We start from the raw sequence: 72,089 nt of genomic DNA, 5'->3' as shown, positions 1-72,089 counted from the left end.
CATTGTCAGAGTACTGATGCATTGAATTAGCCAGCGCTTTTAAATAAAATACCAGGTTTTATCAAATAAGAAAAACATCTGTGACTTATTTTATTTGCTAAGTAGACTAGTATTTGTTCATTTTAAAAACTGGCATTCAGGGCATCTGGGGAATGATTATTCAAGATATGCTAATTTCATATACAAGACAACCTGTTCTCTAGCTTGTCAGCCTTATAAAGCACAGGTGTCATTTTCTAAAGAAAAAACGTTTGTAGGTGTCTTACAAAAGTGAAAGAAAAAAAAAACTCAGTAATTAATGTAAAAGTAAATGTCCTTTGGATTTCAAATGCTTGGAAAACTGTCAGCCTGTCTCCTGCTTGTTTTTTTTTTTTTTTTTTTTTTTTTTTTCATTGGAAATCCTTCTTCAATGATTGATGAGAACTCAGATTCTTGCTAAAGCTTTGAACACTGAGTTCACACCAAATCCATTCATTAAAGGATTGAATCAATAACAGAAGATGCACAATATTTCTGGCAATTAGAGTTATAGTGCAGCGATTCTCAACCAGGGGTGTGTGAACCCAAGGGGGTACTTGGTAAGATTTCGATTTTGCTTTGTTTATCAACCTATAACCACAACTGGCTTGTGTAAGTGTTGTCAATTTGTGTGGATGACACTCACATGGTATATGTCAACGTATATAGAGATGTTTCTGTAAACATCTCAATAAACGAGCTCAGGAGTCTCATTAAAAGGAGAGGGAGGTGCTTCACACACATTGTCTGGTTTTATTTCAAAAGTGCATAATTTTAATAATGATATTACTACAGAGCCGAGTGTAGTTACATAGTATCATATGTAACTTCAAATGTTTCCATTCGTTATGACGTTATGAAATGAGATTGGAGTAAAAACATGAAGCCTAATCTTTGGCGCGTATAAATTCAGCATTGAAAGGTTGCTTACCTGTCTACAGTTCATATTTCAACATGTTTCCATCAATTTCATTAATTGTAGTCTGGCACCAGTTCAACTAGTACAATGTGAAGTTTATGCATCAATAACATGCTAACTATTATAAATGGGAATACATTTCTTACCTTAAAAATCTTATCTTCAAATTGCCTTCTTCTTCTTCTGAGGTAAATCCAGTGTAAACTCACAGCGTGTCTTCAAAACTCGATAAAAAGCAGAACAATTATGACGTTTCTCTTCTCTCTTCATGCTTTGTTTTGAGGTGATGGGGTTTTTACAGGTCCGCATTCCTTCACGTGGACGATTTGCATCTCAATTGCTCGTGGGTGTGGTCACATCAGGGATAATGAGCACTCTTTGAAAAACTGTACCTCTCGTTGCTTATATACGAATTACTTAAACACATAATTTAAAAACAGAGACTTCAAGCTTTGTAAACACATAATTCTCACATGTGGGTGGCAAGTATTCACTGAGTTACAGTACATTCCGTTCTGTCTTCAGAATATCAGAATATCTGTCTTCACGCTGAGTGAGACGGCAGAACGCGCATCATGTTTATTTTCTTTATTTTAGGAAAAGCAGAACATTTTGTTTTTATTATGAGTGTACACAAATGAAAGTAGACATTTAACAGTTTTGAATGATGTATAACACTTTCCTGTATGACAAAAATCGAGTTATTCGAGTCTCTTTTGCACTGATAAGAAAAAAAGCGACCGCTGACCCCAGGGGATTAATCTGCCATCCTTGCTTTCTCTTGCACGCTCGTGCTTTTTACCATCAAACAACTGTGGTTAGTTGGATGAGTTGGATCAACAAACACGGTGAGTGCATGTCATCTCCTGTTACTGTCACTTGCGCTGCCTGCCACATGTATAGCATAGCATTCTCTGTCAGCGGTGAGGGTTTCACTTGCGATAAATGCAAGGAGAAGATTTCAGAACTAGAGACACACATCCAAACTTTAATCGAAGATAGTAAGAATGCAAGGGCTTTGGATGCGATTAGCTTAGTCAACATAGTTTAACCTGTTTAAATGTCAGGGCATACGCGGCGGTGGGTCAGGCTGGTGCAGCGCTGCACACAATGGCAGTATTGCAGGTTGTCCCAAGGTGACCTGATGTCTAACCCCGGGCGTGGTGACTGAATTGCGCCGCACCATATCTCTCGCTCTCCGGGCCACCAAGCAGACCGCCGCCGTGATTGGTCAATCGATGGCGGCTATGGTGGCCACAGAGAGGCATCTGTGGGTGAATTTGGCGAGCGTCGGGGAGAAAAATAAAGCCTTTCACCTCGATGCCCCAGTTTCGACTAACAAACTTTTCTGAAGTTCCGTCGAGGTGGTTGTCGTAAAGTTCAGGGAGGCGAAGGCACACTCGCTTGCGTATAAATCTTACATACCGCGCAGGTCCGAGTCTGCACCCAGACAGCCAGGGGGCCCTGGCCTGTCTCGTTCTGAGGACCGAAGGCGTGGCCAGAGGGACTCTGTTGCCGCTCGCGACCCTCTTCCCTCCAGGAGCAGGTCAAGTCAAGTCACCTTTATTTATATAGCGCTTTTAACAATACAGATTGTATCAAAGCAGCTTCACAGTGATAAGGGACTGTTCGTTATTTATTTAAGGGGCCACCGGAGGAGTTTTGAGATCTATAGTCAAAAAAGATTTGACCCTCCCTTCGCCAGCAATACATTTTTCTATGACCCTCCAAAATGATTGTGAAAAAAGGCATGACCCTCCCCGATCATTTATTGATTACTTCTGTACTGGTTTGCGCTTGGCAAAGATGTTCAGATATCTCTATGCCTAGACCTACACCAAACGTTCATTAAAAGACTCCTGCACACCCGCCTTTTTCCAACTGGCGCAGCGCTGACTCGCGATAGGTAGAAACTGCATGATTTGATTTGTTAAACATGAGGATTATCCGACTGGCATCGCCGCTTACTCTAACGTTAACCTAGATAATTGTTTGCTGTTCTTAGGCGCATAACCAAGTGTGTGTGCGGAGTGTGTAGCGCGCACTGCATGACATGGAGGCGCCGATGCGATTTGCATTTTCCTATCAACAGTGGAAACAACTTAAAATACTCTATTTCTGGCCATACAGAAAAGAATAATGCATCAGTCGCAATACTTTTATTTGTGTAAACTCACAATAACAAGAAAACGTTTTGCTTTCGTAAAGTAAAATAAAATAAAACAATCAGGGCGCGCTTTCATGGTCTCCGTGAACTGTAGCAGCCACGCCCTCATCATCACTCACTCCATCCTCATCATCTGCTGATAAACTGTCCATCCACGATCAACTCTTCAATTTACATCAGGGCTCAACTTCAGTTTGTGACTACGCTCTTCGCTTCCGCACCCTAGCGGCCTCCAGTAACTGGAACGAAACAGCTTTAATTACAGTGTTTCGTCATGGCTTGAGTTTGAAAATCCGTCAGCAAGTGGCAGTTTTTGATGACACAATGGGTCTCGAAAATCTCATTCAAAAAACCATTCAAGTTTCATAACGTTTCTCAGCATGTGAACATACTGCATCAGCCGCTGTCAGTTCTCCGTTCTCTGCATCATCTACCGCTCCTCCAGCACCAGAGCCCATGCAAATTGACTCCTCTCGTCTCACTTCAGCCGAACGTCAAAGAAGGATCCAGCATAACTTATGCATGTATTGCGCTTCTGATCAACACCTCCTCAGTGGCTGTTCCATTCGACCTCTGCGTACTGCGGTAAGCACTATTCAAGTTCCTCCTAAGAGTGAAACTCTCAATCGTACTATGGTTCTACTCTTCACCCCTCGTCTTTGTGTCTCAGCGCAAGCCTTACTCGACTCCGGTGCCGAAGGGAACTTCATTTCCACCCAACTACTCCAAAAGTTAAATCTTCGAAGGCTCAGAACTCACCAAGATCTCAGAGTAAAAACTATTCAAGGTAAACCCCTGGGTCGAGGTAGAATCCGTCACTTTTCACCCACTGTCCCTCTACAAATTGGATGTCTCCATTCTGAGAGGATGTCATTCATGGTGCTGGAGGAGTCAACCGCTGAACTCATCCTGGGACGCCCATGGATGGTACAACACCAACCCTCTATCAATTGGAGAACTGGAGAGATCTTACGCTGGGGTGAACATTGTTTTTCTAACTGCTTGTCTTCAATCAAAAAATCATCTTCTTCCTCTTCATCTGAAATTAACCCATCGTGTCGAAGCAATTCAACCACAGTCGAGAGTCCTGAAGTCCAACATTCTGTGACGATTCCCTCTGAGTATGGGGCGTTCCAGGATGTGTTTAGCAAACAACTAGCGACCAAATTACCTCCTCATCGGCCATGGGACTGTGCTATCGACCTGCTACCTGGAGCCACCTTACCCAAGGGCCGTATTTACCCCCTGTCCATCCCAGAGCAGAAGGCCATGGAGGAGTATGTGGAGGAAACTCTCAATCAGCAGTTCATCCGTACATCTACCTCCCCTGCCGCTTCGAGTTTTTTCTTCGTGGGAAAGAAGGACGGAGGCTTGCGGCCGTCCATCGACTACAGACATCTGAATTCCCAAACCATCAAGTACAGCTATCCTCTTCCTCTAGTCCCAGCGGCTTTGGAACAGTTGCGTGGAGCCCGAATCTTCTCCAAGTTAGATCTTCGTTCTGCCTACAATCTCATCCGAATTTGGCGAGGTGACGAATGGAAGACCGCATTCGTCACTCCTTCCGGCCATTATGAATACCTCGTTATGCCTTTCGGATTGTCCAACGCCCCAGCAGTCTTCCAAGGTTACATGAACGAAGTCTTCAGAAACTACCTCAATCGGTTCGTCATAGTGTACATAGACGACATACTCATCTACTCTTCTTCACTCTCTGAACACTGCAAGCACGTCATCCAGGTCCTAGAAAAACTGAGAGAACATCAACTGTACTTAAAACTCGAGAAGTGTGAATTCCATATCCCTTCCGTACAGTTCCTGGGTTACATCATTGACCAACATGGAGTACAAATGGACCAGAGGAAGGTGGAAACCATTCACAACTGGCCACAACCCACTTCAGTCAAAGAGCTCCAGCGGTTTTTAGGATTTGCAAACTTCTACAGAAGATTCATCAAGGGTTACAGTCTCATCAGTACTCCGTTAACTTCATCTCTGAAAGGCTGGCCCAAGTCTCTGTCCTTATCTTCAGAAGCCCTCCAAGCATTTCACGACCTCAAGGATGCATTTGCTACTGCCCCAATACTGGTACATCCCAACCCCGATCTCCCATTCATCGTCGAAGTGGATGCTTCATCTAGCGGTGTTGGGGCTGTGTTATCTCAGCGGCAGGGTGAGCCTCCCAAACTCCATCCATGAGCCTTCTTTTCCAAGAAACTGTCCCCGGCGGAGCACAACTATGATGTCGGCAACCGGGAACTCCTGGCTATCAAACTAGCACTGGAAGAGTGGCATTGGCTGGAGGGGGCGAACCACCAGTTTGAGGTTATAACAGATCATAGAAACCTTGAGTATCTGAGAGAAGCTAGAAGATTGAACCCTCGTCAGGCCCGCTGGGCACTCTTCTTCACCAGGTTCCATTTCCAGGTCACCTATCGCCCTGGCGGCAAGAATGTCAAAGCAGACGCCTTATCCCGTCTTCACCAATCCTCCTCCGAAAAAAACTCTTCTGAACCTATTCTCCCTCCAGCCATCTTCCTCAACCCCATTATATGGGACATTGATGAACAAATCTCCCAAGCAAATAATCTCCAACCTGCTCCGCCGGGAGGTCCAGAAGGGCTCATCTTTGTACCACCTCAACTCCGTACCACCCTTCTGGACTCCGCTCACACCGCTCCGGGCTCTGGATATCCAGGTAGTAGGCGTACCCTCTCGCTCATCGGTCAACGGTACTGGTGGCCATCCATCTCCCAGGACGTCTCACGTTACATCAGAGGATGCTCAGTCTGTGCCGTTACCAACACTCCCAGAAAGCTCCCTGAAGGAAAACTAGTGCCTCTACCTATTCCTCAGCGTCCATGGTCCCACCTCGGCATTGATTTCATGACTGACCTCCTACGATCCAATGGATACACCTGTGTGTTTGTCGTAGTGGACCGGTTCTCCAAATCATGCAAGTTGATTCCAATGCCCGGACTTCCTACTGCCTTTGAAGCGGCCGAAGCTCTCTTCACCTACGTCTTTCGAAACTTCGGCATCCCTGAAGAAATTGTATCAGACCGAGGACCTCAGTTCATCTCTCGGGTATGGAAAGCTTTCTTCAAACTCCTCGGAGTCACGGTAAATCTATCTTCCGGATATCATCCCCAGACTAACGGCCAGACTGAGCGGAAGATCCAGGAGATCGGACGTTACCTCAGATCCTATTGCCACCAGTACCAAGAGAGCTGGAACCAATTCCTCCCCTGGGCAGAATATGCCCAGAACTCCCTAAGACAAAGCACCACTGGACTCACCCCATTCCAATGTGCCTTAGGTTATCAACCTCCTCTTTTCCCTTGGTCAGGTGAACCGTCAGAGGTTCCAGCTGTCGACTATTGGTTCCATCAAAGCGAGAGGGTATGGGACTCAGCTCATGTACACCTTCAGCAGGCAGTGCGGAGACACAAGAGACAAGCCGACCGTCGTAGAACCGAACCTACTCAATACCACCCAGGTCAAAAGGTCTGGCTCTCGACGCGAGACATACGACTCCGCCTGCCCTGCAAAAAGCTGAGTCCTCGATACATCGGACCATTCACTGTGCAGAGGCAGCTCAATGACGTCACTGACCGTCTCAACCTTCCACCTGAGTATAAAATTGCACCATCATTCCCATGTATCACTGTTGAAACCTCACAATGAACATGTCACTCCTCCCTCCTCAGTTCCTGCCCTGGATGACGTGCCTCCTCCTCCCGTTCCCGTGGAAGATGAGCCCATCTACCGAGTCCACGACATCTTGAATTCTCTGCGACGAGGTTCCCGGTTGGAATACCTGGTCGACTGGGAGGGCTATGGACCTAAGGAGCTATGGACCTAAGTCATCTCCTGGGTTCAGCTATGGACCTAAGTCATCTCCTGGGTTCATCGAGATGACATCCTTGACCCTACTCTTCTCACCCAGTTCCATGCTGACCATCCTGACTGGCCTGCACCCAGAGGTCGTGGTAGACCTTGTCGCCGTACTTGCCCCTCTTCACAGCCGTCATCATCACTCACTCCATCCTCATCATCACTCGCTCCACCCACTCGTTCACTCTCCCCTGAATTCTAATCACCTTCACCTGGCCACTTCATCAAGTCACACCCTTTATAAACCACTCTCACTCACCAGTCATTGTCTGGTCTCGTCAATACCACTGACATACAGACTCACCCACGCTACTCACCTCAGAGAAAGCTACTTACCTTCTGTATCCTGGGTATCCGATCTTCCGTCATCAGCCATCCGTCTTCCATCCCTTGAGAACCTCGTGAACCCTTTCGCCCGCATCTACAACCAAGAGACATTGATTACCATTCAGTTAAGTCTAAGTGAACTCTATCTTCAATTGAACTACTCACCATTGCATCCCGGATCTGTTTGCACCTTGTTCAATAAACTACATTTCAACTTACCACCTGTCTGCGTCCGTTGTATACCTGACAATTGTAGGCTATATAGCATACTAGCCTCAAATATCTGAAAACATATCTATATAAAGCCAATTGATATGTCCACTTTAAAACGAAAAAAATCAAATCGAAAGCAAATATCATTTGATTATGTAATCCGTAGGCTATAAGATGCATTTCTCTTAAAGGCGCACTTTACAGCGGAGATGTATGGAGACATGTTTGCAGCGGACACTGATTTAGAAAAAAAGAGTTTATTAATAAACAATTAAAATGCATCGTTATTTTTAAATACATATTTATTATCATTAGCCTGCTTTTGCATCAAGATTATACATGTGCTTGAGCGCAGAATGGGCTATATCCCATGCAGTATTTAAGCAGAAATTAACGTGCGAGCGACTAGTCAAATATTTAGTATATGGCAACAATACATTTACTATATTTGACATTATTTAATTAGTAAGTATCCAGCTCTTTACATTACATTTTTTGAGTTAACAATTAGGCTAGTTAATGAACTAATAAAATAATAGAACAAGTTAAGATGCTAACTATAATTCTATTTAGCATGACTTGTTCCACCACGCAAATGACTGTTTTTAAGGTGACAATCTGTTTTCACATCTTCACATTTGAAGATTTACTGTATCTTGAAGATTGTTGTATTGTGTTGTATCTTCTGTTAAAAAGATTCACATTTCGTTAATTAAAAAAATGAGCACATAAGTGTTACGGCGCCCAGTGACATGCCCATTATTCAGTCTCGAGCGCCGTCCCCTGAATACTGAGTATGCATACTTGGCCTAGTATGCATCATTTGTGCGCTGATGATCGATGCACCTGTTCGCAATGAACGCTGAGCTCTAGCGTATATCTGGCTCGTTGGCTCAGTGTTCCTTGCGAAGTATTGTTCCACTACTGTGTTGCATGACTGAGCATTCTCTGGATAAATTATATAACCTATCTTTGATTTCTGAAACCCCTGCTTGCCCTAACGACTCTGATTCTGTGCAGCCTGCCAAGTGAACCCCTGCCTGTGACCCGACTTCGATTCGTGCTGCCAGCCCTGAACTAAGCCTGCCTGACCACCGAGAACGGACTGAACCAGCTACCCTGCCCTCATATCCCCTTAACCCTTTACCGGATCCGTCTCAGACTCCTGCTTCAAAACAGAATACTTCGCCACCACAAGATCCAGCAGCAATGTCCGTTCTATCTACTGCATTTAAAGCCCAAGCATCTCAACTCGCTACTCACCATCGTCAGTTGACCCATCTAACCTCGTTGACAGAGGAACTTGTGAAGGCAGTGCAGAGTTTACAGAAGCCCACGGAGGAAATCCCTGTGCAAGTCGCGCCAGTTCTATCGCCAGCCGCCGACTCTGCATTCTCCAGCACTCGTATTTCTCTTCCTGAAAAATATGAAGGGGATCCAGGTAAATGCAAGGGTTTCATGCTTCAGTGTTCCATGTATCTCGCCCGGCAGCCCGCTCAGTACGCTACGGACATGGACAAGATTACGTTTATCTGTTCTCTTCTCACGGGGCGGGCTTTGGAGTGGATTACCGCGGTCTGGAGGCCGGATGGAACCGCTTTCACCTCTTATGCCGACTTTCTCGAGCGCTTCACGGCCGTTTTCGAGCATTCTGTAGAGGGGAAGGGATCGGAAGACCGCCTACTGGAGCTCACCCAGGGGAAGTGTACCGCTGCTGATTACGCGCTCAAGTTCCGCACTTACGCTGCGCAGACTGACTGGACTGATAGCGCCTTAAAGGTGGTGTATCGACGGGGACTCAACCACGACCTTCAAGCTGAGCTGGCCTGTCGCGATGAGGGGAGGAACCTGGATCAGTTCATTCACTTGTCCATTCAGATTGACAACCTCATACGATCACGCCGTTCCGGCATCCGCTCCTCGACTTATGCACACCATATCTCCAATCTGCACTCTCCGGGTCCCTTGGCATCGGAGGCTGGAGAGCCTATGCAAGTTAACGCCACACGGTTGACGGAGGAGGAGCGTGAACGCCGGAGGATGTCAAAGCTGTGCATGTACTGTGGAGGAGATGGACACTTCCGTTTGCACTGTCCCCAGCTATCCACACGCAAAGAAAAGACAACGGTGAGTCTAACTCTTGACAGTCTAAATCCTCTCTCCTGTGTTTCTGTGCCTCTTGAATTTACAAAGGTTGATCAAATATTTTTTACTTCAGCACTGATCGATTCTGGGGCGGCGGGGAATTTTATGTCTCAAGAGTTTGCTCATAAGCACAAGATATCTCTAATTCCCTCCACTTCTCCTCTCACAGTCGAAGCTGTTGACGGACGGCCCCTTGGCACGGGGCGCATCACTCATATGACGCAGGAACTGCGAATGCGCACCGGACTTCTGCACTGTGAAAATATTCAGTTTTACGTTCTTCAAGCCCCACATACTCCTGTCATACTGGGTCTTCCCTGGCTAAGGAAACATAATCCTCACCTGCAATGGTCCACGGGACAGATCGTTCGCTGGGGTGAAAATTGCTTTTTCAAGTGTTTAAGCCAAGTGAAACCATTGTCCGTCCGAAGCATCTCAGCACTCAGTGAACGCGCCGCTCTTTCTAGTCTCCCTACGGAGTACAGCGATCTGCAGGAAGCATTCAGCAAAGTTAAAGCCACCCAGTTACCTCCACATCGAGAGTACGACTGTGCCATTGAACTCATGCCCGGCTCCACGCCTCCCAGGGGACGCATTTTCCCCCTTTCGCAGCCCGAGACGGAAGCCATGGAGAATTATATCCGAGAAGAGTTGGCCAAGGGTTTCATTCGTTCTTCCACCTCTCCTGTATCAGCTGGATTTTTCTTCGTTAAGAAAAAGGATGGAGGTCTACGCCCATGTATAGATTACAGAGCCCTTAACGACTGCACTGTGAAATTCCGCTATCCTCTGCCGTTAGTTCCCGCGGCACTCGAGCTCCTCCGCACAGCAAAGTATTTCACGAAACTGGATCTGCGCTCAGCTTATAACTTGGTTCGTATCCGTGAGGGAGATGAATGGAAGACAGCGTTTTCCACAAGCACCGGCCACTACGAATATTTGGTAATGCCGTTCGGCCTGTCCAACTGTCCAGCTGTTTTCCAGTCATTCATGAATGACGTATTCCGAGACATGCTTCAGCGCTATGTAATTGTTTACATCGACGACATACTTGTGTACTCAGACACTTTGTCGGACCATGTTCAGCACGTACGGGCCGTGCTTCAAAAACTCATAGAAAATCAACTTTACGCCAAGTTTGAAAAGTGCGAGTTCCACTAGACATCCACTTCATTCCTGGGTTACGTCATCAGTCCTGAGGGCGTGGCAATGGATGATGGAAAGTTCAGAGCGGTGATAGATTGGCCCCAGCCTACCACTCTCAAAGTGCTACAACGCTTCCTGGGCTTCGCAAACTTTTATCGGCGGTTCATCCGAGGCTTCAGTTCTGTCGCGGCTCCCCTGACTGCGCTGGTGCGCAAAGGTACCACTCGCCTCCCCTGGACTGAGAGCGCATCTCAAGCTTTCAATCAGCTCAAATTCCGCTTCACTACTGCCCCGATCTTACGTCACCCCAATCCAGAGTTGCCCTTCATCGTAGAAGTTGATGCTTCCAGTACAGGCTTGGGCGCCGTTCTCTCTCAGCGCCAAGGAAATCCCGCTAAATTGCATCCGTGTGCATTCTACTCAAGAAAACTGAACTCTGCAGAACGGAATTACGACGTCGGAGACCGTGAGTTACTGGCCATGAAATCCGCATTTGAAGAGTGGCGGCACTGGCTCGAGGGGTCCTCTCATCCATTTACTGTGTTTACCGACCACAAAAATCTTGAATATCTGCGAACTGCCAAGAGATTGAACCCGCGCCAAGCCCGGTGGTCTTTGTTCTTTTCTCGTTTCCAGTTTACTGTGACGTATCGCCCTGGATCAAAAAACACGAAAGCTGACTCCCTGTCTCGTCAGTACGACTCTGAACTCACCAGTCAGACTCCCGAAAACATTCTCCGTCCTGACCTGGTCCTCGGTCCCATCCAGTGGGATATTGAGACTGAATTAGAACAAGCCAACACTAACTCCGAACCTCCGCCTGACTGTCCTCCAGGAAAAATGTTCGTGCCCGAAGCGCTCCGGGAGAAGGTGCTTAAACACGTCCATGCGCTGCCTAGCTCTGGTCATCCTGGCATCACTGCTACGATTCACATTCTCCGGAACCGTTACTGGTGGCCCACACTGCCTCAAGACACGACTAACTTCGTTCAGCAATGCCAGAACTGCAATACCCAGAAATCTTCACGGCTCCTTCCTGCAGGTCTTCTACAGCCTCTACCGGTACCCCAACGCCCATGGTCACACATAGCCGTTGATTTCATTACTGATCTCCCTCCTTCTGACGGACATACAACGATCCTTACTGTTGTCGATCGCTTCTCAAAAGCCTGTCGTCTTATCCCTCTGCCTAAACTGCCCACAGCCCTGCAAACTGCTGAGCACCTCTGTAATCTGGTCTTCCGTTTCTATGGTTTACCTGATGACATTGTCTCCGATCGCGGACCACAGTTTACCTCCCGGGTCTGGGCAGCCTTTTTTCGGATGCTTCAAGTGAATGTCAGCCTCACATCTGGGTACCACCCTCAGTCTAACGGGCAGGCTGAACGTCTCAATCAGGAGATTATTCGTTTCTTGAGATCCTACTGTCATTTCCACCAGGAGGATTGGAGTCGGTATCTCATGTGGGCTGAATACGCTCAAAATTCCATTTGTAAGCACTCCACGGGTCTAACGCCTTTCAAGTGCGTACTTGGTTATCAGCCACCTCTGTTCCCCTGGTCCGGCGAGCCCTCTAATGTACCAGCTGTGGATGACTGGATGAGGCGCAGTGAGGAGACGTGGAATCTAGCTCACACCCATCTTTTACGTGCCGTCAATCGCACTAAGAGACAAGCTGATCGTCACCGCCGTGCTGGTCCAGTCTATCAGCCCGGTCAGTGGGTGTGGTTATCCACCCGGGATCTCCGACTCAATCTGCCCAGCAAGAAACTCAGCCCTAAATTCATGGGTCCCTACAGGATTATACGGCAAATTACCCCAGTGTCTTTCCGCCTTGCCCTGCCCCGTCAGCTCCGCATTGCTCCCACATTTCATGTTTCTCTATTGAAGCCAGCCACTGCATCTTCCACGGTCAGTAATGTAGAGTCTGAGGATTCCCGTTCTCAGCCCATCCTGATAGAGGGCGAAGAGGTGTACCGTGTGCGCCATCTGCTGGATTCTAGACGTCGTGGCGGGCGTTTACAGTATCTTGTAGAATGGGAGGACTTTGGTCCTGAAGAACGCTCCTGGGTGGACTCAAAATATATTCTGGATCCTTTGCTCGTTCAAGTATTTCATCATGATCACCCAGACAAACCCGCTCCTCGTCCCCGCGGCAGACCTCGCCGCCGTCAGGGTTTTCGCGCCAGGAGTCGCTCCCAGGGAGAGGGCTCTGTTACGGCGCCCAGTGACATGCCCGTTATTCAGTCTCGAGCGCCGTCCCCTGAATACTGAGTATGCATACTTGGCCTAGTATGCATCATTTGTGCGCTGATGATCGATGCACCTGTTCGCAATGAACGCTGAGCTCTAGCGTATATCTGGCTCGTTGGCTCAGTGTTCCTTGCGAAGTATTGTTCCACTACTGTGTTGCATGACTGAGCATTCTCTGGATAAATTATATAACCTATCTTTGATTTCTGAAACCCCTGCTTGCCCTAACGACTCTGATTCTGTGCAGCCTGCCAAGTGAACCCCTGCCTGTGACCCGACTTCGATTCGTGCTGCCAGCCCTGAACTAAGCCTGCCTGACCACCGAGAACGGACTGAACCAGCTACCCTGCCCTCATATCCCCTTAACCCTTTACCTTCACCTTACCATTAATAAAACGTTGCACATGGTTCTACCAGAAAGACTCGGGAGATAAATTGATATAACAGCGTATATTTATTAACAGCCCAGCAAGCATGAATTTATAAAGTTCTTTGGCGTAGGCCCCGTCCTTAGAGAGCAATGCGAGGGTAGCGGAATCTGCATATCCTGCCTGAAGACGAAGGCAGGGGCGCAGCCGACCCCCCCTGGAGGTTAAGGAAGGGACCATCCTGGTGGTGGTGGGGAGGATGAAGGGGAAGGTGCCATCTGGGTGGTGGTTGGGGAGGATGGAGGTACTTGGCAGCGTCAGCATCTGCGAACTCAGACGAATGTAAGTACCGATCTTTTATACTGTGAGTGTTAGCACATGATTGGTTAGGAGAGAAGTAATACGTGGCACGCTGATTGAGTCTTCCTGGCAGAACCTACGCTGAAGCTGTCATTTCTACCAGAAAGACTCGGGAGATAAATTGATATAACAGCGTATATTTATTAACAGCCCAGCAAGCATGAATTTATAAAGTTCTTTGGCGTAGGCCCCGTCCTTAGAGAGCAATGCGAGGGTAGCGGAATCTGCATATCCTGCCTGAAGACGAAGGCAGGGGCGCAGCCGACCCCCAAAGATAGGTGGAGGAATAATTCCACCGGGACGGAGCCCACCCCCAAAGAACTGAAAGAAAGTATACCCACCGGTCGAGCATCCTGCAGTTCCTGAAACGAGAAAGAAAAGTTAGAAAAATAACGTAATAACGGCAATATAGTGGGTGTATACTTTTTTTTTTTTTTTTTATTTTTTTTTTTTATTTTTTTTTTTTTTTTATAAATAATGCATAGTTATGATGCCTATAGACACGGCCGCAATAGACCATTAGACCGTGATGGCTGTACGTGAACATGGTGAAACAGACAACATAGAGACGAGGTCCAATGGACCACACACAGAAGCCATAATAGCGCAAGGTCGAGATGACCACATAAAGACGAGGCCACGATGGACCACTTGACCACGATGGGCCGCACATAAAAGCCGATGAGGCGCCAGGTCATGATAGACCACATAAACACAAGGTCAGCTTGACCACAGGCCATGATAGACCACATAAACACGAGGTCAGCTTGACCACAGGCCATGATAGACCACATAAACACAAGGTCATGCTTGACCACAGGCCGGCTTCGACCACACGTAATAAGGCCGCGATGGACCCACATACCTCAAGGGCACACACAGACAAGCCACATGGCCACACGGCCATGATAGACCACATATAAGCAGGGCCACGATAGCCACGAGACCACGATGGGTCACACACAGGACAGGCCGCGATAGACCACACGGCCATTGGACCACATAAAACCGAGGCCGGGACGGGCCACAAGCCATGATGGCCGCATAAAGGACAAGGCCACAGTAGGCCACACGGCCATGGGAGACCACAGACACGAGACCGCTTAGGAGCCACAACGGCCGCTAATGCCACATAAATACGAACCTATAAGACGAGGCTACTAAGCCACACGAAACAGCGGCCGCGATGGACCGCACATAGGACAAGGCCATTGAGGCCACACGTAGACGGCTAAACAGACACGACCATTAGGCCACATGAAACCGAGACCTCTAAAGGTCACTAGACCACGATGGGCCTTGGAGGACAAGGCCACAGTAGGCCACACGGCCATGGGAGACCACAGACACGAGACCGCTTAGGAGCCACAACGGCCGCTAATGCCACACAGAGACAAAACCTATAAGACTAGGCAACTAAGCCACATGAAACCGAGGCCACGAAGGGCCACAGACCACGATGGGCCACACGAAGGACAAGGCCACAATAGGCCACACGGCCATGATAGACCACACTGAACAAAGGCCGCGATGGGCCCGGCCACGAATGGCCACGCACAGGACAGGGCAGCAATGAGCTACGAGCCGCTAAAGGCCACACATAGACGGGCTAAACATAGACACGGCCGTAAAGCCACATGAAACCACGACCTCTAGAGATCACTAGACCACAATGGCCTTACAGGACAAGGCCACAGTAGGCCACTCGGCCATGGGAGACCACATAGACGAGACCGCTTAGGAGCCACAATGGCCGCTAATGCCACACAAAAGACAAGTTTCACGAGACAAGGCCGCTAGGCCACACGAACCAGGCCACGATGGACCATGAGGACAAGGCCGCGATAGGCCGCGATAGGCCACACAGACCGTGGCTATGACCGCCTACTTGGGACAAGACCGAGCTCAGCCACTAGGCCGAGAAGGATCACACGGAGACGAGAGACAGACTGAACAGCCACACGGAACGGAGTTGCAACACATAGAGACAGACATAAAGTGGCTTATCAGAAGATGTGAATAAGCTGCTGCTCGGTAAGTAAGTGATATGCAACCGAGACACCACCACCAGTATTTGCATGAGGATTTACCTGGATCGTTACTGGAGAGCTTGCTGAGCTTCAAGGATGATTTTAGAATCGGTTCTTATATAGGATTCGAAAGCAGAGGAAGACCATCTTCCCATGATCTTAATGGCTGATGAAGAAACTCCTCGTTCAGCTGCTGTAGTGGCTGCCCCAATTCTGAAGGAATGACCAGTATAGAGAAAAGGGGATAGACGGCAGCTTTTGAGGACAGAAGCTAAGTGAGACCTGAACCAGGTTTTAGAGAGAGGTGCCCCGTTAGGTAAAATGAATAGAGGGGCGTGATTAGAAGTGCGGGGGCGCATTTTGAGAAATTTAATCATAGAGAGGAAAGGACAGAAATTGTTATTGATCTTTGAAAAAGTTAAAGTGACGCCTGAGCCTTGAGAGTCGTTCTTGGAGTGTTTGAGAAAGAGAGTGTAAAATTTTGGTGAGAAGCGAAGGTCGGAGAGAGAAATGCCGCGGGCGGGATCGAATGTTTTGGTTTCTGAAGTGAATTCTCCTGCACGCATGAAACCGTAAAAAGCGGATAAAAAAACAGTTTCAAGCAGAGTATTAGAGTAGGGGGAAAAGAGACCGTTGCGAACAGAGATGACTAGTCTGTGCAATAAAGGCAGTGTGATTGGCAGACGTTTGTCTGGCGTTTTAATAGAGGATCTAGCTAAGCCTTTAAGTAATAAGCGGACGGAATAAGCCGAAAAGAGACTTTGAAAATTAGGATCAAAGTATTTAGCGTGAAATTGGATACCGGCGAGCAATCTACGTATGGAAGATATTTTTTGATTGCGAATTTCGAAGTTGAAAACGAGAAAAGCACAAACGGTCGAAATCAAAATGGGAAACACGGAGATGTCCATAGAAAAACAAAACATCAAGAACGCTGACCATGCGGAAGTATATGCTTTTAATGTAGAGGGGGCAACCCCTAGCGAGATATAGTGCCTAGCCGAAATGATCAACTCTCCTAGTTTAGCATTATGGCTGTTAGGGGGGGGCATGGTGTTGGATCCTGATTGGCTGAGGGGCAAAGCCGTCTGAAAGCCTGAAAACGAAACCGAGATAGCGCATCAGCGATAATGTTATGGTGGCCAGGAATGTGAGCAGCTTTGATGATGAAATTGAAGACTACGGATTGCCAGATTAAACGCCTCAGGAAAGGCATGATCTTAGGGCAAGAAGATCTGCCTTTGTTAATGATAGCGACTGTGGCTTCGTTATCGCAAAACATCATGATGCGCTTCCGCGACCATGCCGATCCCCAGATGACACTAGCGACAGCGAGAGGATAGATCTCGTAGAGCGCGGATGAAACTGAACTGGAATCAGTTTTAGGAAAATCGTTTGCCCATTTTTCGGCGAACCATTTACCTTGAAAGAAACCCCCGAAGCCGATGGAAGGGGCAGCGTCCGTGAATAATTGTAAAGCAGCGGATGATTCGAAAGCATCGTTATAGAAAAAAGAAATTCCGTTCCAATCGTTTAACAAGCGAGTCCAGAAACTGAGATCGGACAAGCAGCCTTCGTCTAGATGAATCGAATTGCTTAATTTTGGAACGGAGTGAGCCAGTGTTAGCAACCTAGAAATGAAAGCTCTGCCTTGGGGGATAATGCTCATGGCGAAATTAAGGTGGCCGAGCAGAGACAGCAAGTCGCGTTTCGATACGACGCGTAGGGAAGAAAACGATTCCAGAAAGGACCTGATTCTAAAAAGTTTTTCGGGAGGAAGAGAAGCTTGCATGCTGACCGTGTCGAGGGAAATGCCTAGAAATTCTAGCGAAGTGGAGGGGCCCATGGTCTTTTCAGCGGAGAGGGGGACGCCAACATCGGTGAAAATCTGTTTAAGAATATCTAGAATTGGTGAATGTGAAGAAGGAAAATCGATAAGCAAAAAATCGTCGAGCAGATGCAAAACGAAAGGCAGCTTGCTAACGTTCAGAAGGATCCAACACAGCGCTTCTGAAAGATTATTGAAGATATGGGGGCTGCTCCTGCACCCGAAAGTTAGCCTTACTGCGAAATAAAATTTTGAGTCCCATTTAACTCCGAAAAGAGGCCAGTCAGAAGGGTGAATTGGCATGGTCTTGAACGCGTCTGTAATATCAGCTTTTGCTAACCATGCACCCTGACCTGCTAGCTTGATTAAAGCGATGGCATTATCGACCGAAGCGTAGTGGAGAGAAAAGGGGGGGAGAGGAATGCATTCGTTTACGCTTGCTGTGTATGATGAATGAGGGGAGGACATATCGAAAATGAGGCGTTTTTTGCCGGAGTATTTGCGTGTAGCGACGCCAATAGAATTCACCCGAAACGGAGAGAAAGGAGGAGAAGCGAAAGGGCCGATAACATATCCTTTATTCACTTCTTTCTCTAGCAATGCAGAAACCGCATCAGGTTCATTTAATGCTGACTGCAAATTTCTAGCTAAGAAGGAAGTAGTGAGTTGGGAAAGGATGCCCACCCGAAACCCTTGAGACAGACCGGTGATTAGATGATCGACAAAAGTCGAATCGGGATGGGAAGAGAGGTAGCGTGACAGGACTGCTACGTTAATAGGAGTAGAAGGGTGACTAATCAGAATTTTTTTCGAATTGGGGCTTTCCCGCGAGGTGCTGGTCTGTACCGGCGTGGGCAGACCGATTTCGGGTGCGGATCCTTGCAAAAGCTACAAACGTGGGAAAATCTACAATTAGAATAGGAGCAAACAGATTCATTGAAGTTCGAACAGAGAGGGACGCCGTTAGAATCTACGGCGGAGCGATTGCGGCCGTCATAGGAAAGCCTTACGTTTTCAGCACCGCGGACAGCACCCGGCATTACGCTGTTAAAAGCTTTAGGGCAAAATGGAGCTGAGTGTCCATGAGAGCTGCAAATAGAGCAAGCCAGAGTTTTTTGTCCGCCGAAATGACGAATTAGCAGTTCAGTGTCGATGACAGACCAGTCTAGTTTGGAATTGTACAGCGTGATGAAGGAGGCTGATTTAGCTGAGAATGATTTATGGTATTCGTAGAAGAGAGTGCCCCCGTACCTTTGATTGAAATCAGCGATCATAGCTAGATAGAGATCGAGCTCTTCCCTTCTGTCGGGAAATGTTTGGCACAAAATGTCTCTGAAAATGCTGAAAGCAATGACAAATTCGGAGAAAGAAAGATTACGTTGGAGTCTGGGATCGGAAGTTTTGAGGAAGACTGCCACGTCACCACAGTCGACCATTTTCCTGTCAGCTGCAGGCGAAGGAAGGAGTAGTGAGGCCAGATTAATGTCCTTACCTTGGATAATATTAGCTCTTATATTTGGAGACACAGTAGCTGCGGCTGGTGAAACGAAACGCCTACCAAATGACTGAGCTGGGGCTGCCGTGGAAAGATTGAAGGCTGGAGTTGCGAGAGGAGCAGGAACATCCGAGAATGGAGACTGAGCCGAGAATGAAGCTTGCTGGGTAAAAGGAGGCACGCTCGCTGGATCAAGCAATCCGACGGTAGAAGGACCGGGCAGAGAGATAGCTGGAGCATTAGTGGCGGGACTCACGCTGTTGGAAGGATTAGCGAATGAGGTTCCGAAATTCGCTATCTTCGATTCTAATCCTTTAACGTTCTGTGAAAGGCTCTGGACTGCTTGAATGAGGAGAGAATTCGTGTCTGCACGATCAGGAGTAACGAGAGGAGAAGGAGCCCGTGCATGCGGTGTGGGTTTTTTGGCAGGAGGGGTTGATGAAGATTTGGCTGTTCTCTTCCGTCCTGCTTTTGGCTGATTTGATGCAGTTGACGTAGAAGGAGTCTGGGAAGTTGGCGGGGGAGGATTGCCCAAGGTATTTTGGGCCAGGAGGACCAGATCCTCTCTGGACAGATCGTGGTTGAAAGGAATTCCGGCAGCCTCGAGAGAGTTGACTATGTTGTCCGACGACCAGTGGCCCCATAGTGAGTCGCGGCACTGGATGCGTGTACTGCGCCGTGCAGCGGAGGGAGACGGCTGGACGAAATCGTCATCAGAGTCTGAATAGTCACAGATAAACTGTGTATCTTCCTGGGACATTGCGGTAAGCAGCTGATTGCGAGCGAATTACTTGGCAGCGTCAGCATCTGCGAACTCAGACGAATGTAAGTACCGATCTTTTATACTGTGAGTGTTAGCACATGATTGGTTAGGAGAGAAGTAATACGTGGCACGCTGATTGAGTCTTCCTGGCAGAACCTACGCTGAAGCTGTCATATCCGTCTCAGACTCCTGCTTCAAAACAATAAGGTTGTTAAAATGTTCTGTTAGATGTTCTGTGTTTACTACTTTTTGAATTGTGTATAATAATATATCTAATGAAGATATATCAACAAAAAATCTTATATATTATATATAAAACATAGCCTAGGCTATATAAAATAAAAAAAGGTCCTCATTGGTTAATTTTGCCTGGGGCCCCCACTCAGTGTTGGTTCGCCTCTGTCTTGCGATGAATAAGGCGCTGTTTACACCTGGCCACTTCATGCGTGTTCTGTGATGGGATAGCTATCCGATCGTGAAAAGACCAGGTATAAATGCCCTCCGAAACGCATTCGAGACTGATTTGAATCCGATCGCTCAAACCACTTCAGGGGAGGTCTGGGCCACATTCCCGACAAAACTGGACATGTGTAAATGCATCTGGTTGTGGAAACCACATATGTAAATTGTACTCCTCCCAAAAAATGTAATAAAATAAAAATAAACCTGAGAGCGTGTTATAGGCTATATGTCATGTTATAGCCAGACATGACGACGCTACTGCAACACGCATCACTGCAGATGAGCCAACGTGCAAACTATTTGAAGAATTGAAGATAGGATTTAAAATCCGTTTTGCAAAAACGCATTTATGCGACCACACCAGGTGTAAATGGAATCGTTTTGATAATCAGATAGCTATCCGATCTGAGAAAACGCATGAAGTGGCCAGGTGTAAACAGCCCCAATGTAGCACGCGTGCGTCATTTGTGTTTGTTTTCAGACATGATAGCCTAACAGTTGTTTTATACTTGTGCTTATGCGATATAACAATTTTTGATCGTGGATGATGTAATATCTCCACGATCTGCTTTTGAAGAAATATGGTAGCCTATCGTGCTACAGCGCACATTCTATCAACTGCAGTTCTGGCGCCTCAGTCCCAAACTCGACGTAGGCTACATATCACATGCAGCGGTAGAGTTACACTCACAGGACACTGCTTGTGATTCGCAATCACAAAAGTTTATTATTTGCTCGTGGTAAACATTTCATTGGCGTTCTGTTCTGACATGATGCACCTTTTCTGAGCGCGTGCGCACTGTCAAACAGCGCAAAACTGGACTTGATCTTTCCATCTTTCGCGTCTGATTTTTGTTGGGTCAGACCCATCTGCTAGCTATGGGGGGACCGAGACTGAGAGAGCTACATGGAAAAATATGCACAAAACAAGCCACTTTGAAAGTTTGTTGTTTTCATGAATACAAAAGTTGGGTGACCCTCCCCCTAGACTAAAAAAAGTTGGATGACCCTCCCCTCAAAAAAGAATAAAAAGGCATGACCCTCCCCTATTTTCCTCCGGTGGCCCATTCCATAAATACCAAACGGTCCCTAACATGAAAATATATATTTTTTTTTTTAAATGCATCATCGTCCACCTTAAGGCAGATCTATAATATTGTTGAATATTAAATGTCCCCAACTAAGCAAGCCAGAAGGCAAGGCAACAGCGGCAAGGAACCAAAACTCCATCAGGTGACAGAATGGAGAAAAAAACCTTGGGAGAACCCAGGCTCAGTCGGGGGCCAGTTCTCCTCTGGCCAATGAGCGAACAGTGGATGATTATGATTCAGGAGCATTACAGGTCAGAAGTTCAGAATGAATCAGAGTATTTGTCCAGTTCGGTTGGTTGAAGTTGGAGTGGAGAGGAGAGGAGGAGAGACTGGTTGACACTTCAGGTCAGCGGCGTCGTCGTGTCCTGGCGCTGGTCCTTCATCAGATCTGGATACGGCCTGGTTCCGGTGGACAGCGGTAAACCTCGGGATAGGCAGAGAGACTAATATCAGCGTAGACGCCATCCTTCTTATGATGTACCAAGTACATCAGGATTTACAGGAAGTGTTCCCGGTCCCGGCTGTTCTAATCTATGCAGCCTAACATTGAATTATAGAAGTCTATAATGTGTTATGTGTATGCTAGGCCGAAGAGATGTGTTTTTAGTCTAGATTTGAACTGACAGAGTGTGTCTGCTTCCCGGACAATGTTAGGAAGACTGTTCCAAAGTTTTGGTGCTAAATAGGAAAAGGATCTACCGCCAGCAGTCGATTTTGATATTCTAGGTATTATTAACTGGCCGGAATTTTGAGATCACAGTAGACGTGAAGGACTATAATGCGTTAAGAGCTCGCTCAAGTACTGCGGAGATAAACCATTTAGTGCTTTGTAAGTAATCAGCAATATTTTTAAATATATACGATGTTTAATAGGCAGCCAATGCAGTGTTGACAGAACTGGCCTAATATACTGTAGTCATACTTCCTGGTTCTGGTGAGAACTCGAGCTGCTGCGTTTTGAACTAGGTCTCTGAGATGGGTGAGAAGCAGGGTGTCAGGGAAGTGGCCCAGACCAGACGTAAGTGTCCTGGCATGGGCAGATAATATCACATCCTTCCCTGCACCAAGATAACATCCACCTTCATCCTCTTTCCCCCTATTTTTACACAACCTCAGGCCCTGAGGGGCTGGGCCGATGATGATATTCCATTTTTCTGACAGTCTGGCTTAGTTCTTTTGTTTGTGACCAACCGAAAAGGAAAATAACTAGAATATAGTGAAAACAGTTCCCTGTAGCCTCTTAATGTGTTAACAGTGTAGTTGGTTACAGAGTAGTTGGTGGCTTCCTCCAGTTAATTAGAACGTAGTTAGGCCATTATCTTCAAAAAAAATAAAAAAATAAAGCAGAGGGTCAGTTGGCCTAAACATTGTTTTTTTATAAAACCGTTTTGTGAAGTGGCTACAGGGACTCTGTTACTACTTTGTCCCAGTATATCAAGTGCCAAAGTGGGTTTTTTTCTGACACAGAGAAAACTTCCACTTGCTGCTATTGAGGTGGGATACGGGATTAGGTTAGGGACAGGTTTGGTGGAAGGGTCCTGTAATGTAATGCAGATATTCTTTAAATATACAATAACAATTTAAAAACATGCATGTACATAATAAGACACCTAATTAGTAGTTAAAGACAACTAATATAAAGTGGGACCTATTTTTTTATTCATGTGCCACTGCAATTGCAATTTTAACCAAAATAACTCCCCCTTCTTCTTGCAGCAACATATTTTCTCGGATGACAACTTGCCACTCATATGAGATCACGGCAGTGGCAATCCACAACCATCCAATCAATCAACTCAATCAAAATCATGTTGCCGCCCTATATTTTCTTTCTTGTTCCAGAAGCCATGTTAGTGTCACAATAGAGAAGAAAATAATTCCAACTTCAATTTCATGCCGAATTTAAGGATGGTAATTATATTGGTAAAAAAAGACAATATTTTGTGCTTTCCTGATATGCTCCTGATTTTTTACACACCTCTTCTCACTTGTGTGTGCATCAGACATTGACATGACTGTGGATTGATACAAAAGAAAAACACAGATTCATAAGGGTGTGAAATTGCTACATGAACTGCCTTTCCATCCATATACATCCCTTTTTACTTTTCTTCTCTTTTTTCTTTGTCTGTCTGCACAACAGATTTCTGTTTATCTCCCAGGACAGTTACATTAAAAAACAACTGATTGGCAGTTTGGAACATGATTGTAAAGCAAGTGGAAAAGCAAAGTTTTATGTTAACATGATTCTTGAACACACAACCTTAAATTGCATTAGAGCAACCTTTTTGCATAAGCACATTATTTTGCTTCTTTCTCTTCCCCGGTATATAATAAATTATAATATTTAAGATATTCTGAATGGTGTATTATAAAAAGTCTTAATGAGTTTAATGCCATACACTGATTTATAAAGTTATACAAAATCATCATACTTGGTTTATTACAATTTCATTCAGGGCTTTAAACACTAATATTCACTGCATAAATCATTAGTAGATACATTTTCATATTTGCTCTTTATCCATGCTTGTCAATGCATGTAATTGCTTATTATTTTTTTAGAGGTTATGCAGAGCAAAAATAGATGCATGAAATGTTTTCAAAATAATTATATAAATAAGGTTGAATGTACACTCTTGAAAATTAAGATTGCTTATTGTCATCGATGGTTCCATGAAGAACATTTATTGTCCATGGAATCTTTCCATTGCACAAAATATTCTTTATAATGGAAAAAAGATTTCCTTAGATTATTGAAATGTTCTTCAGACTAAGAAAAAAAATGGTTCTTTTAAGAATGTTCAATGTAAGATTATTTTGGGAGCCAAAAACGGGATAGCTGTGAAACCTCCTTTGGGAACCATTATAGAAATTAGAAAATTGTTGTGTATCACTTTTAATTATATAATTATAATTGACTAATTTAGTTTTATGGGTGAAATGTGTCCTAGACCAGCACAGTATCACAACAGAAATGCAAAATATTCTCAATGTAATTATGCAAATAAGTTTATTAAAAAGACTTCAGCCACACCAGCAAGGTTCTGGTATGCCATGTCCTATTTTATTGTTGTTTATTTGATGGGGCTATGAAGTTATGAAGGTGCACTCTAATTGATCCTGACACAACTGACCTTCCAGTGGACCTTCTTGATTGATAATTCCTCTGAGAGGAGGCAGGGTCTGTCAGAAACACTGATACGTGACAAGCTAAACCCTAAGTTAACAAGGCATTTGGCTTGCTCAAGGAAGTGGTGCTGTCACTCAAAGAAAGAAAGACTACGCGCCTACATATACACTGAAAAAAATGATACTTTGGACCAACCTAAAAACATTGCTGTAATTTGTTACAGCTAAATTTATTAGTTTTTCTCAAGCTATATTTTTGATTTGGTTGAAACGTTAAAATTGTATTTAATATAAATCAAAATAGTTCTTTAACCCAATATTTTTTTTTACATTCAAACAAAGTTAAAATATTGTTTATTATAGAGACCATAAATCATTTTCTTATTTTGGTACAACTAGCATTTTTATTTTGGAAAAAACTACTTTTTACACAGCAGAATCCCCAGTGTTAAATTAACACAGAAGCAGTGTTAAAGTTAATTAGATAATTAAGTGATTAATTGAGTTATGGTTGAGCATTATTGAAGACACCTGATGATAACAAGCAGAATCACTGAAGGAGAAAATTTATGTAAAATGGTTACCGTTATCGAGATCAGTGTTTAGTTTAGTTGGGCTCTTGACCCTTACTGGTTCAACTTTAGATTTTGTCTGGCTGCTGTAATTCATTTATAACAGACAGATGAACAAAGATAAAAGGTGATCTGATGGAGTTGGTTGTGTTTTAACATAATCAATAGTAGGCCTGAAACACTGAACTCACTGAGAGCATAATTTCTGAGTTAAGTTTAACTTATGGATTATAGCAGCACTGTCCTGGTAGAGTATGCCATTTTTAGCCTTTTCAATTAAATCCAAATAGATTAAGAAGAAAACTTCTTAAAAGTCTTTCAGGTAGGCACACACAGATATCAATAATTAGCATATGAATCTCAACAATGGTGACAAACAGATCACCTCTGAACATAAGTCATTATTTATTCATGCAGCAATGCATGATGGGAGCCATGAATGAGATTTGATTGGTGGCATCCAGAATGCACTGCACAATGCTTTATAATTGTCACCATTGTTGAGATTCACTGGCAGATGCTTGATGTCTGTGTTTAAAAAAAAAAAAAAAAAAAACTGTTTTGTATGTGATTAAGTTTTAAGAAATGATTTGGATCACATTGTAAAAGTAACAAACATCATAAATGAAAATGAAATCATGCTTTTCAAGGACAGTACTGCTATAATCAGTAAAGCAATAGTAACCCAGTAATTGGGCTCTATGTGAATTCAGTGATTCAGGTCAATTGATTGTGAAATTATGGTAATGTTAGAACTCAACCAACACCATCATATCACATTTTCTCTTTGTCCATCTGGCTGTTATAACTCACGTACAGCAGCCAAACAAATTCTAAAGTTAATAATTTAAGGGTCAAGAGCCCAACTAAAACACACACTAATTACCATAATGGTAACACACCAATTACGATTTTCTCCTTCAGTGATTCTGCTTGTTATCATCAGGTGTCTCCAATAATGCTCAATCATCACTCAATTAACGTTTCAACCAAATCAAAAATATAGCTTGAGAAAAACTAATACATTTAGCTGTAACAAATTACAGCAATTTTTTTAGGTTGGTCCAAAGTATCATTTTTTTCACACCAACGACAAGCTAGAAAAGTGAATTTATTAAGTCAGATCAAGTATAAAAAGTTTTTTAAACCAATGACAAGCCATGTGCACTTTTTTCAGTGTAGGCATTATTTTACTACAGTGCAGTCGAGTTGAACATGCCTACACAAATTAATTACACAAATTACTAATCTATCTATCTAAATAAAAACATTTTCATTCTAAGGATGTTATCTTTATAATACTGTTATAATGTTCATTGTCTTCTGGGTAAATTTCATCTTCACAAAAGCCAGAACCATTCACTGTAATCCAAATTTTAGAATGTACTCCTCTGATACTTCCCTTTTTATTTCCTTTAAGAAATTACAAAACCTTTGAACACAAAGGCTTCAAAAACTTGAGCCGCGTTTCCACCGCAGGAACTTTCCCCAGGAACTAGGAACTTTGGTGTGGTACTCGGTGTGTTTACATCGCAGGAACCAGGGACTAAATGAAGTTCCGGGAAAATATTTCCCCCTCCAAAAGTCCCTGCTCGCGAGCAAGGGGGTAATCCATCCGCCGGAAACTGAAGCTACCCCCACCTGCTGTTAGCATTCCATTGACTCCCATTCATTTTGGCGCCACTTTGACAGCGAATAACTTTACATCTGAGGTGTTTAAAGACTCCATTTGTCCATTGTTTATTTCTAAAGAAACACGAAAATGTATAAAAGGCTCCAATACCTTGTATCTTACGTTATGGCCCCATAGAAGCAGTTTTTGTAAAAATAGGCTAACGATTGCGTCATAACCGTGCGACTCAAGTCGAGAAATTACCGTATAGACAGGCAGAGAAGCTCGCAAGCAATCGGGGGTACGTGGAGGCATAAAGTCTAGGGAGAAGCCCATAGAGAGTCATAAAGTTGCTCCTGCTGCTAGCTCATGGACAGCTAATACTCACGCTCTCCGTCTCTGCGAGATTCGGAAGGGAATGATTCAGATTTCTCTCGGCACAGCTACTAGAAGACCTACAGCTGTCAGACAGGTTGCTCACGTCACATCTACGTCGTCAAGCTCAGTTTGAGCCTGCACAGTTCGCCCAGCCATCAGGAAGTGAGCGCTTCTAATTGACTCAATTCAAGGGGCAAATTTGGCCAGGATGCCTGGGTTACACCCCTACTCTTTTCGAAGGACATCCTGAGATTTTTAATGACCACAGAGAGTCAGGACCTCGGTTTTAACGTCTCATCCGAAGGACGGTGCTCTTTTGGCAGTATAGTGTCCCTGTCACTATACTGGGGCATTAGGACCCACACAGACCACAGGGTGAGTGCCCCCTGCTGGCCTCACTAACACCTCTTCCAGCAGCAACCTGCTTTTCTCAGGAGGTCTCCCATCCAGGTACTAACCAGGCTCAGCCCTGCTTCGCTTCAGTGGGCAACCAGTCTTGGGCTACAGGGTGATATGGCTGCTGGCCATTTTGGTACTCCTCTGGTCCAAGAATGGGGATGTGTGATCCATCAATTGCACCTACACACAATGGCAAACCCCATCTGTGCTCAAAATACGTCTCCATTTCTTTTAACTTTTCACTGTTTGGTAACTGGATAACTTCTGGCATGAGTACCTTCTCAACAGATGAGCAGAAATCGTGAACACAGTGACACACAGTAGGAACTCCGACTCCAATTAAATGAGAAATGCTTCTATACTCTGAGTTGGTCGCAAGTTTCCACAGTGCAATGGCGATTCTTTTTTGAATGGGTACACAATGTCGGTAGTTTGTGTCATGTCTCTCCAGTTGTGGTTGCAATCGACGACAGATGTACAGAAAAGTATCCTTAGACATTCTGAATTTCTTTATCCACTGTGCTTTGGTGAAAGTTGGAACCACGCTGTCCCACCATCCCGTTGTTCTAGTGTGCATCCATACCGATCGCGAAACACGACGCATTCGATAGTACTCGCATATCTAAAACACACAAAAGTGGCAAAAAATAAGTTGATGTAATCGATAATAACATTATTCAACACTCTGCTTTATTTTGATGGATTCATTTCTTACCAATCTTGTTCTTTCTGCCTGATGGCGCGCTCGTCCCAGCCATCTCACGGTCAATGTCCGAAATAGCTGATAACATACGTTGTCTAACTTTATATCTGGCATTACGAGCTTTCTGTATGCTTTATTATCAGTGCTCGTCTCTTTTCTGCCGTTTTGTTCATTACCTCGTTTGTAAGCCAATACATCACAAACAACAGCAGCACAGTTGGAATCTCCTCAATATTTGTTATGTGGCGCTCAAGTTTACTCTCCGTCGCAGACTGGGAGTAGCAGTCGCGCGCAGTTTACGTCACCAGACTAATTTGCATAATCTTCCCGGTACTTTAGACTGCGGTGTAAACGCAGAAAGCAACTGGTCTGGGGCATAAAAAAGTTCCTGGGACAAATTGTTCCAGGTAATTTCGGTGGAAACGCGGCTATACAGTATATCATCATTGAGGTTTTAAAGAAACCTTTAATTTATCATGATGACAAAATGTTATATTGTCTTGATTTGTGTAATTCTTATAACCACTTGTGATGATGTCTGTATATGCCCCTTTCATTTCATGTCTGTATCCTTTCATTTACACAAAAAAAGCCCATGTGCATGACATCACCGTTTTCACAGATTTCTGTTTTTGTAGTTTACACGGTGGGGATAAGGGTTGTCGGTTTCAAAAACTTGCACTTTGAAACCCATTTTAAAAAGTTTGCATTTGCAGGCCACCATTGTAAATGAATGGCCAAAACACAATAAAAAGTCTTCCATTTTTATTTGAAAACGGTGTTTTGTAAACAGCCCCTTGTAAGTTGTTAATTAGTTCATCACACCTGATTTCGTTCTCCTAAATTATTCCACATGAGTTCTCCTTTGTTCCCTGCCTGGTATTGTAAACGTCTATATATATATATATATATATATATATATATATATATATATATATGTATATATATTTGAACCATCTCGTTTACCACCCTATTTATTTTCTTTATTTTACAAAAGCACAATGTTTTATCTCGATTGTAAGTGGACATTTAACAGTTTATTTTTTCATATTTCTTAAGTCTATTTTGCTGCTATGTAAAAAAAAAATAGCAAAACATGCCAGCGCGTTTGCCGACCCCAGAGGGTTAAGTTATCTCCTGATTGTTTCTGTTGTGGATTTATTAAAGACTGTTTCTGTTTCTACTGCATCGTGCAATTTACTACAGCCACAGAACAGTGACACATAAGATTAATAAATTATGTAGAAGTATCATTAATTGTTATTTCATGTTAACTTATGTAGTTAATGTTAACAATAAAACCTAATTGTAATGTGCATTATCCCTATTGTAAAGGGTTACATCAGAGTTTATTCTAAAGTGTGGGAAACAGTAACAATAAATACTATAGTTGTGGTACTGTGTATTTATTGTGGCAACTGAATGATTCAAATCACATTAGGCATCTTAAAAACAGCTACCCACAGAAAACTGCATAGAACATAGAAATCGTACTCGGTTACTTAACGTAACCTCGGTTCTCTCTAGAAGAGGGAACGAGTACTGCGTACTGAAAGTACGCACCGGGTAAAGTCTCTTTGCTCGAGATATTGAAGCCAAAATTTATCCTTAAATTTCCATATCTTGTAAACGCAGTGCAGCAGCAGTCAGACCTAGAGCGGGCAATCTAGCGCGCTCATTGGCTGCTCCGCGGCAACTGCTGCAGCCTACCACTGAGCCCCAGGCGTGACGTCACGCCCAATGAGGGCGCTTCGCGCCCTCACGCGGCAAAGCCCGCCGAAATGGGAGTGGCTTAGCGTATATAAGGGGCAGTTCAGGCTGCTAACACTCGATTTTGATCGCTGAAGCGAAATGAGCTCGAAGCGCGACACGGCAGGGAACGCAGTACTCGTTCCCTCTTCTAGAGAGAACCGAGGTTACGTTAAGTAACCGAGTACGTTCTCTTACGAGAGGTTCTCTCGTACTGCGTACTGAAAGTACGCACCGGGAACCCCTTGTAAACGCCGTGTGCGCTTAAGCAGTCACAATATGAATCCCAGGGGGGAACGCCCCGGGGGACATGGATAAGTGAAATTTAGGTGGCCAACAGAGTGGGCTCGCACCTGTACATAAGCACTTTATGAGGGGATATACATACAGAGCGGCACTGCCGGTCTTATATTGAACACATCTACCCTTGTAGCGCAGTTCACGAGTGAGTCGCTAGGACTTTTTTTTTTTTTTTTTTTCAGACTGAAAGGAGTCTAGCCTGCAAGGCGGGGACTTCTAGGTTGTAGAACCTAACAAATGTAGACGGGGAGGCCCAGCCTGCCGCCGTACAAATGTCATGAATAGAAATCCCGCTGGACCAAGCCCACGAAGAGGCCATGCCTCTGGTGGAATGAGCCCTAACGCCCAAGGGGCATTGCAGGTCTTTTGACGCGTAAGCCGCAGCAATAGCGTCCACTATCCATCTGGATAGGCTGTGTTTCGAGGCGGCGAGACCTTTGGTGCGCCCACCGAACGAAACAAAAAGCTGCTCCGAGCGCCTGAAGGCGGCGGAGCGCGTGACGTAAATTCTCAGTGCTCTGACAGGACAAAGGAGGTTCGCATCGACCTCGTTGCCTGATGCCGGCAAAGCTGAGAGTGAAATGATCTGTGCTCTGAACGGGGTACCGATCGCTTCGGGGACATAACCATGTCTCGGTTTAAGGATGACTTTAGAGTCATTAGGTCCAAACTCGAGGCACGTAGCACTCACAGAGAGCGCGTGTAAGTCACCCACACGTTTAACTGATGCAAGAGCGATCAGAAACACGGTTTTGAGCGCGAGGTACTTCAAATCCACAGAGTGAAGCGGTTCGAAGGGATGTGCTTTCAGGGCCTCTAAGACCAGGGAAAGATCCCAGATAGGAACCGAGGGGGGCCGTGGGGGATTCATCCTCCTGGCTCCTCTAAGGAAGCGGATGATGAGCTCATTCCTTCCTATCGCCTGGCCGAGCGTCGACTCGGCGAACGCTGCGATGGCCGCGACATATACTTTGAGCGTGGAGGGGGACCTGCCCCTGTCCAACATCTCTTGAAGGAAGCAAAGCACCCACGAGACTCCGCACGTTTGTGGCTGTAAGCCCTTGTCCGTGCACCATTTAGTAAACACCGACCATTTAGACGCATAGAGCCGCCTGGTAGAGGGGGCTCTAGATTGCGTGATCGTGTTCACGACCCCTTCTGGCAAAGCAACGGGTACCCGTTGATTATCCATGCATGCAGAGACCATAGCTCTGGATGAGGATGCCAAATCGATCCGCCGGCTTGGGAAAGGAGGTCTTTCCTCACCGGGATCGGCCATGGGGCTGAGTCTGACAGCCGCACCAACTCCGAGAACCATGTCTGGTTCTCCCATCGGGGGGCTATGAGGAGCACCGAGTGACGCATTTCCCTGATTCTCTTAATTACCTGTGGTAACAATGAGACCGGAGGGAACGCGTATAACGGGCATCTGGGCCATGTCTGGGCCGGAGCGTCCTCGTTCTTCGAAAAGAATCTTAGGCAATGGGCGTTGTCTGTCGACGCGAATAGGTCGACTTCCGCCTTGCCGAAGCGGTGCCACAATAACTGGACTGACTGAGGGTGCAGGGACCATTCCCCGAGGGGAACGTTGTTCCTGGACAGTCTGTCCGGTCCGTCGTTCAGGCGTCCTGGCACATGCGTGGCTCTGAGCGAGCGCACGTGGTGCTGAGCCCAGACGAGGAGGCGTTCCGCCAGATCGCAGAGTGGCCTGGATCTGACACCGCCCTGGCGGTTCACGTACGATACCACAGACATGTTGTCCGTTCGAACCAGTACGTGGTGGCCCCGCAGAAAAGGGAGGAAGTGTTTCACAGTGTACTCGACCGCTATCATCTCCAGACAGTTTATATGGAGGAGCTTCTCCGTGTCTGACCATAGGCCAAAGACCGGTCTGCCCTCGAATATCCCGCCCCAACCAAGGTTGGAAGCGTCCGTCGAGATAACTTTTCGGTACGAGACAGTTCCCATCATAACTCCCCGCTGATACCAGTCGGTCACTAGCCAGGGCTGCAGAGCTGAAACACAGCTCTGAGTCACTCTGATTCGGTAACCGCCGGAAGCCCAGGCTCGGTGGTGTACACGAGCGTTGAGCCATCGTTGCAGGGGGCGCATACGCAATAGACCTAGCCGGAGCACTGCTGCGGCTGAGGCCATAAAGCCCAGCAATCTCTGAAACGTTTTCAGGGGAAACACTTTGTCTTTCTGGAAAGATGCGGCCAAACGCTGAACACGGCGCGCGCGCTGTGTTGACAAGCGAGCCGTCATTGCCACCGAGTCGAGCTGTATTCCTAGCAAGGAAGCTGACTGACGGGGCAGCAGTGAGCTCTTGGTCCAATTGACCGTGAGACCCAGGTTTTCCAGATGACTGAGTAGCACAGCTCTGTGAGACACGAGTTCCGCCTCTGATTGTGCTAAAATCAGCCAATCGTCCAGATAGTTCAATATTCGCATCCCCTGACGCCTCAGGGGAGCGAGCGCCGCGTCCATGCACTTCGTAAATGTACGGGGTGCTAAAGACAGGCCGAACGGCAGGACGGTGTACTGATATACCTGACCGTCGAAGGCGAATCTCAAGAATGGCCTGTGACGGGGTATGATCTGAATCTGAAAGTACGCGTCTTTCAGATCGAGAGAAATGAACCAGTCCCTCGGGCGAATTTGCGCGAGGATTTGTCTGGTCGTGATCATTTTGAACGGTCTTTTCATAAGAGCTTTGTTCAAATGTCTCAGATCTAATATAGGTCTGAGCGCTCCGTCCTTCTTGGGCACGAGAAAATAACGGCTGTAAAAGCCTGACTCGCTCATAGAAGGACGTACCGGCTCTATCGCCCCCTTGCATAACAGTTTTGCTATTTCTGCACGAAGTAGGTGTGCTACTTCTGGGTTCACGCTCGTCACTGTACGGGCTCGGAAGCGCGGGGGACGGCGAGCGAACTGCAGTGTATAGCCCTGTCTTACAACATTCAGCACCCATTCTGACACGCCCGGGATCGCTTCCCATGCTTTCGCACGCATAGCTAGGGGCAGAATGGTCTCCGCGTCCTGAGCGCCGCACTGCGCGGGCTCGAGAAACTGAAATGGAGGTATCAGCGCGGCGCGCGCGCCCTCGTTTGCTGAGTAATGCTGCTCGCTGACGGCAGCAGCCTGCTGTTTCACATTCCGTAACTCGGTCGCTAGGGACGGAGAACAATTTGTGGCGCGAACAGCGGTGCGCGTGAGCGGTGTTGGGGGTACAGTGTTTGTTAGTAAGCGTGAGCGCTCACAGGGCTCACGTTCACAACACAGCCGGTTATACAATGGTATCCGCGTTCCGATCGCCGCACTGCGCGGGGTCGAGAGACTGTAGCGGAGGTATCAGCGGCTCGCTGACAGCGGCAGCCGGCTGCATTACACCTAATGACTCGATCGCTTTGGACGGAGAACATTATGTGGCGAGAACAGCGGGGCGCGTGAGCGGCGTCGGGGTTACAGTGTTTATCAGTAAGTTTGAGTGCTCGTGAGCGCTCACATGGCTTACGTTGACAACACAGCCGGTTATACAATGGTATCCGCGTTCCGATCGCCGCACTGCGCGGGGGTCGAGAAACTATAGCGGAGATATCAGCGAGGCGCGCGCGCTCTCGATGTCTGTATAGGGCGGCCGGCTGTTTCACATTCAATGACTCGGCCGTTTTGGACGGAGAACATTTTGTGGCGCGAACAGCGGGGCGCGTGAGCGGCGCCGGGGTTACAGTGTTTATCAGTAAGTGTGAGTGCTCGTGAGCGCTCACATGGCTTACGTTGACAACACAGCCGGTTATACAATGGTATCCGCGTTTCGATCGCCGCACTGCGCGGGGGTCGAGAAACTATAGCGGAGATATCAGCGAGGCGCGCGCGCTCTCGATGTCTGTATAAGGCGGCCGGCTGTTTCACATTCAATGACTCGGCCGTTTTGGACGGAGAACATTTTGTGGCGCGAACAGCGGCGTTGGTTTACAGTGTGTATCAGTAAGTGTGAGTGCTCGTGAGCAGTCACAGGGCTTACGTTCACAACACGGCCGGTAAACAAAGGTCTCCGCGTTCCGATCGCCGCACTGCGTGGGGTCGAGAAACTGTAGCGGAGGTATCAGCGAGGCGCGCGCGCTCTCGATGTCTGTACAGGGCGGCCGGCTGCATTACACACCCAATGATTCGATCGTTCGTACGGAAATCATTCTGTGGCGAGAACAGCGGGGCGCGTGAGCGGCGCCGGGGTTGCAGCATTTATCAGTGAGTGTGAGTGCTCGTGAGCGTTCACAGGGCTTATGTTCACAACACGACTGTTAAAGCTTTCGTCCCCTGGAATAACTGTGCAACAGAGCGGGCAGTGAGTAGGTGTGGGCACTGTAACGTGGGCACATATCCTACGTCTAACACTCGAGCGGCGCGTGCCCGCTTATGTGAGTGGGCTCTGTGACAGTGAGGGACACCGGGGGGGATCGTGCTTATGTGTAGGGTGAACACAGTGGCGTGGGCACATCTTCTACACTTGAAAACACCGTCGGCGTGAGCCGGAAAAACAGACACTACACTCTTTATGAGATTTATCTGGGTCGCCGTGGAAACGGCGTCTGTGTGCAGGCGAGCGGGTTAAGCAACTGGCTCGTTGGCTGCGGTATACACTACTGCAGTAGCCTTTGCTAAGGGGACTGGCAGAGCGGGTAGGTTTGATGGCGGTCCGGCCGCGGCGGGACTCGCGCATCTTCTCCTCCGTGCGGCTGCTAGGAGGACTTCGCGGCTCAGGTTTCAACGCGATCTCGGGCCGGGGTCCCCGGGGGGGAGGCGGCTTGTGGCGGCTGTCAGAGCGCGATCTGTCGTCGCTGCGAAGAAGGTCCGCTGGGGGAATTTGTATCCCAAAAGCAGCCATCATCGATGGTTCTCCGTCCACCTCATCCCCTGAGGCGACAGCAGTGAGGGCCGAGGCCGGCAGCTGCGTGTCGGGGGGGAGGGGGTCTCTGGGGGCGGCACTTCTGTTGCGCGGCCCACCGAAGACAGCCGGAGTGACATCTTCAGCGTCGAACGCGGCAAGTCGAGCCCGCAGGGTCGACATTGGCAGTTCCTCGCAGTGAACGCAGCCTCCCGAAGACAGAGCGAGGGCTGCGTGGTCCTGTCCCAGGCGGAGAGCGCAGAAGATGGCGGTCTCCGTCGCTGAGCGGGAAAAACGAGGCATTTTGAAACAAACACCTCGTGCTCTTTTAGACACGTGCGTTGCAGCGGCGAACGCACGGAGAGGAAATACACATTATATCATAGACATAAAAAGGATATGACGCCGGATAGCGTAGCTGGCACGGACGGCTGAAGGTGGCGAAGACGGCCGGCTTCCTCAGGCGCTGTCCTAAGCTGGCTGGTCGCTGGATTCGACGGCGGCGGCTTCTCTCAGAGGTCAGCGTAGCGTAGAGCGTCGCTGAAGAGATTAAAATCGAGTGTTAGCAGCCTGAACTGCCCCTTATATACGCTAAGCCACTCCCATTTCGGCGGGCTTTGCCGCGTGAGGGCGCGAAGCGCCCTCATTGGGCGTGACGTCACGCCTGGGGCTCAGTGGTAGGCTGCAGCAGTTGCCGCGGAGCAGCCAATGAGCGCGCTAGATTGCCCGCTCTAGGTCTGACTGCTGCTGCACTGCGTTTACAAGATATGGAAATTTAAGGATAAATTTTGGCTTCAATATCTCGAGCAAAGAGACTTTACCCGGTGCGTACTTTCAGTACGCAGTACGAGAGAACCTCTCGTAAGAGAACTTTGAAACATAAACCCTGGTAACACAAGTGTCACAGAGATACTGCTGCAGGCAAGGTCTGATGAGTCAACACAGTGGCCTCCACTGAATCCCCCCTGAGAATAAAGATGAATCAGACAGCCTTCCATCAATTGAGAACCTCACACTTTAACCAAAACACATATATTTAATTGAAACAATAAGTAATTAATTGCACAAAAGAGCAACAATGTGTAAATATTCCCTTTCTTAACTTAATATGTTTCCCTAAATGATCTGAATGAAAAATCCTGTATCTTTAAAGGTGTCAAGAAGCATTTTATCACACTGCAGCCGGAGGTCTGGTGAAGGTTAACAAGGTTTTTACGCTTTTCCCTATCCGATCACTCATACAATCTTCCTCTGGCTCTGTGTTTCTGTTTTTGGTTTGCATCTGTCATTGCTTTATTCAAGGGAAAATGCAGGGGTCAGGATTTTCCCTTGACTAGAGTAATGATGCTTTTCTCATTAAGTTGAATACATTTTTGGCATTTTCAACCCAAAAATAATTCAATATTCTCTTTCAATTTGGAGGTGTATTAAACTATTTAAGGTTTTACAGCCGCCTCAAGATGTAGCTATTTGGATACTAGAGGTCACTGCATTGGTAAGTTGTTACCTTAAAGTGCTATTTCTATGTATACACAATTATACCCATACATTAAGTTTTGTATAAATGACTGCATTTAGGTTGATTAAGTGATGGTAAATAATTGTAAAGCTTTTGTTTGGTTTAGCTCTTCATTGTCATGTCATGCGATTCCCACATTTACCTTGTGTTCATGCCATGTGCTTTTGTTTTCATTTGTGTTAAGGTCTCTTTGGTTCATTGCATTCACATAAGTAGCAGCCAAATGGTCAGACAATCCCATATAATTTCTAGTTGGACTACATGTTCTTAAATACACACAAAGTCATGCTTTATTTATCCATAGCACACTTTGATTCTTTGATAGATATTTTGAATATCTGTTAATGTTGTTCAGTGACTAGTAAGTTTTATTTATGCATTATTAAATCTTTTGTCAGGTAAAATATATATTTGTATACTTGTAACGACTACTAGTCGCTTTGCGAGTAAACCTTACTCCTCTGATCTCAACAAAGGTCTGGACAAAGATGCTAGAGGCTGCAGTCTTTAGCCTCCTTGTTAGAGCACCTGACTCTCACGCTGGAGACCGGGGCGAGTAGTACCTGGGTGGGTACCATATCTGTCCCATGCTATGGTTATGTCAACAACGCAATTTGAGAGTGAATCCCACATTATGTCACTTCCTGAACTTCACAGCCTGCAACCGACTGTCTGTCCTCACCACAGCATGAATAATTATTCAATGAATGACATATAGCCGCAAGAGCATGCAAACATGCTCACTCATCTCAGCCCATGCGTTCTCAGAAAGAGCCGCTACAACAATGTGCTGTTCAAACTGTAATGAGTCTCCTACACTCCTGTTGTTAAGCAAATACTTCTGCATTTTAAGCAGTAAGTGATTATGACTGATAATAAACACCTGATGGCCACCTGTCATGATCAACGACATGTCCTTGATCGAAACGCCCCCCGCTGCAAAGTGCGCCGCAAACGGAAATGACTGATGTTCTCCAGCGTGCGCACACACATACACGATGGAGTGTTTACCTAAATAATACAGCATCACTGTGGTGCTCTTGCTTTTCGCTTGAGAAATACATGGAAAATAGCCTTGGCTTGCTCTAGGTAAGTTTAAATGACATTATCGTTCTATGTGTGAGTAGTTATGTCTAATACAAAAAGTATCCATCATTAGCATACATCGCTGTTCGTCCAGTAGTTATGAAATAGTATAGCCCAAATATAATTCTGCCGAAAATGCAGCTGCTCGTGAACTTTATATGTAAATAAGGTGAATCTATTGTTTGGTAATGTTAAATTTCATGATCGACTCATCAGTCAACACATGGACTCAAATGATACGTTTACATGACCAAGCCGAAGCCCCATTGGATGCTGGCTGCGCCAATCAGGTACATTTCATGTAGAGCAGATGAGACTGACTCTTGGGTCACAGAAGCAGAATTTCTCATTAGGGAGAGAAGCTTGTATTTTAATTGTGTCAAGGGTAATGCAGAGAAATTACGAGATGTGGCCCATCGTTTTTTCTTTTAGTTTGAAAGCAGAACGCCTAATTCACAGAAAACTTGTTTGAGCGTATCGAGATCCGTGCTATGCGAAGAAGGAAAATCAATTAACAGAAAATCATTGAGCAGGTGTAGCATGAAGGGGAGCTTGCATACGTTCAATAGAATCCAGCACAAAGCTTCTGAAAGGCAATTGAAGATGTGCGGACTACTCGTACAACTGAAGGTGAATCTCACAGCAAAGAAGAATTTAGATTGCCATTTGACGCCGAACAGCGGCCATTCTGAGGGGTGAATAGGTATAATTGTAAACACATCAGTTATGTCAGCTTTAGCAAGCATCGTTCTATATCCTCCCAGCTTGATTAACTTAATAGCATCATCAACTGAAGCATAGTACAAGGAGAAAGGTTATAACGGGATGCTTTCATTAACACTAGCGAAGCTGTTAGAATGTGGAGGACATATCGAAAATCAAACTTTTTTTTACCAGAATACTTGCATGTAGCTATGCCGATAGAATTTATTTGAAATGGAGAAAAGGGGTGAGAACTAAAAGTTCTGATGAGATAGCATTTATTCAGTTCTTTTTCGAGGAGGCAGGAAGCGACTTCTGGTTCAGCTATAGCAGGCTATAATTTTTTGCAACATAAGAAGTAGACAGAGGAGAGAGAACGCCGACTTGAAACACTTGAGACAGCCCAGGAATTAAATAAGCATTGGAACATGGATCAGGGTGAAAGGAAATGTAGCTATAAAGGGTTGCCATATTAACCCTTTCGCACGTACGATCTCACCGGTGTGATCAGTCTTGGCTGGTCCCTGGAGCGTACGATCACACCGGTGTGATCAGTCTTGGCTGGTCCCTGGAGCGTACGATCACACCGGTGTGATCAGTCTTGGCTGGTCCCTGGAGCGTACGATCACACCGGTGTGATTAGAACGGTCAGCGCATCACATGATCAACTGCTAAATTCAAATGTGCTTTCGCGCGTTGGCTGGCGCTGAGCCAGAGTTGGACGTGCTCGCGCTTGTCATATATCACAACTATTCAGTGTTTTCAACCACATAATGTTTATTTTAGGTTTCAGGCATTTAAAATCACATAAGTACTAGCAAACCACAGAATTTGAGTTTGTAAAATACACACAGATGTCTATGGAAGCGCCAATAATAATCATTTCCATTATAATAAGACGACATGTTTTATTCATACCAGATACACAATGTGTAAGTAGCTTTACATTTTAGCCTATTCTTCTCCCAGTTAACCTGCCACTTACTTTCATGTATTTCGTGAGAAGTGGAGGAATTGACGTGTTGTAAATCCAGCACAAACTAACATGGCGCCGCCCATCGCGCATACAGCTCAACTAACGCGATCGTTATAAAAGTGTTTAAACAACCAAACACATCCACATGCACATATTTGACAATCGGAATATCTGTGTTTCATGCTATATCTAACATATTTTTGAATATTTTGAATCAAAAAGAGAAAATTACATAAAAGCAGATCATCATTCATTCAGCGCTGTGTTGTGTTTGCGCTGTGTCACGTGACAAGCAATGACGCGTCACCATGGAAACGATAAAGTGACAGGTTCTAAATAACGGTCGCCTTGAAAAACTCACGCTGGGGGGTCAGTTAGAATATTTTAAACTTACGTGTGAAAGGGTTAATAGGGGTGGAAGGGTGGCCGATAATTTTTTGATGGATTTCGGGTGCGGGTTCCTGCAAAAACTACACACGTAAAAATCTACAATTAGTAGTAAACAAAAGTACCCCCCATATCTTTGATAAAAATCTGCCATCAATGCCAAATACAGATCTAGTTCTTCCCTGCGATCGGGATGCGTTGCAGTCTGTGATCTGAAGTTTTCAAAAAGACTGCCACGTCAACCATTTGCTAATGGTTCGCTGTCAGTGGAATAAGCAAAGCGGCTAAATCAATGTCCTTACCTTGGATGAAATCTGATCTAGCTAATTTTTGGGGAGACAGCAGCAGGAGGAACGAAGCACCTCCTGGAAACTTGCACTGGAATACCTGTGGTATGGTTGTGATTCGTTGTAGATGGTGGAACAGAAGCATCTTGGTATGAAGATTGTGTCGTGAGTGGAGCCGAGACCTGTATGTTGACCGATGTAGAAGGAGCCTTGGAAAGATCAGAAAGTCTGGGGTAAGAAGGAAAAGTTCTGGATGCAGATCCAGAAGTTGAGGGCATAGATAATCCAGGTGCCATAGAAAAGGATGACTCAAAGACTCCTTTTTTGACAGTTTCAGAAAGTCCTTGCATGGATCTGATTATATCAGCATTAGAACGTTCTGGTTCAAAGCAGCAGCTCTTCAATTCTAGTCTTATGTTGCGTTCACACGAAACGCGAATAGAGCATCTGGCACGAGTGATTTCAATGTTAAGTCAATGTAAAGACGCGGTCCTGCGGCGCGACTGATGTGTTTAGCGCAGCATGGTAGACGCGAATTCGCCTCATTCGCGCGTCCAGTTTGCGCGAATGGCGCGAATTGAGCGTCTGGCGTGAGTGATTTTATTTGCTGCTTTTGTGCATTCACGCGTTTGACGCGAATTCGCGTCTGATGCTCGAGTTGAAAAATCTGAACTTTGGCATCAATTCACGCCACGTTAACCAATCAGGAGCCTGCTTGCTGCTGTCACATGGTGAAGTGAAGTGATAAACTGGGGCAGGCCCACTTTTCAGTTTATAATGTTATTTTATACGTTTGGCCTCAATACATTATTTTGTAATATGACTAAATGCCTGGTGTGGTTATAATGTACAACAAAGCAAATCTTTTATCACATAAAAACTTGATTTCAATTTATGAGATATATTCATTTTGTATTAAATGCTATTTATTCCATATCTAAATCTAGATTATATGAAACATTATTATTCTAATGTAAAAACATCCAACATACTTTGGTGTATAAGAACATAGTTTGTGTCTGGACAGTGTTGTGTGAGAGAGAGAAAAACACTGGCTCCATTTATCATCCAAACAAAAAGAAATTATAGATTAGCTGGGTCAGGGCGAGGGTGATCCTCGCTCGGATGCGGGAAAACAGGTCATCAAACTGGGCGTGGGACAGGCGGAAGTACCGCTGAAAGCGGCCGTCATCCAGACGCAGCTCCTGGAGCAAGTGGTGAAACTCACCAAACTGGATTTATCCTCAGGAGGGTCTGGTGGACACAAGTACGGCGACGATGAGCCCTACGCCGCTGTGACAGAGCGGTGACTCCTCTCTCGATGAATGCTCGATCAACATCAGCCATCTTGCAAACAGACAACCGCCTAGCACTTGCCTCTCCCACTAGAAGTGAATTTCGCCTCAGACTCACTCTAGACACAATAGACGCGAATTTGGCGCTCTATTCGCATTTGGTGTGAACACCGCATTAAAGCGCCAATGTGTCTTGCTGAGTGAAGCAACTTCTTTATTTTCAAAGTTTGTCACTGGGATGATGGGCTAATGTTATTAGGGGGGCTAATGTTACATGTCAGTTTGTTTTTGGACTCTCTTCTGTGTTTCTTCTGTTCAATTTCCCGCCACTCCTTTGTTATCATGGTCACAGTCCTCGTTAGTTCTTTTGGTTCCGCTGTGTATCTTTATCTTGTTAATCAGTTCCTCCCTGTCACCCTGTGTATTTAAGTCTGAGTCTCGTGCTGTTTAGTTGTCTGTCGACTTTGTATTTGGTTTGTGGTTGTGACAGTCTTTGTATTTCTCCAATGTCTTCATTAAATATTTGTTCCAAAGTCTTCTTCTCCGTCGTACACTCTCTTCCTCACACCAGACTGTAACAGTTACCTTGAAGTTTGTTAGGATAAACAGAGAAAAGCAGAGGTGATAATACACATCCCTGTGGTAACCCTGCATTTAAGACTATATAATAAGATAATATGTGACCTGATCCAGCAAAATGAGTCACAGTGACCCACATTTCAAAATTGAGCTTTTGGTATTAATGGAAAGAGGAGACCATAAGCTTTCAAATTCTTTCCTAGTCAAAGTCATACCTTGAATGGTTGTAAAGATATACACATGTGATTTATGGTCGTCTGCCCTCTTTTTCCAATTGAAAACCTGAGAAAATCACTTTTAAAGTTTTTTGCCCGTTTTTTGTTGATATCTTTCAAAATCCATTGCATTTAAAGGGATAAACTATTTATTTTACAGCTTTATTTGACCAAAGACATTAATGTATAACACCACATTTCTCAAATGAATAATATTTAATCTTTTTGAGGAGATCTGCTAGCTTGTTTACACAGAGCGCTGCGAGTCTGACAGGAGGATGGCTGGACCAATCATGTGCCGGTCAGTCGAAACGGGACTTCCCATTGACAAATGATCAGCGTTTGTGTTCATTTCTAAGCTTTTTGATTGATTCTATACAACGTGTAACACCATATTTGGAGAGCAGAGATAGTGATGTTTCAGGGGATACCCGGGAAATCCTCAGCTCGGTGAGGAGAGGAGTTGAGAAAAACAATGTCAACAATTTCCAGCGAATATAGTACAACTTTGCAAACTTTAATAGTCATTTAAATACCTTTACTCAATTATTTGGACTACGTAACTTTGGGAGATTATTTTTGAATGTCTGTTCTTTGAAATTAGCAACAACAACAAACAAATCTATTATTTAATTGTTTTTCCACATAATCGGCCCATATCTTAAAATGGAACATTGCAACTTTTGACTCATTTCGCCAGAGCTGGTCACATATTTCATTAACACAGACTCGTATGGGGCCTATTATGTCTCAACCCATAAGATTAACCAGATACTTACACCTAAATCTTGCAATCTTTCTTTTAAAGTTTGCAGTTGTACAGTATTAAATGCTGATGTAAAATCCAAAAATAGCATTCTGACATGAGCATTCCTTTTACTGTATCTAAATGGTGCTGGGCCTTATGTACTATGGTCAGGGAGGCATCCACATGCTCCGATTGGGCATGCAACCAAATTGTAATGGATCTTCAGTCATTAATTTGTGCTAACAGTTATTTGCATAATATACGCTCTCCATGCACAGAACAGATGTAAGGGTGATTGGGTAAAGGTCTTTAGGAGCTGAGGCATGAGGTGTTTTAGGTACTGGGATAACAGTATTTGTCCATGCTATTGGCACAAAACCATCATATAAAAAGATCCGAAACAGCCTTGTACATGCATACCCAAGTTGTTCCACACACTCTTTTAGAATAATGTTCTTAAGGCCACCTGGACTATTAGCCTTATTTGTCTTAATTCTGTGGAGCACTTTGATAACCTCCCCTACTTCTTTTCTCATAGGTTTAAATTCTGCAGTATTGTCAAATCGTGAGTAAAAATCATTTAAATTATTTATAAAGCTATGAGGGTCATCATCAAAAAATTGTACCGGGATCTGTTGTCTGCCCATCATTGTATTTAATCCTCTCCATGCGTCTCTGACATTACCGGTTTTAAATTCATTTTCAACTTTACCTTTATGCTGTATTTTTGCCTCATTTATCTTACATTACAATTATTTATTTAATAATTTTACCATGTCTATCTTATTCCTTAAACAGTCATAATTTTCTTATCTAAAGATTGTTTAAGATCTTTGTTAATCCAGGGTTTGTTGTTTAGGTATATTATAAAACATTTAGTTTGAACCATCTCAAAAACATATGTAACTGGTAATCGTGTCATTCAAAGTCTCATGATCATCTTTGCAACGATTAAATAATTAAAAAACAAATCCCAGTCAGTGCTCTCAAAACAGTCTCTAATGTTTTCAATTGAGTCTTTGGTCCATGACTGAACCTGCTGGATGACAGATTTAGTCCTTTTTAGCATCTGTCTATATTTTGGAAGGAAAAGGATGACGTTTTGATCTGAACATCCTAGTGGTGGGTGTAACCTTGGTACATCAGAACCATCCACATTACCTTATGACTCCACCAGGCTCCCTCATCCCACAGGCTACGCCTTGGTCAGATGTCGTCCTGCCTGCACCTTCGGTTCTGTCTGGCTCCACCTACACCCTGTGACCCAGTTTCCCAATATGTATTAGTCAGTTCCCCTGGAGTTCATCAATTATCTCATCAGTTCCCTTGTTTAGTTTTGGTCTAAGTACTCGCTGTTTTGTTCAGTTATTTGTCCTGTATTGTTACTGTTAGTGGATGTTTCTTAGTTTGTTAGTGTTTGTTAGAGTTCCTAAACATGATGCATGATGGGATATACTTAGCCTTGAAAACGGTTCTGAAGTGGTATTTGGATGGTGTGTGTTAAGGACACTGAGTTTTGCCTGGGACAGTCTTGTGCAGTTACTTTCAAACAACAGCACAAACATCAGCATTATAAAAAAGGAATTTCTCAATTGTTTGTGATATTACAGTAATTGGTTTGCGTTGAGAATTTTGGGGGTGGGAAATGGTTTTAAAATATCAAATCTATCATACTATGTATCTACCCACTGTCTCTAAAATAAGATAATTAATGTATTTTAGTTCTCAGGTTGAGCTTCAGATAGGTTTGTTTTGTCCATTGAGGTTGCATGACTCAGATAAGGACAACTTCTTGTTTCTTGTAAGGTCACAGACTAGTCCACATCTAGCCATTGACCTTCAAGATTTACAACCAGATCACTAAACAACAGCCTGAATTAAATGCCATGCCAAATTAAAGGTTATCCTTCTCCCTATTCAACATTATCCTTATTCAATATTCAAAAAGAGTGGAGTGTGTGGCATGTGGACTTTTGTCTTAACATCCTTGAAACATAATCAATTCATCTGATAAACAAAATGACATATATGAAGACTGCTTTAGATATGAAGAGAATGAGTATCACTTTATTTTACACTCCTGTTCCGCATGTGTATACTATGTATCAATTATAGTACCGTATTTTCCGGACTATAAGTCGCACTTTTTTTCATAGTTTTGCTGGTCCTGCGACTAATAGTCAGGTGCGACTTATATATCAAAATTAATTCATATTGACTGAGATGAACCAAGAGAAAAAATTACAGTCAACTAGGGCTGGGACAGTATAATTTTTTTCTTACCGTGATTGAAAAGCAAGAAATTCCCCCGGTATAGAAATAAACCGCTTTAAATCCCCCACCCCCCTGCCAACAACAGAATTTCACGCAACCAGCGCACACACCAGAGGCTAAGGCAATTAAACATACCGGTAATTACAATAACCAACCTTAACCCATGTAGTTGCCTTTTATTCCCAGGTACTTTCTTAGGTAAGTACACATACTGTAAAATAAAGTGCAACTAGAGAATGCTTTGAATGCTTTGGCTTTGAACAGCTCAATCCACTGAAAGGTCATTTGACAGTCTGACAACCAGATGGGGTTTCTCTTCTTTGAATTACTTAAGATAAATTTATGCTTCCCAGTTAAACCTTTTGTGCTAAACTACACATGCTATTGTTATTGAACCAGAGAAAGCTAAAGTAATCCTGGATGGCAATCATGACCTACAAGTTAATGAGACGCAGCGTGAGGAACAAAGTAAGAAATGACTGCTGCTATCTCTGCTAACGACACTTGTCCTCCTGCACTTAGACACGGTTAAATCACTCTGTGTGATGTGGAAGTGTTTTTATGCGGAATACAGAACTAACGTTGGGTTTTTAAAATTTGGACTGCAGAAGTACTGATGGGATGCTGCCAATAATTTGATATTATCAGTAATACTTAGAGTATTATGTAAAAAAAAAAAAAAAAAAAAAAAAAAAAAAAATATATATATATATATATATATATATATATATATATATATATATATATATATATATATATAACTAAATTGTGCATTCACTTTTTGGGCCAACTCTATAATTGGTTTATATAGGAAATCATGGTTGAATAAACCTCTAATTATTTAGCCGTGTGATGCAATACAACACACTTTAACATGTATAAGTGTTTTAAAGGACACATAAAGACCAAAATAAATTACCACATTTTACAGCAATTTACAAAGATCCAAAGCAACTTACCTCGCATTTCTACAGAAATACTTAGTAGGCAGATGAACATTTGAATATATTTTATTCCATGAAAGAAATGACAGAAAATATATATCCACACTAGAGTCCACAAAGTTCTTGGGCATTGTCAGGTGTGGCTGCTATGACACTTATGACAAAGGAGATTATAATACAAACAGTATTTTAAAGGGGTGTTTCAGGATTTTGGACAAGTTTCCAAGTTAGACTGGGTCAGTGGAGACAGTTTTCAAAAAATTTTATCCAGTCCTTCCAGTTGCATAGTTCGCCAGTGTTAGGCTAGCGCGAGTCAACGGTATCTGCTAACCTGTCATTAAAAATAGTTTTACCCACTCCACAGTACACCAAAAGCAAATAAATTATAACACCAGAATATCGATGTAAATGTCTGTTGAGAGAATAATGTTAGAAATCAAACTACTCGCATCTTGCATCTCAATGATCGCATTACATTTACAAAAACTAGTTACTCAGCAGCAGTGGAATTTTACTTTGCTCCGGTTAGTAGTATTGCGCCGTAATTGGTAAAACACATTACAACACAGTAATTGGTCAAAACATTTACTAAGTGGTAAAGTAAGTGGCCCTACTGTATGACTTACGTGCAGCATAAAATGATTTTTGCAGAATATTCACACTGCTTTTTTCCATAAAATGAAAGTGAATGGTGACTACATGCAGCCTGTCAAGCTCCAACAATAACAAAAGCACAATTAAAGTATCATAAATACACTAAGTAGATCATACTTGTGCACTATAATTCAAGTTTTCTGGTGGTAACCGCTTCCAGCCGTCGCGGCGAGAGGATCTGGGCATCTGGGCAAACACAAAGAGGAAGAAAAGAGACGGGGCTGAGTATAATACAAACCGTGTTTTGCATTGTGATTCAAGTGTCAAGTGTGTGTTCCGCTACTGAGAAGTTACATGCAGGACAGCTTCCCGGAAGTGTTGATAAACGAATCCCTTCGGGAGAGAGAGCACAGCAGCCAGGACGCGAGCCGAACACTGCAAGAGAGAATAAGACGAGAACACGGGTTGGTCAACGTGTGAGTACCCTGAGAAACTTATGCAGTAGAAAACTCATTGGAAGTGTATCATCTGTGAGCTTTGTGAAATTGGATCTAGGAACACGAGTGGCCCCGCTGGTCCGTGGAAAAATAAATAAACGACGTGGAAAAAGTGGTCTCTGGACCTTAAGTGCACCTGGACTGTGTGTGGAGTGCCGTGGGTGAGTCAGTGGCTTGACTGTGAGAGTGTACACTTGGAATTTGCCGTGTTGTGCTGTGTTGTGTGCGTGTTGTCACAAAGACCACTTTCCAGGCCGACCCACCCTCTGGGGAGGACAAGATCCCGAAGCTGGCGGAGCCACTAGCACATAGATTTATGCTGTGAACATCACCCTACCCTCTGTCTCTACGACGATTGTACGATCGGAGCCAAGTAAGAACCCCTTGAGGAACTGTGTTGATACGTGGCTGTGTTGGAGGAAATTGTGTGTGTGCAGTGCCTGAGTAGAGAGGAGGGAAACGCTCCCGCACGCTCTGAACAAACGTGTCCCTGGCGGATATACTTACCTGCACTTACCTGGTGGAGCCCCACTGGGATGGCCAGCAGGTAGAAGTCGCCAGAGGCTTGGCCGTGGTACGAAGAGGACGGGTCCCAGTGAAGGTTCGGAACCGGACGCCCCATGTTGTGCACCTACAAAAGCATCAGAGGCTGGTCAAGGTGACGCAGGTAGAACCTCATCAGTTGCGGGAGGATAAAGACGTGAGCTTTCGCCAGGTATGCCCTGCTGTGGTGGAAGTGGCCCTTACCCAGGCGAGCTCGTCGCCCCAGAGTCTGGGGGAGGAGGTGCCCGGCCACCTGAGGGGAAATTCCCTGCAAGGGGAGGAGCTGGGACCCGCGCAGGCCGGGAAGTTGCGAGACCTGCTGAACAAGTGGCAACTTGTCTTCTCGGCACACGAAGAGGATTACGGCTGCACCAGTGTCGTGCAGCACCGGATCACCACGGGAGAGGCGGGGCCCAGCAGAGAAAGGTATCGACCCGTCCCACCTACCCTGTATACAGAGGTCCGCACACTTCTACAGGGTATGCTCGATCGAGGGGTTGTGAGAGAGAGCAGCAGCCCGTGGGCAGCCCCCATTGTGTTGGTGCAAAAGAAGACTGGCACATGGAGGTTCTGCGTTGACTACAGGAAGCTGAACTTGGTCACCAAGAAAGATGCGTTCCCCTTACCCAGGATCGAGGACTCGCTAGCCGGCTTGACGCGCTCGGCATGGTACTCCACGCTGGACTTAGCAAGTGGATACTGGCAGGTGCAAGTGGCCGAGGCCGATCGGGAGAAGACCGCCTTCACCACCCCGTTCGGTCTCTTTGAATGGGACCGGATGCCTTTCGGCCTCTGCAACGCTCCTGCCACCTTCCAGAGGCTGATACAACGGTGCCTGGGAGGCCAGCTGATGGAGTCCGCCCTGGTATACCTAGACGATGTCATTGTCTATTCCCCAGATTTCGACTCCCACTTGCAGCACCTTGAGCAGGTCTTCAGGGCCATGGAGAAGTATGGGCTGAAGCTCCAGCCGGACAAATGCCATCTGTTACTGCGGGAAGTCAAATTCTTGGGCCATTGTGTGAGTGCAGCAGGAGTCTCGGTCGACCCGGAGAAGGTGTCTGTGGTGCGGGAGTGGGCCGCCCCGCAGACAGTGAGGCAGGTTCGGTCGTTCTTGGGCTTCGTGGGGTACTACCGCCGCTTCATTAAAGACTTCTCGAAGATCGCGAAGTCCCTGAATCAGTTGCTGGCTGGGACGGGACGCCCCCGAGGTCGTGGATCCCCGGCTATTCGGTGGAGCCCTGAGTGCGAGGCTGCGTTCCGGCAACTAAAGCAGGAGTTACTACAGGCGCCGATCCTGGCGCATTCCGACTTTTCCAAGTCCTTTGTCCTGTACACGGACGCCAGCAAACGCCAACGCTGACGCCCTGTCCCGACTCCCGGAAGCCAAAGGCCCGAGGGATCCACCAGATGTAAATTAGCCTAAGGCTAACTCTGGTGTAATGCATCAAATGTTTACATTTATGTTTTTAATTACACATGGTCCCTTCTAAATAAAATATCAATCAATCAAACCTACGTCAGACCCCGAGGGGGAAGAGTATATGGTGGGCATTGTGGAGGCGCCTGGGGCCCAACGCGAGGCGATGCCTGTGAGCTGGGGATGGGACCCCTGCCGCTGGAGGGGGCGACAGCAGGCCGACGGGGAGATTAGTAGCCTGGCACGGTGGCTAGAACAAGGACGAAAACCGACGTTGGCCGAACGACGGACCCAAGGGGGAACAGGAAGGAAGCTTCTGGGACAATGGGCCAGACTCCGGATGAAGGAGGGAGTGCTGTGTAGGTCTGTCCGAGATCTGGGGCTGGACGAAGAACTCAGGCAGATCATTGTCCCCGAAGGCCAGGTACAAGGGCTACTGGCAGCTTACCACGACCAGCTGGGACACCAAGGGCACGAGAAGACCGTGTCCCTCTTGCGGCGACACTTTTATTGGCCTAAACTGGAAGCAACGGTACGTACCTTCGTGCAGGCCTGTCCCCGTTGCACCCTGTTTAAAGCCAGGAAGGAAGCACGAGCACCGATGGTCCCCATCCAGGCGAAGGCCCCTCTCCACATAGTCGCAATGGACTTCTTGACGTTGGGTCGGCCGGCAGACCGCTATCAGAACATCCTTGTAGTCACCGACCTATTCACCAAGTACTCCTGGGCCATTCCTACCCTGGATCAGACGGCGAAAACCACCGCCACTGCCCTGTGGAGAGCGGTCTTCCAGCCGTTCGGTTGCCCCGAGTTTTTACACTCGGACCAAGGGCCAAACTTCGAGTCTCGGGTGATTAGGGAGCTGTGCCAATTGTATGGCTGCACCAAGACCCATACCACCACCTACCACCCCCAGGGAAATGGCGGATGCGAGCGGTTCAACCAGACCCTATTGAACTTGCTAGGCACGCTGGACCAAGAACATCAGAGCGACTGGGTGAGTGCGTTACCAAATCTGATGCAAGCATATAATAACAGCACGCACAGTACCACGGGCTACGCCCCCACTTACTTGATGTTTGGTAGGCATGTGCGGATGCCCACCGACTTGATGCTGGGGACGGCAGCAACCGAGGAGGAGGGGAGCGTAACCTGTGTGGAGTCGCCTGGAGAAGCGTCCGATCCAGCATCACCGCCGTGTTCGAGCCCCCGAGCCATCGCTATCACAGAGCCCGAGACGAGGAGAGAAACGGATGTACCGTGCCTACGAAGTCTGTGAGTGATATCCAGTGAGCAAAGTTATACTTACCTGTATACCAAACGAAAGTCCCAGTGTTGACCCCGATCCAGCGGATGCCCTGGAGTTGTTTACCGTTATACCGCCGGACCACTGACCCATCCCTAAAGGAAGCCACCGAACCACGCCCGAGACAAGAGGTAACCCTGTCACCCCTGACCCCAGTACTTCTTTGTTATATCTCTGTGCCCAGGAGAAGGAGTGCGCTGTGGCGTGAAGGTCCAGGAGGTACTTACCTTTATACCGCCGGACCACTGACCCATCCCTCAAGGGAGCCGCCGAACCACGCCTGAGGCAAGGAGTGCGACCTGGGAAAGAGAAGGAGAGACGAGTCAGCAAATAGAAGGACATTGAGGCCAAACATTGAGTCCAAGGAACGAGACGACTTATCTGAGGTTCTCCCGTGACGGAGACAGCGGGCTCCGAGGCGGCGTCCTCACCCTCCAGTCCCCCTGGATTTTAGCCCCTTCACCTCCCCCTCCCCTATTTTAAGTAAATTAATAAAGAGCTGTATTTTAAACTTCCACTCCAGTGTCCTCGTTCTGTCTGGTCGTCTGAGGTATTCCTGGGAACCTCCCCGAGGTGGAGATCAAGGGAGGGGCGGTACTCACGTGGTCCGCTCCGACCTGTGACAATAACTTTGTGTAAGGAACCTACATAACATTAAGTGGATCGCCTATATATAATACATAGCCTAATCAGTGCTCAAGCGCATGCATAAAGCTTGCAACAGCAAAGTAATGATTATGAATGTGTTGTGGAAGAAAACAGCAAGGAAACTGTCTAAACATTTTAATAATTTATTGATAATGTTTTCTCTGTTTTCGGCTGCAGAGATTAACCCTCAGGTTGTATTCAACATCCTATAAAACTGGTGATGTCCCCGGTCAAAAATAGCTTATACAGTAAATCACTTGTTATGCTATATTATCACCCAATATTGGATTCAATCTTTTTGTCAACTTGTTTTTTTTTCTATTAGGACTGGTTTTATATTTCTATTTGCATCCGATTAATCGTAGGCCTCATTTATCTGAGAGTAGTTATAGTGCATCTAATTTTTTTTAGTAAAAAAAGCGTTATTTTTGAATAATTTTGGAAATATTAAATAAAATCTGAAAAGAAATTGGCACTGTTGATCACACTAGTCTATTTTAATTTCTAGTTCCTGTTTCACCAGGAAGTTTGTTTTGCCACAGTCACACTTGTGATGTTCCCGGTCAAAAATGTCTAGTCTAGACATTTATAAGCCTACAAAAAAAAATAGCTTCTGAAACAGAAGCCATTTTGGGTGAATTTGGAGCATTTGGGGGGCTGAGTGACCTCAGAATGACCTACAAATATTATTTTAATATCTAAAAAACCGAAGCAGCTCAAACTAAAAATGTAACAGCACACGGAGCACAAACTATTGCGTCTATTTTGGGTGAATTTGGAGCATGTGGGGGGTTGGTGACGTCATCGTCTATAATTCAATGTCTGATATTTTAAAACCCGATGCAGCACAAACGCAACTTTTACCGGCACAAACCAGCACAAACGAACGAGACTATTTTGGGTGAATTTGGACCATGTGGGGGGCTGAGTGACCTCAGAATGACCTAAAATATTATTTTTAATATCTAAAAAACCGAAGCAGCACAAACAAAACTTTTTACAGCACAAACGGAGCACAAACGATTGAGCCTATTTTGACGACGTTTTGCGTTGGGTGGGGGGCCAACTTCACGCAGGTGTGTTACCTGGGTCCTCGAGGTGTTCTGACATGCTCTAACATTTGCGCTTATTTCTGTTACTTGTGACATTTTCATGGCTAAAGTCTTATTACACTGCATTCAGCACAAACTCTGCTACAATAATATGTCAGCAGCATGTATGTACAATTTTGTAGTTTTGAGATAATAACATTTATGCGTGGTTTGTGAAAATGACAATAATTTTGTCACTGAAATAATGTCAAGAAACCCAAACTGATTATTTCTTCACAAGACTTTTGAAAATTGTATCACGTAGCCTAGAATATTTGCTCCAAAACTATGTGAAAATCATCCTGAATACTCATTCAGATAAGACAATATATTGATTTTAAATTTGTATGACATTGTAAGAAAGCTTTATGCGAGTAGGTGTAAACCACCATGAATATTGAGTGTTTCACACCTGAGAAAGACAAAGACCCTCCCATAATGGCCTTATTAGGAGCTCTCAGGCACTATCATTACATTACCTTGCACAAAGAATGAGGAGATTTAAAAAAGAACGGCTTTTTGATTGTTTGGATTTATTTCCAACACAACATAATCCAAAGATACACAACAAATGGCAAAAAAAGCACATTATTTAACACACTGAACTAAAGACAGAGACTTTACCAGTCACACACCTTTGTGCCATTCCTGAAACATAGTACATACCTGTCATTTCCAAGGTGTTTGATTTTTCACTTTACCTCCTCATGCTCATGTTGAAGTCAGCAGGACGGGTACCTAAAATATATAAAATATAAAAAAACCTGTGAACATGCTGATATCAAGAGAAACTAGGGCTGCATGCAAAATACACACACACACACACACACACTCACACACACACACACACACACACACACACACACACACACACACACACACACACACACACACATATATATATATATATACATACATATGTATATATATATATATAGTTGTTGTGCCTTGTAGACATATACCTGCAGGGCTGAATAACAAAAAATTAACAATAGTATAGCAGGCATCGTTAAAAAGGAACACTTCAGTAACACTACACTAGAGAAAAACATATTGATTATCATGTTACTTCAAATGTTTACAATCGATATGACGTTATGAAATGAGATTGGAGTAAAATCATGGTGCATTTTGCTTTTCAAACGCATGTCGCGCGACTGACTCAAACTCCCACAGCGCGTGCAGGGAACATTTACTGAAGCATCGAGCAACAATTCAATGGCAAATGTGAAGTTTATCCAACAATATCACAAACTAATATAATTCCGAATTATTTCTTACCTTAAAATCGTTCTTGTCTTCAAATCGCGTTCTTCTTCTGATGTAAATCCAATAATCTCACAGCGTGTCTTCCAAACTCGACGACTGCAGAGGACTGATAAAGTTTGGCGGCGCTTTGTTGTTGAGGTAATGGGCGCGTTCGCGCAACGCATGGACGATTTGCATCTCTATATGTTTTGCGCGTGTGGGTGTGGTCACATTAAAACTAATGAGCAAGGGTTAGAGAACCTGGATATCTTGTTGGTTTTATACAAATTACTTAAACAGAGAATATTTGTTTTCGTTTTGAATCAGATCATTTAAAACTACACACTTAAATGTTTATAAATATATAGAGCTCACAAATGTGTGACAAGTATTCGCTGAGTTTTGTTTGTTTATAGACGTGCTCAAGAAAAAAAGTTAACGAGGCGGAGAGGCAGAAAAATGGTAGGAATTTAAATTAGATTGAATGGAGGATTTTAACTATGACAAGATGATTGACAGGCATAGGCAAGTATATAAGATGGACACAGCGACCCCATAGGTTTCAACGGAGAAAAGTGAAGTCAATTAGAAGCACTCACTTCTTGATGGCTGGGCGTACTGTGCAGGCTCAAACTGAGCATGACGACGTAGATTTGACGTGAGCAACCTGTCTGACAGTTGTAAGTCTTCTAGTAGCTGTGCCAAGAGAAATCTGAATCATTCCCTTCCGAATCACGCAGAGACGGAGAGCGTGAGTAGAAGCTGTCCATGAGCTAGCAGCAGGAGCAACTTTATCACTCTGTATGGGCTTCTCCCTTGGCTTTATGCCTCCACGCCTCCACGTTTATCCAGCCCCAGAGTAGCTGGGTTAGTGAGGGAGAACCACAGCGGACAGAGAGTGGTCTGATGAGATGCGAATAAATCTACTTCCGCTGGACCGAATCTCTCCCATATCAACTCCACTGTCTTGGGGTGGAATCTCCATTGGGATGGAATCTGCCTCAACAGGACGTCTGCTCCCAAATTCTGAGGGACAACGTTTTCCCCTGGGACCACAGGAGGATCTGGTGCGCCATTCTGCAAAGACCTCAGACCCCCCTGGTGATTTGTATAAGACTTATGCAACTGACATGTTGTCTGACTGAATCAAGACGTGGTGGTCCCTGAGGTCTAAGAGAAAGCTCCTCATAGTCCTGAATACAGCCAGCATCTCCAGGCAATTTTTGTGCCAAGAGAGATGATGGTCCCCCCATAGACTTTTTTGAAAAGCAGACCTCTATGACCGCTTACCACCCTGTGAGGGATGCGTCCATCAAGGCGTTTTTCCGCCGACAAAACGCTCCCAATACCGGGCCCTGGGACAGAAACCAAGGCTTCTTCCATATTGTCAACGAAGGCATCTGCACGTTACCCTGATCGTACGGAACGGATTTCCCCTTGGTAAAAACCCCTTGGTTTTCAGCCACCCCTGCAGTGGTCTCATGTGCAAAAGTCCAAAAAGGTATAACGTTGTACACAGCTGCCATGAGCCCCAGTAGCCTCTGAAAAGCATTTTCAGAGGCAACTAATGTCATCAACTAAAGTGATGACATTGCCTAGCTTTATCCCAGACACTGTGGTCAGGATGGGTCTCGATATGTGCAGTTGACAATATTGCCCGCATCGTGGTCGAGTCCTATTTACCACGCCCAGAAAGGTGGTTCTCTGGGCGAGTGTCAACATGCTCTTTTTGGTGTTGGGCCTCGGCCATATAAAGTGATTGGGCCTAAGGATGACATCTTGATGCCGAACCACCATATCCTGGGACTGGGCCAGTATCATCCAGTCGTTGATATAGTTCAGTACATGAATGCCCTGGAGCCTGTAACGACTGAGACAAATCAGACACAATTATTTGGTATATGTACCAAACAATCTTTAAAACTCACTCTGGGATCTGTGGTCCCATCCCACAGTGAGTGCAAGAAGGTCTTGGTTACCATGATTACGATCAGATAAGTTGGTTTTATGGCTGTTAAAAAATGTGGTCACATGCTCAAGACAGAGACAATGGGGGAGACAGAAACAATCTTTAATACAGACTTTGCTGCATTAATCATAGATGACCTGGTCTATAAATGAACATGTGTGCTGGGTTATGACAAAGAACTGTGTAGAACTTTACTTCTGTGTGTGTGTGTGTGTGTGTGTGTGTGTGTGTGTGTGTGTGTGTGTGTGTGTGTGTGTGTGTGTTTGTTTAGATTAGTTATGTTTGTGATTTAGTTAATAAAACTTGTGCACAATACATGTTTGGTTCTGATTATCTGCTTGCAACCAAGTTTACTTTACGATTTCGATTTTGACTACAGGCTCTTAGTACTCTAAAGTCAGAAAGGCATTTCCCTTTCCCGGAAATGAATATTTCTTAAAATTAAATAACGCTGAGTGTTCACAGGACGAACAGGTGGGTTGATTGTAATATTAACTTTACCAGGGCTGCAAACTCTCTGTGAACCGATCAACTCTAACTCTTCTCGGCTCTGCTCTTCTTTACTATTAGTAAATAAACCCGAACTTTACCTAAATGTATATGCCTCGGATCAATCAGTGTTTTTCAACCGCGGTAAGAAGTCAATAAAACAGGTAGGCTACAATGTCACATAAGTTACATTTACATCAGGAAAGCAATATAATGACCATTTATAGGCTGGAAAAATTAGCTATAGAGTTTTGTTAAATATGTCCACTATATTAGGCTACATATTTTATTTTTACTTATATCATTAAAATATTATAAAGTTGTTATTATAATAAAGAACACATTATATTTAATTTAAGTTGTTATTTTTAACCTTTAATAAAAATAGCCTAGGGCTCTCTATGTTTACAGCATTAGTAATTTATTTTTAACATGTATCTACTAATAATTATCAAAATGAATCGATATTGAATCAAGATGTCAAGCAATAATAAATACAGTAACCTGTCAGTAATTGTATCCATGCAGCTAAACATTGTAACATGTTGTCAGTAAACTTAATACAAATAAGTTACCAAATGTTTTGACAATCACAACTTATTGTGATGCAAGTTTTTTTTTTTCACATACCTTTTTATAAATATGTGCTTAGAAAAAAATCTTGACTAAGGACAAACAACACCAAATAGACGGACCGTTTTCTTAGAGCGCTTTCTGAAGAGCAGAAGCTACTCTCTTTGTGTGCCTGTATCCTTTTATAACTTAAGCATTCCGCCGACGTGTGTTAAGTCATGTGCTACGTCATGGCGCAGCACCAATCGAGATTGGACTAGTGTTACACGAGCTTCAGACGCTTACACGCTGAGGACGTTCCCGAAAGTGTCCTTATAACGCAGCGTGAGTTTCCTCGAAAGAGAACATGTTCTAATTTGTAATTTGTGAAATGTTTGCATCATACATAATTTATTCATATGTTGGACACTGCAAAAAAAACTTAAAAAAAAAACTAAAAAAAAAAACTAAATTAAGATGCTCAGTTTTATTTAATAAAAAGCTCCCTCATATAAAGTGTGTAGGTACACACATTAGTTGTCTGTAAACATTTATTGATATGCACAAAAATATCTTTCAGATGCATTTGCCTTCTAGGTTCAAACACACTTTTGTTCTAAAGTTTTGGATGGACAGGGCGAGAACAGTGTGTTTTTATTTTTACTGGATGACTGCATGGGAGGCAGGCTTCAGTATTGTGCCCAGAGGCCAGCTAAAACTGGCTTTTTAATGGTCTCTGTCCTTGTGGCCTTGACACTGAATGAAGAGTTTATGTGTTAGTATCTCAACTCTCTGAGGTGACAGATCTCAAAATGTACCAAATGTCTGTACCACAATCTGAAGCCGTTTCATATCTCATAGCAGTCTTAGCATATTGTATCATCTATAAATAAATAAAGCACTAATAAAGCACTCTTAAAAATAAAGGTTATTATACATACATACACACACACATATATATATATATATATATATATATATATATATATATATATATATATATATATATATACAAATCTGTGAAATTTACAATAAATTGGTTGCCAGTTGTGGTTGTCAGAACTTCATAGTAACAAATATGGTAGCAACATTTTAAGTCTTACACTTTGACATTTACAGTAAAAACTTACTGTTAACCATTGAACACTTTTTTACCATATCATTTTTACAGTCTTTTATTGTTACAATGAACATTTTGAACTCCCTTTTGGTACCTTTAATTTTTAGTGTACAAACAGTTTCTGAAGTACCAGATCAGCACATTATAATGATTTCTTAAGGACTATGTCTTTGTTGGATTACATAATCATTATTATGGAATAATAATAATTGCTGAAAATGGGCTTTGACCTAAACGGATAAAAATGTATAAATATAAAACAATATTTTGAAAAAGTAAAGGTGTGGTTACATTTACAATTCTGCAAATTGTCAAATCACTTACTCATATAAAGATTTTATTGTAAATTATAAAGCTAACATTATGAGATGGTTTGAGAGGGTATCAAACCATTTAAGGGCCATTGGATCACCTGCTTTACAATAGCATAAAGCTTTGCTAATTCACTTGGGCTAAATGCCACAACATTCCCACTCATTCCATTCATCAGCACAAGTGCTATAAAAGGGTCGATAAGGCTCTGAAAGAAAGAAGTCACTGGTGCAAATCTTGAGTCTAAACAATTTCAAATGTCAGATATTGTATCAGAGTCTCTTGTCTTCGGGGATGGCTGAGGACAGGCCAATGAGATACAGACAGAATTTAGTCATTAATTTAAAGGTCACTCATTGATGATTTATTGATGAAGTTGTGGCATTTTTGATGAAAGGTGTATCTTTGAAAAGACTGCATTTTTCACAAAAGAACTCACTGTGCTAGTCCCAAAATAATTACTATCACACATTGGATGTAACTAGATGGAAAATGGCACCATCCAGGGTTCCTTTACACTTGCATTACATGTATTCTGATCAAAACTTCAGCACATGTCAGAAGAATTTTCTTCATTTGATGTAGAACATATGTTAAAGGGGCTATGTGGAGTTTTCAGCGGCATCTAGCGGTGATGTTTCAGATTGCAACCAATATGTTTACCATTGAGTGCTCGTGCCCATGCTTTTTTTGTACATTACGCGTATACAGGCAGGAGCCATCTTGGAAAAAAGTCTCGACTAGTCGAGCCACGAACACCGGCTTGACTAGTCGAGACTGTTTTCCAAGATGGCTCCTGTACGTGCAATGTACTGTCTTTATAAAGTATCTTCTTATTAAACTGTCTGTACACTTACACTGTTCTCAATGCTTCGGTTTGATGATGATGATGATGATGAATTTTATTCATAATGCACTATACATTTGACATCAAATCTCAAAGTGCTACAAGAATAAAAATATATTTATATATAAATAAAAACAAATACGCAGACACTTAAAAATACGCTTTTCTAAAAAGAAAGGTTTTCAGTTCTTTTTTAAAAAACATCCGCAGTCTTAGGAGCTTTGAGTTGTTCTGGAAGGGCATTCCACAGACGAGGAGCGGATGCTTTAAAAGCCCTGTCACCCATAGTCTTGAGCCGTGTCCTAGGTGTAACCAGGAGGTGCCGTTTGCCTGCTCTGGTCCGGGTGGAGGTGTGTAGGGAAAGGAGATCAGTGAGGTATGTGGGGGCCGCACCGTGCAGACAGTAGTGGGTGTGCAAGAGGATCTTATATTCTATGCGGAAGTGAACAGGGAGCCAGTGAAGGGATTCGCACCCTCATTAGGACCCTGGCAGCACTATTCTGCACAAACTGGAGCTTTTGGAGGCTCCTGCCAGGGATTCCCCACAGGAGTGCGTTACAGTAATCCTGCCTGGAGGAGACAAAGGCATGGACGAGCTTCTCTGCAGCTAAAAAGGAAAGGGAGGAACGCAGTTTGGAAATGTTACGGAGGTGAAAAAACGAGGTTTTACAAAGTGAGGTGACATGATTGTCAAAAGAAAGGTATGGGTCAAACTTGACCCCAAGGTTAGTAATGGAGGGAGAGAGGGTAATAGTATTGCCAAGAAATGAAACAAATGTGATAGGAGACGAACGTAGTTGGTGAGGCGTTACGATTTGGATGGCTTCTGTTTTAGAGCCATTCAGCTGCAGAAAATTTTGATTCATCCACGCCCCGATCTCCTCCAGGCATTGAGGTGAGGCGGGAAATGATGGCAGAGGGGGAGCCGGAGGGAGTGATATGAAGATAAAGTTGTGTGTCGTCAGCATAGCAATGGCAGTGAATTCCATGCCTGCTGACGACACGACCAAGGGGAAGCGTGTAAATAGTAAAAAGGGTTGGACCGAGTACGGAGCCCTGGGGGACCCCACAGGTAACAATGTGAGGTGAGGATTTTGCCTCCCCCAAGGCTACACACTCAGTCCTGTCTGTAAGATAGGAGCGAAACCATTTTAGGGAAGTGTCGGAGAGACCAATATAGTGCTGAAGTCTGTGAAGGAGGATACAATGATCAACAGTATCAAACGCAGCAGAAAAGTGGAACCAGAGTCAGAGGCCATAAGGAGGTCACTAGTCACTCTGAGGAGGGCTGTCTCCTTGCTGTATTGAGAGCGAAAACTAGATTTATATTTATTGTACAAACCTTTGGAACTGAGATGGGTATGAAGCTGGGAGGAAACCACTTTTTCTAGCACTTTTGAGATGAATGGGAGGTTAGAGATGGGTCTGTAATTTGACAGAGGTTCAGGATCTAGGGTATGTTTTTTAAGAAGAGGTTTAATAATAGCTGTTTTTAGAGCTGTTGGAACATTTCCTGTTTGCAGTGAAAGATTTATCAGTTTAGTTATAAGAGGGCTAATGGAAAAATGGTGGGTTTTGAGCAGAGCGGTGGGAAGGGGATCAAGAAAGCAAGTGGATGATTTAGATTTACGGATAATATTCTCGACCAGTAATGCAGCGTTGTAGACGAAAAATGTGACAAGTTTTTGCGTGATCAGTACTGTAGGGGTGTCAGGAGTGGAACATGTGAGAGGAGAGAGACCTGAGCGGATACAGTCTATTTTGGAAGTGAAAAAGTTCATACATTTATTGCAATTTGAGTCGGTATGGCTGAAAAATGATTTTTTGAAACAATTTTTTGGAGTCACCTGCATTGTTGTTAATCAGCATGGAATAATGATATGACCTAGCCTTTGAGAGAGCTCTAGCATAGGCCCTACGATGCTCTCGGTGTCATATGTCTGTCCTGTCTGGTGATGCACATGGGTGTTTTGTTATTTTGGGGCCGTGTGCTCTTGTCATTGTCTGGTCCCTCCCCCTTGTTATCTGATTATTGGTTTAGTTGTCCCACCTGTCCTGCTCGTTACCCTCCTTGTTTGCCTCCCTATTTAGTCTTCCTCTGTTTGCCGTCCTGTGCTGGTTCGTTGTACATGTTACGTGTTTCGTGTGTACCTTCCCGTTGTTTCCCAGTGTTGGAGTTGTACCTTTCCTTTTTGTCTTCTTATTAAATCACTCTGCAATTGAATCCACGTCTCTCGTCTCCCACTCGTGACAGAACGAACCAGCCACATGTGGATTCAGCGGAGCGAACTTTGTCCGGCGGAGAGGGAGAATGGGATCTCCTTGTTCAAATATTTTTCTATGTGCGCCCAAAGGAATTTGGAGAGGAATTCATCGTCACTGGATCCATCCAGCGTTGGGACGTCATCGGTGGTTTTGGCCAGCCTCGAGTCTTCAGGCGTCCGTCGGGGAGGACGGAGGAGGAGATCTGCGCCGGCCCAGTCAGAGACCGTGCACGTCCCGTCTGCCCAGTCAGAGACCGCTCATGTCCCGTCTGCCCAGTCAGAGGTAATTTGCGTCCCGTCTGCCCAGTCAGAGACCGTGCACGTTCTGTCTGCCCAGTCAGAGACCGTTCACGTCACGTCTGCCCAGTCAGAGACCGTTCGCGTCCCGTCTGCCCAGTCAGAGACCGTGCGTTCCGTCTGCCCAGTCAGAGACCGTTCGCGTCCCGTCTGCCCAGTGTGAGACAGATCTAGAGATGACCATTTGTGGGGCCGCCCAGGCAATGATGGACTATTTGGAGCGTCTGGCTCGGATCCTAGACATGCCAGCGTCTGCTGTTCCTGAGTCGGAGCCAGCGTCTGCTGTTCCTGAGTCGGAGCCAGCGTCTGCTGTTCCTGAGTCGGAGCCAGCGTCTGCTGTTCCTGAGTCGGAGCCAGCGTCTGCTGTTCCTGAGTCGGAGCCAGCGTCTGCTGTTCCTGAGTCGGAGCCAGCGTCTGCTGTTCCTGAGTCGGAGCCAGCGTCTGCTGTTCCTGAGTCGGAGCCAGCGTCTGCTGTTCCTGAGTCGGAGCCAGCGTCTGCTGTTCCTGAGTCGGAGCCAGCGTCTGCTGTTCCTGAGTCGGAGCCAGCGTCTGCTGTTCCTGAGTCGGAGCCAGCGTCTGCTGTTCCTGAGTCGGAGCCAGCGTCTGCTGTTCCTGAGTCGGAGCCACCGTCTGCTGTTCCTGAGTCGGAGCCAGCGTCTGCTGTTCCTGAGTCGGAGCCAGCGTCTGCTGTTCCTGAGTCGGAGCCAGCGTCTGCTGTTCCTGAGTCGGAGCCAGCGTCTGCTGTTCCTGAGTCGGAGCCAGCGTCTGCTGTTCCTGAGTCGGAGCCAGCGTCTGCTGTTCCTGAGTCGGAGCCAGCGTCTGCTGTTCCTGAGTCGGAGCCAGCGTCTGCTGTTCCTGAGTCGGAGCCAGCGTCTGCTGTTCCTGAGTCGGAGCCAGCGTCTGCTGTTCCTGAGTCGGAGCCAGCGTCTGCTGTTCCTGAGTCGGAGCCAGCGTCTGCTGTTCCTGAGTCGGAGCCAGCGTCTGCTGTTGGTGCAGCTGCTCGCCCTGGTTCCTGAGCCGGTGTCTGAGCCGCTGTCTGTTGCAGTTCCTGAGCCGCTGTCTGTTGCGGTTCCTGAGCCGGTGGTGCCTGTTGCGGTTCCTGAGCCGGTGGTGCCTGTTGTGGTTCCTGAGCCGGTGGTGCCTGTTGCGGTTCCTGAGCCGCTGGTGCCTGTTGCGGTTCCTGAGCCGCTGTCTGTTGCGGTTCCTGAGCCGGGGGTGCCTGTTGCGGTTCCTGAGCCGGTGGTGCCTTTTGCGGTTCCTGTGCCGGTGGTGCCTGTTGCAGTTCCTGAGCCGGTGGTGCCTGTTGCTGTTCCTGAGCCGGTGTCTTTTGTCCAACATCATACACCTCAAGGCCAGTAACTGTAAGAGAGTCAGTAATCACCAGGGGTCTCATTTATAAAACTGTGCGTAGGATCCTTACTAAAAGTGCGTGCGCCCGAAAGCCAAAAATGGCGTACGCAAAACAATATTCAGACTTATAAAACTGTGCGTACGCCAGAACCTGCGCAGGATTCACTTTATAAATCCCAGTCAGCGGAAGATTGTGCGCACATGCGTCTCCTCCCCGAAATAACCATATATGGAGCTTACAACGCCTAGTTTTACTATGCATATCCTCATCTGCATATCATTTGCATATGATTATTCACCGACGTGTCACGTGATAACATGTTTAATGTTACAAGACATTAGGAAAATATGAAATACGGATGTGCCGTCACATTACATTAATAAAAATAATTTAGTAGCTGTGGCCCTATCCTTGCCTTGTTTTTGAATAAATAAATCAAATAGTGTAAAATACATTTCAGATAAAGTTTTTCTCAATCTTTTCCACTGACCAAATAGTGTTTTTAATTGATTTATATTTGTAATGGAAACCGATAGACCTTGTTGAGCATTATATTTGCACAATCTGCTATTATCATAGGCAGCAATTATCTCTGTATTTAAAACATTAAAACACAGCATGCCAAAGGAAAAGTGTTGAAAAGCATATGCATCCACAACAAATATTTATAGGCTATTTATATATATATATATTAACTTTTCAGTAAATGTCATGTAGCTAGTTTAAGTGTTTAACTCCATTAATGAGAATGGCATATTTAATCTAAATGTTTATATCAGAAGTAAAACAGTTTAAATCATTATTTTATTTAAACTGTAATTGTGAACATGCACTGTAGCCTATTTATGATTAGGACTCATAATGAAGGTTTACAGTTTTACTTCATCTGCCGTTAGATATGCGTCAGTTTCACTAAACGGCCCAACGCGCTCGCTGGCGCGGACATTTAATGTATGGATATTTGCTTCAAGCGATAGGCTTGGTGAGTGAAATTATATTTGTATAATTTGTACATGTATAATTTTATTTCGATTTTCTGTCTAAAAGTGACCAAAAAGACATTTAACTCCAGCTCACCATCAGTGTCGCCAATACCCTTTGTCTCCAGAATGTGCGTACGCACGGCTCAAAGTTTGCTTAAAGGTGCGCACATTCTCCCGTCAAGTTTGTTTTTTATAGATCACAACCTTTGCGTGGGAACTGGCGTACGTACGTTTCCAGCCCCGTTTTGTGCGTACGCACGCTTTATAAATGAGACCCCAGATCCAGTATATGGCCTTTAGTATGTGTTGGGACATCAACAAGCTGATGGAGATTAATACAGTCTAATGTGTATTTGAAATCAGATGCCAGTCGGCAGGTCTGGGAGTCTATATACATTAAAATCACCAATAACTAAAATGTTGGAGTATATTGTACAAAGGGAAATAAGAAAACTGTGTATGTCAGAGATGAATGTTGAATGTGGTTTAGGCGGGCGATAAATAAGAGCTATTGTTGCAGAAAACGGATGTTTACAATTAAAAACAAGACTTTCAAATGTGTCCATATTGGGAGTTTTGAAAAATTTGCTTGTTTTAAATAACTGTTTTATTTACCAAATGTTTTAAATAAATACCTGTTAACAATTTTCTTATTGTCTGCAGTTGATTGCAATATATTTTACAATATGGGTGATTCTTCTAATGATGGCTAATATTAAATCACAGTGATGCATTATTTAAATTGTACAGTGAGAAACTGAATTTACAGTGAGTAACAGTAAATAAACAGCACTGTAAATTGAAATAACAGCATTTAATTATTATTTTTCTTCAACAGTAAAACAATCAATACTGTAAATACAACTAAAATCACAGTATTTAATTGTTTTTGGTTTCACAGTGTATACAGAAAATACTGTAAATGGAAGTACAGTACCCTTACTGTAAAATGTATTTACAGTACGTTACTGGCAAAAATTAGCCAGTAAGTTACTGTAAATACAACTAAAATCACAGTATTAAATTGTTTTTGATTTCAGTGTATACAGAAAATACTGTAAATAGAAGTACAGTACCTTTACTGTAAAAAGTATTCACAGTAACTTACTGGCTAATTGTTGCCAGTAAGTTACGGTAAATTTTACGGTAAATTTTTTACAGTGCACCTGGCGACATCCTTTACATGTGCATTTATAAACCATCATGACCCTCTATGAAATCCTTGTGAAATATGCAAAAGCTGTGCTTAATCCTTACATGGATAATACTGCAATAATTAATTTAATTGCCCAAGTAGTTTTTAAGAGGTTGTGAAGACGTCCACTGACGTCTTTTACACGTCTAGTCAAGCAAGACAGAAAAAAAAACGTGTATGAAATACACGATTTGTATACAAAGTAAATATATTTACTTTATCTTGTTTAAATAAATTATAATCACAAAGTGCCCATTGTGGTTAAGTGATTGCAAAGCCACTGCATTTTAGTCATTATTTCAACCTGTTGTACCTGATGTATTTGATGGAATGTATGCATATATATACATGTAAAACAATCAATCTGTTACCTTAAATTATACGTTTATCTCTGTAAAGCAGCTTTGAAACAATCTACATTGTTAAAAGCGCTATATAAATAAAATAAAAAAATGTATAAATAAATAAAACAGAAATATATCTGGTCACCATTTATGTCTAAGTTGGATGTAATTGCCAAAACTGTGCTGCCAAGATGTAGTAACAAAAGCGATATTACAAAATCCCGCGATAGGATAGATTATTAGCGTTAGTGGTCCCACTCATCGTCTTAATCATACTCTAGATTTAATTATATCATATGGAACCGATCCAACCAATATAGATATTACACCGCAAAGTGATGACGTCACTGATCATTACATGGTAACTTGCATACTACGTACGGCTGAAATGTGTCATGTTGCGCCACGTTATCGACCAGGTAGAACAATCCTTCCAACCACTGTAGATAGATTATTGAATAGCTTACCTGATCTATCTCCGCTCCTCAGTGAACCCAAACTAACAGATGAACTAGAGGAAATGACTAGCAGTATGAGCACCATTCTCTCTAGTACATTAGAAATTGTTGCACCAATTAGATTAAAAAAGGTTAGAGAGAAAACTAAAGCACCATGGTACAACAGTGCTACGCATGTTATCAAGAGAGAAACTCGTAACTTAGAGCGCAAATGGAAACAAACTAATTTAGAGGTCTTTAGAATTGCGTGGAAAGACAGTATGTCACGTTATAAAAAGGCTCTAAAAGCAGCCAGGGCTGAGCATCTCCGCAAACTAATAGAAAATAACCAAAACAATCCAAGGTTTTTATTTAACACTGTGGCTAGACTAACAAATAAACAGACATCACCTGACCAAAATATTCCGTTACATTTTAGTAGTAATGATTTCATGAATTTCTTCTCTGAGAAAATAGAAAGCATCAGAAATACAATTGTAAATGTACAATCTTTGACAGCGTCTTATGATTCAGCCTCAATTATCACCCCTCAACAACAACTACAGCGCTTTACAACTATAGGACAGGAAGAGCTAAATAAACTTATCACTGCATCTAAACCAACAACATGTCTATTAGATCCAATACCCACTAAACTACTGAAAGAAGTGTTACCTGTAGTGGAAGAGCCTCTTCTCAATATTATTAACTCGTCTCTATCTTTAGGTCACTTTCCAAAAACGTTCAAGCTGACAGTTATAAAACCTCTTATTAAGAAACCACAATTAGATCCAAATAACCTAGCAAATTACAGACCCATTTCAAATCTTCCATTTATGTCTAAAATACTAGAAAAAGTTGTGTCCGCTCAATTGTGCTCTTTCTTGCAAGAAAACGATATCTATGAAAAGTTTCAGTCTGGATTCAGGCCACATCATAGCACAGAAACTGCACTTGTTAAAATTACAAATGATTTACTTTTAGCTTCTGACCAAGGGTGTATCTCAATACTAGTTTTACTCGATCTTAGTGCTGCGTTCGACACTATAGATCGTAAAATACTCTTAGATCGACTTCAAAATTACACTGGTGTTCAGGGACAGGCATTAAGCTGGTTTAGATCGTACCTATCAGACCATTACCATTTTGTCCATTTAAATGGGGAAAAATCAAAGATAACGTCAGTAAATTATGGATTGCCGCAAGGATCTGTATTAGGCCCTCTGCTATTCTCAATTTATATGCTGCCACTTGGTAATATTATAAGAAAACATGGAATAAGTTTCCACTGTTATGCTGATGACACTCAATTATATATTTCATCACAACCAGATGATAACACTAAATTATCTAAAATGACAGAGTGCGTTAAAGATATAAAATATTGGATGACGTGTAATTTTCTTCTATTAAATTCAGATAAAACAGAGGTATTACTGATTGATCCAAAAAACTGCCCACAAAACCTCTTAAAATACAACCTTAATCTAGAAGGATGTCCTGTTACTTTATCCTCTACAGTAAAAGATCTGGGTGTTATACTAGACCACAACTTGTCTTTTGAAAATCATATTTCAAATGTCACAAGAACTTCTCCGGTTACTTAACTGTAACCTTGTTCCCTGAGAAAGCGGAACGAGATGCTGCGCTGCTTAGCGCATTGGGAACGTCTTTAATCGTGACCTGCTGTGAATATAGTGTGTAAACACGTCGATGAAATCGACCGGAAGTAATATAGCCTCGGTCGGTGACGTCAACGGCGCGCACCCGCGACGCGAGGCTATAATTAGATGAGCCGCAGGTGCATCGTCAGGATATTTTGTCTGAAGAGCAGTCCTGGGACATCATCAGCACGGCAAAGTAGCGCAGCATCTCGTTCCGCTTTCTCAGGGAACAAGGTTACAGTTAAGTAACCGGAGAAGTTCCCTTTCGAAAGCTACAATCGATGCTGCGCTGCTTAGCGCATTGGGAACGAGAATACCCACGCCGCCGTGCTTGAAGGTGTCTGGACTCCCTACGGCTGTGTAGGTGTGCTCACAAGAAACGTAGGAAAGCCCTAGACATTAGCTTGCGATGTCGACTCAAGGACGTGAGAGCCCGGAGTGGTATGAACATCCAAACTATAAAATCTTATGAATGTGTGCAGAGAGGACCAGCCTGCCGCATCACAAACAAACTGCAAGGGGGCACCTCTTGCCAAGGCAGCAGAGGAGGCGACCCCTCTGGTGGAGTGAGCCCTTAGACCCATTGGCGAAGCTTGGCCGCGCGCCTCATAGGCAAGAGCAATAGCATCCCTGACCCAATGTGACATGGTCTGTTTAGTGGCGGCAGCACCTCTGTTGCTGCCCCCATAACAAACGAATAGTTGCTCTGACTTACGCCACTGGCTAGTGCGGTGGACGTAGGCCTGAAGGGCACGGACTGGACACAGTCTGTGAGATCTCTCCCGCTCCAGCGTTGTGAACGGTGGAAGGCAGAAGGCCTCTAGAGTGACCGGATGCACAGCCGAGAATGGTACCTTAGGCAGGTAATCAGGATGAGGATGCAAAATCACTTTCACCATTCCTGGGGCAAAGTCTAAGCAGGGTGGCGATATTGACAGAGCCTGCATGTGCCCGATTCTTTTTAGAGAGGTTATAGCCATAAGAAAAAAACATCTTTATGGTCAGAAGTTTATCAGACGCTGACTCTAGAGGTTAAAAAGGGGGTCTCAACCAGACCCTCTAGGACTATTGCTAAGTCCCACGAAGGGATCTTTGGTTCTTACGGGAGGCCTCAGTCATCTGGCCCCAATATTGAAGCGAGCGAGCAGAGGATGTCTCCCGAGTGGCACCCCGTCAACCAAGGCGTGGCAAGCCAAAGAGCAACCACATAAACCTTGAGAGTGGCGGGGCATGTACCTGTTGATAATTTTTCCTGCAGGAAATCCAGAACTGAAGCAATCTGGCAGTTGACCGGATCTGCATTATGTACAACACACCACCTTTCAAAGACACCCCATTTGTTGGCATAACTCTTTCTAGTGGAGGGAGTCCTAACACTTAGAATGGTCCCAATAACGGCAGGCGAAAGCCCAGTGTCCCTCAGTTGGTACCCATCAGGGGCCAAACATGAAGATTCCACAGGTTGGGCCTGGGATGGAATATCGTACCCTCCGCCTGAGAATATCCCTCCTCTCCAGAATCGCCCATGGCGAGCCGTTGAGGAGAGAAATATCTCCAAGAACCATACTCTGTTCGGCCAACGCAGCGCTATCAGTAAGAGGCAAGACCCTTGCTGGCGAACTCTGGCTAGAACTCCTGGGAGCAGAGCCACTGGAGGAAACACATACAGGTGCATTTTGGGCCATGTGTGCGCAATCGCATCCAGACCCAGGGGGCTGGGTGACTCAGAGAGAAGAGGAGACATTGCGCTGTCCGCTGGGCGGCGAAGAGGTCCACCTCCGCTTCATAAAATCTGATCCAGATCTGTTTTACTACATCTGGGTGGAATTTCCACTCCCCCATTGGTAATTTCTGTCCGGACAGTAAATTTGCTCCCACATTCAGATGCCCTGGAAATGTACACTGCTCTGAGTGACAGGAACTTTTCCTGGGCCCAGAGAAAATCTGCCTCACTATTCTGTACAGATTGCGTGAGTGTAGACCTCCCTGGTGATTTTAAGTAAGAGGCTGCTGCTCTAGCACTAGGACATGACAGCCTAGGAGATGACAGCCTCTCAACTGGGGGAGAAAGTATTTCAGGGCCAGAAATACATATTTCATCAACTTGAGGCAATTGATTTGCTAGTCAAGATGATGCCTCCCCAAACCCTTGGGCTGGACGATCACTTAAGACCGCTACCCAGCCCGACAGGCAGGCGTCTGTCGTTAGCATTATGCGACGAGAAGACGCACCAAGAGTGGGACCCAAGGTGAGGAACCGGGGTCTGAACCACGTAGAAAGGGAACGAAGCTACAGCGCGTAACCCTTACCATAAACATGGATTTTAGAAAGTACACGAAGCATTCAGCGCGTGACTTACCATAAACATGGATTTTTAGAAAGGACACAAAGCACCCAATGCGTGCTCTTGCCTCTATTTGCCCTTGGGGAATTTGAGCCACAAATGAAGTGGTCTCATGTGCAAAAGGCCCAGAGGGATCCCTGTGGACGCAGCTGCCATGAGACCTATCCTGACCTAGCCAGATGTTGCTTTAGGGTGTTAAAAAATGGTCTTGACAAGCGGGGGACAGTTGTGCCCCCGATGGTGACAGAGTCCCATTTAAACCCCAAGCACGTTGGAGAGTGAACGCTCTTCTTAGCGTTGCAACTCAACCCCATAGAGAGAAGCGTGGATCGATATTGATGTCGAAAGCGCAAGCTCCTGAGACTGTGCCAGTATCAGTCAATCGTCTATGTAACATGGCTAGGTCGAATGGAAGAACCCGATATTGGTAGGCTTCGCCCCCAAAAGCAAACCTCGGGAACTTCCTGTGTTGTGGCAATATTTCTATGTGAAAATATGCGTCTTTAAGATCGACCGTGAAGATCCAATCGTGATGTTGAATTTGCAACACGATCTACTTGATAGTTAGCATCTTGAACTTGAGCGTTCTGACGGAACGGTTCAAGCCTCAAAGATCTAAAAACAGACGCAGTCCCCCATTTCTTTCTTGTGACAGCAGATGCGCATACTTCTGTTTTATGGTAGTGGGAACACACCGTTAAAACGAGGAGGGCAACATATTCCTTTTACTGTCTTTAGGACACAAAAAGAGATACTCGGCAGTAGCTTTCACACTGCCAAAGTCTCTTAAAGGGTACCAAATTTAATACTTCGAATTGGGGGAATGTTAAATGTTCTGTGTCCTGGGCGATAACAGGAAACAACAGAACCTTCAACATTTCGCTGGAAACCGCTACCCCCTGAATCACCAAAGGTGGCAGGGATGTAACAGTGGTTTCGTGAGGGTGTCAGGTAGGAGCTGATTGATGTATTTTACATGCCCTATCCCGGAGGGGCACACCCCCACAGACCTGGGACAAAAAACTCAGGATTTCTGTCTCTGGTATATTATGAGGCTGCTGAGCGCGACAAACCGGTCCCCAGTCATTACGAGGGGGAACGCAACTCGCCACACTCTGCTTTTGAGCCCTCTTTTTTTTTTTTTTTTTATCAGATCAGCCTGGTACGTCTGCAACACTGCCATAGTGTGCAGAGCAGCACCAGTCTGACCCCCACCAGCGTGGATGACATTATACACGGCTTGGTGGGGAGTGCTGACTCCTTAAATGACGATGAGCCACAGAGAAGAGATAGCCAGCGAGCGTCTCTTCGGACTGGCGCATCATCGTATGCACATGCCCCCATGATAGTCTAATAAATTGACGTCAAGGGCACAAAGAATAAGGTTTTCCCCATGCACGAGTTAACGTCATGGAGATCCTCAAGGAGGACAGTCTAGCTGTAATCTGGCCACTGCACGAGTCACCAACTCGAGTAACCTCTCACACGCTTTATCATAACGAGAGAAGTGCTCGGAGTCGGTACTCTCAAAGTCCATCATAATATATATATTTTTTAGATGGCTTTTACAATATTTAATCCCTCAGAATTAAATGTGGCCAAAGAACAGCCAGACAATAAATTATTACAAGCATTTGATATATTGCATTGAATATCTGATTTCTCATCATCATTCAATTCATCAGCAATAAATACAGCCAAATATCAATCAGACACGGTCTGGATGACAGGCTGTATTTAAATCTTTCATAAGATCAGCCTGGTATGCCTGTAGTGTACAGCGCAGTACCAGATTGACCCGCTGGAAATGCATGTGATAATACGATCCCAGGGGAGAGAAAGCTCGCGCGCGTCTCTCCAATCTGAGACAGCATCATATAATCGCGTGCCTTTGCACCTGCGATAGTCGAATTGGTCGACGTCGAGGGCACAAAGACACGTCATGTATAAATATATATATATTATATTTACATCTTTATTTATAATCTTTGAGTGTCTTTTTGTTGTGATCAGTGTAGTCTGGCCACTGCACGAACGATCGCCCCGAGCAGTTCTCCTTTTATTATCACGGGAGGAACACTCGTAGGCGGCAAACTCACGAGATTAAATGTCCTCTGCCCGAGCCGAAGAAGCGCCGAGGCACGCTTCGGTAGTCAGGCAAAAGGACATCGCGATCTGGAGAGAGAGCGAGCGAAAAGGACGCACCCGTCTCTCGCTTCTCAGCCAGATCGACACGCGAGCCCCACAATCGCATTGTGGGTGCCACCCCTTTGAAATAAGCAAAGCGAACGCGAAGCACTTCAACTGTGAACATTCCACTGTGCTCGAATTCACCATGCTCAAACG

The 72,089-nt window shown here is 44.7% G+C and overlaps 1 long non-coding RNA gene across 1 annotated transcript; it reads right to left on the bottom strand.

Annotated features, from left to right (window-relative positions):
- Positions 1 to 46,434: 46,434 nt before the first annotated feature.
- On the bottom strand, positions 46,435 to 51,114 carry LOC306987388. The gene is made up of 3 exons (XR_013795153.1): positions 50,815 to 51,114; positions 47,176 to 47,256; positions 46,435 to 47,067 (listed from the first exon to the last, which is right to left on the bottom strand). It is a non-coding gene; the product is annotated as an uncharacterized lncRNA (long non-coding RNA).
- Between the last annotated feature and the right edge of the window lie 20,975 nt (positions 51,115 to 72,089).

The sequence above is a fragment of the Phoxinus phoxinus genome (assembly GCF_949152265.1).
Source record: "Phoxinus phoxinus genome assembly, chromosome: 19".
Taxonomy (NCBI): Eukaryota; Metazoa; Chordata; class Actinopteri; order Cypriniformes; family Leuciscidae; genus Phoxinus; species Phoxinus phoxinus.
The sequence above is the reverse complement of the archived record's forward strand: the minus strand, read 5'-3'. Positions and strand labels throughout refer to the sequence as shown.